The following is a 72,089-nucleotide window of genomic DNA, read 5'->3' as shown; positions in this document are numbered from 1 at the left end:
GTGGGGGGGCTAGAAGAGGGGAAATCATTTGAAATGTAAATAAATTATATCGAATAATAATAATAAAAAAAAAGATTCGTGTCAAAAGACTCATGGTCTTCAGCTAGTAGATGCAATCATTGAGAAGGGTTCTGACAAGCCAAAGTGCATTTGAAAGGTTTGAGAACTGAATAGACCAGGGACATGGCCTCTTCAATAAGACTGAGGATAGAGAACTCACAGGAGGTCTACAGGTTACTAACTATAGTTAATTGAAACCCTACAATAGGTTTAAATCCATGAGTTCATAATTATCCTAAAACACGGTTAAAAAGTTCATCATCTACCCTTAGAGCCCCAAAGAACTATCATTATTCTATAACCTCTAATGAATCAATGTAGCTTATACAGTGGTCACCAAGGATTGGTGGACATGACAGGTAAAGGTATGTCCTGACAACCTCATGAGAATATATGACAAGACTCATGCAGTGCTGATGTTCAAAGCATATAGCCTTAACCTGGGCAAACCTCTAGATCTATCCATACTCACCTGAAATACAGGAATCAAAGGAAACAGTTAAGTGCTACCAGTATGCAGGGATTCCATTGACTTTGTTGAGACAAGACCATCTTGGTTGTTCTTGAGTAGCCCTGATGAATTTGGCCAGTCTTCTTACATAATATTACATGAACAAAAATATTTGAATGATGTGTGGATCCTTGAACCAGATCCTGTAATCTATGCCATGTGTGTGTGTGTGAGGCCCTTGACATGAGATTCAGTATGTAGAGTACATACACTGTGACTTGGATAAAGTCTCTTTTGTTCTAACATTGTATGAGTCCTCTTTCCCAGACAGTAGTGGCAATCTACTGGTTTTGCTGCAGCCCTGAATCATGCATATGTCAGTAAGTCCCTAAAACATCCAACTGTAAAGCCCTTAATCATGCTTACGTCAGTAAGTCCCCAACACATCCAATTGTAAAGTAACAATATTGTTTATATTTGTACTTAATGTGATCTATGTAGACCACCAAAAATGCTTTTTTTCTATAAAATGTACAGATAGCACCAAATGCTATCTGTAGGGTTTAAGAAATGCAAGGTTTACAAACAATACCCAAATGTCAACTATATGTCCACATACTTTCAGTGAACAAAGAGAATTTGAAATTTAAATAAGGTAATTTACAGTACTACCAAAAATATACCATAGCACTTAGTTTTACACATTCTCTTGGAATTAATTGCTTTTTACCACTGAAACAGATTTTTTTCACAATTCATGTAATTAACATCTACTTCTTTGAAATAAAATTATGTTGAATATCTTTTTTCTTAGGATTTATGATTTTACAACTAAGCAGGGTTCATAGCTCACAGAGACTGATGCAACAAATGCGGACCCCGGATGGATCTCCGCACATATATTTATGATTTTGTAACTAGGTCTTCTTGTGGGACTCCTAGCAGTGGCAATGACAGGGTTGTCTCTGGATCTTTTGACTGTACTTGGGACTCTTTTCCTCCTCCTGGGTTGCTTCATCCAACGTTGATATAAGGGTTTAGTATTATAACTTGTTATGCCATATTTGGTTGTTATCCCGGGGAGGCTAGCTTTTTTTAATTTTTATTTTTTATGGCAACAGCAGAGGAGGAGTGAATCTGGGGGAAAGGTGAGGTTGTGGAGGGAGTAGGAGGAATGAAGGAGGAAAACTCATGTAATGCATGAGAGAAGAATTAAACATTATGATTTTAAACATTTTATATTCTGTCTCGGTCTCGGTCTCTCTCTCTCTCTCTCTCTCTCTCTCTCTCTCTCTCTCTCTCTCTCTCTCTCTCTGTGTGTGTGTGTGTGTGTGTGTGAGTTGGAGGTACAGATGGTTGGGAGGCTCCCAGCATGGGTTCTAGGAACTGAAGTCAGGTCTTGTGGACACAGAGCAGTGTTATTACCCTTACTCACTGACTGAGCAGCCTCTCCGGCCTGTGGACTTTTTATTTTTATTTATGTGTTTATGTATGTATGTATGTATGTATGTATGTATGTATGTATTTATTTATTTATTTATTTATTTATTGGTTTTTCAAGACAGGGTTTCTCTGTGTAGCCCTGGCTGTCCTGGAACTCACTCTGTAGCCCAGGCTGGCCTCGAATTTAGAAATCCGCCTGCCTCTGCCTCCCAAGTGCTGGGATTAAAGGCACACACCACCACCATCCGGCATATTTTTTTTTAATGATTTCATTTTCCATTTGCAATTTCTTCTTGGAGGTATTGTTGAAATCATTTGGAAAAAAAGTAGTCATTTTCTTATTGTTGAATTTTCAGAGGTCTTATTTTTGTTGTTTTCTTACAACATAGTATTTTATAGGATTGTGATTTTATTTGTGTAAACCTGACAAAAATATAAAACCTGTATCCTAATGTCACGGTTCAAAAATGGTTGGCCCAGGGAGTGGCACTGTTTAGAGGTGTGGCCTTTTGGAATACTTTGTGTCACTGTTGGTATGGGCTTTAAGCCTTTCATTCTAGCTGCCTGTAAGTCAGTATTCTGCTAGCAGCCTTCAGATGAAGATGTAGAACTCTCAGCTCTGCCTGCTCCACGCCTGCCTGGACCCTGCTATTCTGTTACCATCATGATAATGGACTAAACCTCTGAACCTGTAAGGCAGCCCCAATTAAATGTTGTCCTTTATAAGAGTTGCCTTGGTCACGGTGTCTTCACAGCAGCTAAGAACTACACAATGACGCCATAAATTAAAGACCTGTAAGAGATGAACACCATATGTTCCATGCTCACAGACCATCAGACCCAGTATTGCACAGATGTTAATTCTTTCTATAAGGATCTATAGGCACAAGGCAATCACAATCAAAACACAATAGGAGGTTTCAATTTTTTAAGGAGTAGAAATTTTATTTTAAAAATTACATAGAAATATGAAGAATAAAGAGTAGCCAAAAAATTATTAAGTATAAGAACTAAACAACTGGTAGTTACTGAGCACCTGCAATTCATTATGAGGGATATTCCCAGACAGTGGCAATCTCTCCTCACGCTTTAGTGTTTGACCATGCAATGTGTACAGGCAAATGCCTCTGAAACAACTCAGGATGGTGAATGAGAAGATGATGCGTGCTTGTGTTTAGGAGAAGCAGGACTTTGTGAGGCGTGAAGCCCAGGGGAGATGTGCTCTTCAGCTGACTCTCCAGGCTTAGGGTGAGCCTGGCGCCCTGGAGAAGCCAGAGTAGTCAAGTTAAAGAGAAGAATCTGGGATGGAAAAGGAATTTCACATTTGGGACCAAGGTTAAGCTATCCAAGTAACAGTGTGCACGGTCTACAGAGCGATCCAGGAGGAGGGAGAAGCAGAGGATGAGAAACAAGGGGAAAGACGTGAAGAGTGTGAGGAAGGAGGATGGAGCACTGTTTCCAAGGTACCGAGTCAATTTGTAGGCTGTATTCTCACAAGCACACTCCTCTGTCTAGCAGGAGAATGCGGTTGTATCCAGCTGCTTACCTCCAAGTTCTTTCCAGTCCCCTCTGAAGATAGCAGAGCTTGCAAACGAACACCTTCACCAGCTTTACTATAGCTATAGGCTAGACCATCGTTAGAGAGGACAGACTATTATCTTTTTGCACAAACTCAGCAGATTCCAATTCTTGAGGAAGGCAGTGCATTAACCTCTTTCCTTTCTCTTTAGGATAGCCTCTGCCAGGCCAAATGGGCTGGCTGTGTTCCAAGTGTGGAGACATAAACAGGGCTGACTGCTTCCAAGAAAACCAAGCCCAGTTCTAAGCATGCCAGGATTATCTTGCCAGGGGAAGTCAGACTTGAGTGAGCAGACACATTCGGGGTGACCATGTATTTGTCTTCAGGGATACTGGGGTGCATATGCTGATTGGGACACGATGTAAGCTGAGATTTCCTTCTTGTATGTGCACATGTGTGCACATGCATGTGAAGGCTAGAAAGGCACCACCGTGTGCCTTTTGCTAATTGCTCTCTGCCTTATATTTCGAGACAGTCTCACTATCTGAAGCTCACAGACAGGTGGCCAGTAAGACCCAGGGATCTTCCAGTCTCCACCTCCTCAATGCTGGCACAAGGCGTGGAGCTCAGCTTTTTCTGTGTCGTGGGACGTGAACTCAAGTCCTTATGCTTGAAAGGAGACAAGATCTGCTGCTACCAGCCTCAAGGGGGAATGTTCTAGAAAGAGCAAAGTCATCCCAAACTCGTTTGTTGCTGCAACCTTATCACTTACTGCCTTTGTTTTCTTCTTCCCTCCTTCCCCCTCCTTCTCCCTCCTTCCCTTGCTTTCTCCCCATTCTCTCTCTCTCTCTCTCTCTCTCTCTCTCTCTCTCTCTCTCTCTCTCTCTAGAATTCTGGTCTTACGATATAGGTCTGGCTTGGACCTCTCCAGACTCCCTGGAGCTGAGCTGATTGGGCATTTGCTGCCACACCCACCCTTCAAGATTGGATTAGGGAAAGATCACTTGCTGTTGGCATGTGAATACACTTTGAAATTTAAATATTGATATGTATGCATGTCAAAACGTCTAGGAACTCAAAGAATGACTTTCAAGGTAAAGTCTGCCTTGCCTCCATGCCTGGACATCGGTTGATTTCACCATTCTTCAAGGTCTGTCTATTGTTTCTACACATTCTCTGGAGCAAACCTTTGCCATTCACCAATTTGTAGGGCAAACTAAATGTTCTTAAATAGAACTAGAAAACCATACTATTTTATTCTATCCCTTGGGTTGGTATATTCTCTTTATTTTGGGTTTTTTGCTAGGCTTCTCTAGAAGACCCCATTTTGAAAATTTACTCATTTATTTCCCTTCAAACTTATTTAATTATTTTAATCTCTCTATCTTATGTGCATGTGTGTATTAGTGTGCATGTGTGCAGATACATGTGTGCTATTGTGCACGTGGAGATCAGTGCCCAGTGTTGAGCCTTGTCCTCCATCTTGCTTGAGACAGGATCTCTTGGTTTTTTTCTTTTCTCCTCTGTGTACGGAAGCATGTCTTTCAAGCTTTGGTGAGTCTCCAGTATCCAAGTCCCATCTCCCTGCAGAAGTGCTGGGATTGCAGGTTCAAGTTACCACTTCACGTGGTCCTCATGTATATATATACCACGATGCCTTCCTTACCCCCTGAGCCAACTCCAGAGCTCTTATTTCTGGTCGTGTCCATTTTGTTTGTTATTGCTAGATCCCAGAGCTTCTTCTGACTTCCTTTACTGTTTATTTAACTATATATTTTCAGAACAATTTATCCATGTAACCAGTAACTTCTCAGCTTCGCTAGAGCTCTTTCAGTGGGTCCATTTCCCAAGTTAAGGAATCCGCCGAGATCTCAGCTTTGCGCTCTCTCATTGTTGTCCATCTGTTATCTTATTTAATCAAGAGGCTGCTGACCTCTCTGCTGAACTCCTGTGCTCCTCTGTGCAGATGTACTTCCACCCCCTCATGTTCTGTTTGTTGAGTCTAAGTCCATCATCATGTACAAAACGGAGTTTCCTCCCGTATTTTTTAGTTAGTTTTTGCTGTGGGGATGGGGGTGGGGTTCCTGTTGGTCAACTTGAACCACATGTGTCAATCTTTCCTTGTCTTTTGTCTCTGACCTTGCTCAATCATTCATTATCTCTTCATGACTCACTGAGAGTTCATCTCCCTCAATCACGGATTTCCTTCCTGAATTACTGTAGAATCACTGTTCTCTCAGTCTTGATCCTGTCTTCATTCAAGACTGTTTCTATATACTCCTAGGGACATATCCTAAGCATAATTTCATTTTTTCACATATTCTTTGACAATCTAGTGCGGGTATGTAGTGTGTGCTAGTGGTGCTTGCCCACTGTCGCTCCCACACCCCTGCTCCTCTGAGCCCCTTCCCAGCCATTCTCCCTGTACCTTCACATCTGCTTTCTACTGAGCTCCTCAAGGCTGCTTTGCTGCTTGTTCTGTTGCTTGGTTTTCAGACAGGGTCTCAGTATGTCGCCTGGAAATCAAGATCCATTTTCATCTTCTTCCTTCTGCTTTGAGAATGTGACATACCCAGCTCTTAAATCTAAAATTTAAAAAGATCCCTTAATGAGTTTAATTTTTGAAGTTTCCCCAATGTCTACCAAATAAATCCAAACTTCTTATCAGGGCTGTGGATTTAGTTTCATTCACTGAGCAAATGTTTACAAAGTACTTGTTATTTGGCAGTTAAGACAGGATGGAAAGATGGGAAATTTAGAGGAACTAGGAAGGGGAAAGCAACTCTTGTGTTTTTATTTAACTTTTTACTGGTTCGTTGTAGACTTCACATCATGCACCCTGATCCCACTCAGCTACCCACCCCTCTGCTCTTGCAACCAACACCCCAAAAGAACAAAAAAAATGTTTTAGAAGCTGTAGTGTGTGACGGTGTGTCCCACAGTATACCCTTTTGTCCACACTTCTTTACTTGCAAATATTCATTGAATTGGGTCCTTGGTCTGCTTCAAGGCCTCTGGCTCCTTAATACTGGATCCTCATGGGGACTCCCTTTGGATATCCGGTGTCATGAAGATCCTGTAGCACAACCAGTTTAAGCTTAACCCTGACAGGCTTACAAATAAATGAGACTCAGACTATGGCTGTTTTATTTGGCTTTGACAATTACTGGGGGGTGGGGAGTGGGGAGTAGGGAGTGGCTAGTCTACATTCCTAACTGTTGGCCTGGCTACCTCCCTTGGGTCTACCCCTGGTATTGTTTCTCTTAGGCATGAGTGTGCTCATGGTTCTTTTTCTCTCATGGTGGTTTCCTCCGCCTTTTTATTTTTCCTCCTTCTCCCGGTCTCTCCTCCAACCAGGACACTCCAAACCCACCTACCTCTAATCTCTCCAGTAATTGGTGGTAGCCAATTTATTTAGCCAAGAGTTTTAAATTAAGGAACAAGGTTTGCACAACTAAAGCTTGTAAACAGAAGTTTCTCTTAGGAATAGAATTTAGAATTATAATACATAGCAATAGACTGTCTCTAGGACTGGGCCTCCTTTCCTGCTCCTGCAGTTCAAAGCCTTGATTTTGGGCCTGGATGGTAGTTGAGTTGGTCAGCTATCTATCAGGCCTTCTGCTTCCACACCACCAGTGTGAGCTCTCCTGCACTGCCCCAGATACTCACCCAATGCCTCAGTTGCCAAGGGGCAGAGCCAGCTGTCCTACTCAAATGCCCTCCAGGCTGGCACACTCACCCACACCGGAAGGGTCGGCTCTATTGTGCTTCCCTGGTGAGATGCAGGGCCCTCTTTCCTGCTCTCCTGGCTTGGGAACCAGCTCTCTTGCCTGTCATACATGAGGGGTGAGGGTGGGCATCTACCTATCCCTCACCCAGGCCACTGCATGTCAGACAAGTGGCGGGGTCAGCTCACCCACTCACCCACCACCCACCCCATCCCACCCCTCCCCCACCACCCTCAGTGTCAGCTGTACTGTACTGACCAGGCAACACTCCCCGCTGAGGGGCAGGGTCCACACACATGCTCTCATGATCCTGGGACCAGCTTTCTGCCTGCTGCATATGGTGAGGGGCAGGGTGGAGGAGGGCAGCTCTCCCTCACCCAGACCACTGAATGGCAGACAGGCGGCAGGGCCAGCTCTCCCGTGCTCCTGCCTTTGAACCAGCTTATCCTGAAACCGGGACCAGCCCTCCTCCCTGTGCTTCCTAGGCACGGTGTGGGGCCTACTCTCCCCAGGGCTACAATTGGTTTGAAGTCTGGAGCCAGCTCTGTAGAGCCTCCAGACTTCAACGTGGCCCCAGGCTTAGGCCTAGAGCAGGACAACCACCAGCAGTAAGAGAATCCGACTGCTGCAGGGACACAGACCCAGACACGCCCTTCAGTGGCAGCACAGGCTACGACCTCACTATGGCTGTAGGTAGCATAGCTGTCTACTCACATCAGGCTGTTCCTCGCTACCGTGGAGTTTCCAGCTCTGCCTCTCTTCACTGCGCCCGCATCTCTCTGCTTCTCTTTCTCTTCTATCTCGCCACCACTTATTTCCTCATCTTAGTGATGCCTAGTGCCTCTGGGTGTCTGGCATAATCTCAGGAGTGGTCTCAGAAGGGCTATGCCCCTCTCATGCCATGCTATATGGCACCGGGCAGGGGGTATCTCTGGTGTATCTGCCTGCCTAGGTCCGGTGGCTCCAGATGGGGGGGAGCAGTTGTCTCAGGCTTGCTGTACCCACCACACTTTGTGAAGCTAGTCAGGGATCATCTATGGTACAGTCGAGAAAAGCAATTCTTACCACAAAATCTGATAGAAGTTTTTCAACAGGTTAGAATAAAGAATTCCAATACAATTAACATTTGTTTTGAGGATTGCCTACCTAGAAACATTGCCTAGCCAATAGAAGATGCACCTAGACCTACTGCAACTTGATGTGCCTGGGCAGGTTTTTCTGAGCCTTTTCTCAGGAGAGGGGAAAGTTGGGATTGGAGTTGGAGGGATGAACAGGTTGGGAAGAATGAGGGGGTCAGGATGAGGGGCTGTGTGTAGGGGTGAATCAATGGCTCACTTGTAATTCCATCCCTGGGGAAGTGGAGACAGTAGGCCCCAGTGAGATTATTTACACACATAAAATCGTCTTTGGTAAAAATTAGAAATATGGTGTCCCCCAGGGAGGTGACCCAAGAATAGAAACAATTTTAAGCACACAGAGCTGGGGTCGGGAGGAACTTCTGAGAATCACTCTGGGAGGACTTTGCAGAAGTCTATGAAGCTGGATTTTATAAGGCGTGCAGGGTTTTGTGGCTACGTTGACTATCTATGGTTCTCCTTAATACATGGTCTTATTGTATGCTTTGTCCAGTTTGCTACCAGTTATTAAATCCACAATAGTATTACTCAGAAAAGAATTTTCCTGGCTCTGCTAAAGTCCCACTTGTCTTCTAGCCTTCTATCATTATAGATATTAATCATGACAATAATCCCTACTACTTTTTCAACAATGGCACTAGACAGCATGTAAGGGAATTTCATTGCATCTCTCAGATTCTTGCTAAAGTTATATGAGAGAATTCGAAGCACATTTGTTTAAACGCCGTAGTCCTTTGAGATACTGGCAGCCTTAATATACTGTTCTTGCTACATTTTTTGATTTCTCTGCTTGATGTTCTGCCCACCTGCTCCTGCATCATAAACAGCTAAATGGTAACAGGCATTGCCTGTGCTGCTCAGGGTATCAGCCTGTTCAAGGCCACACTTATTTCTTAAGCATCTAGGATATCTAGATCTGTAGTGGGTTCTGTACTAACAGGAAGGCAGAAGGAAAAAGACAGAGTATTGACCGCCACCCCCCTGCCAAGTCTCTCAACAGAGTAGAACAGAAGTAGAGAACTCAAGGTAAGCTAAGTCAGATGGTGTCTTAGTCAGGGTTTCTACTCCTGCACAAAACATCATGACCAAGAAGCAAGTTTGGGAGGAAAGGGTTTTTCAGCTTACACTTCCCCATTGCTATCATTAACAAAGGAAGTCAGGACTGGAATTCACACAGGGCAGGAACCTGGAAGTTGGAGCCGATACAGAGGCCATGGAGGGATGCTGCTTACTGGATTGCTTCCCCTGGCTTGCTCAGCTTGTCTTCTTATAGAACCCAGCTGTTGTTCCCATCTTATAACAAATGCAGATGGTTTGGAATTAGGATGAATTCTGAGCAAAGCAGTTTAAAAACTGGCTTTAAAACATTGGTCATTGAATTTGACCCTTTGGTTTTTCATATCTAAAAATATGAAAACATAAAATGACTTGTCTGATTAAACTATTAGAATCTGTAGGTGTATCTCTCACCGAATAGCACAACATTCTAAAGCAGCAATTCGAACCAACAACTACTTATCACACCATCATGTGTGGACCAGGCATCCAGGCAGGATACTGGGGCAGATACCAAGTGAAAGACGTTGTTAGTGTCGTTGATGCATTCAAACGTAGCAGTCAGGGAATAGCTAGAGACAGCCTCTAGAATCTAGCATGCTGTTCTTTTTTTAATTCTCTTAACATAACATGTGGGTCCCACAGCTCCTCACATGTGAAAAATGAGCCCATGGGGTGATTCCCACAAACTCAGATGGCTGGTGGGGAATTTGTTCTTAGGATGCACTTTTCAAACTTCCTGCTAATTTGGTTTATTATCCTTTATTCTAGTGGTTTGTAAATTGTTTTTGTCTGTTTAGGCAAATGATTCATTTATTTATTTTAGAATTTGCTGAATGCTGTGGCTCATGTCCCAAGAAAGATGGTTTTGTGCCAAAGTGTTAAATATAACTTACAGTGCAAAGCATCCATGGGCAAAGGCCTCCTAGGAAGGCACTTGTAGACCCTAGGTGAGGACCAGATTGTATTAGTAATGGTCTAACAGTTTCTCTCCTACGGTAATTCTGCCCTGAATCTTGATCAACACCTCTCACTTATTTTCTCAAGTGATAGGAAGTGTAGCGAAGACTTAGGTAGGTCAGAAGTTTACTTGTTTTGCAAATGACATGAGAATGTTCCTTTCTCCAAACTAGGCAACAATTGAATGGATGTTTCTCTTCAACTTTTTACTAAAGTATTTTTATTAATTCTTTTGACATTCCAAACATGTTTATAATATGTTTTGATCATATTTATGACCCATTCCTTCCCCAAACCCTTTCTAGATCCACTCTATATCCTAACTTCAGGTCCTCTTTTCTTTTTTTAACTACCCAGAGAGTTCAGTTTGTGCTGTGCATATTCACACCAGCGTGGGGCTATCCACTAGAGCATAGTCCACCGATGAGAGCCTACATCCTTAAAGAAAACCTATGGTTCCTCCCCTAGTAGCCACCAATTTTCAGTCAACCCCAGCTAAAAGGATAAGGCCTTTCCCTCAAGGATTATTATTATTTTTTTTTTAGCTTTTGTGTTATTCACAGTGTAAGGCAATAGTCGCAGCTCTCTTGAAGTTTAACACATTAGCAATGCTTCCTAGCACATTCTTTTTTTTTCTTTGTTCAAGATTTTATTAAACATCTTTACAAGATAACATCCAGCCTCCAGATGCAGCTGCCAAGACCCTATTATGCTGTAGCTACTGACTGGGTCTGAGATGGCAGTCGTGGGCAAGATTTCATCTTTAGGTTCCACAATGCTCACATGACCAGGCAGAGGCTGCTTGGGACCAGTCTTAGCACTTGGGTCCCAGGGCAGCACGATCTTCACTTGGAAGCCCAGCACACCGTCTGAGGAGCACACGGCGCACAGCATTGTCAGCATAGTAGTTAACAGGGTCTCCACCGTGAATCATCAGACCATCCACAAACTTCACGTACTTGGCCCTCTGTCCCCCAGAGCTTCCTAGACATCACAACCTTGACCTGACTCTCCATAATGAACCGAAGCACACCATAGCAGGCCTGACAAACCGCAAGCCCTCCTAGGAATTTGTAGCGTAGAGACTCTGCCTGGGCAATGGCATACAGACCTCTTGTGGCCACGTTTTCTGCATAAAGCTCTACACTGCCTTCAGGGAAGCCAAACCACTGCTGGGCAACCACAGTCAACGCTGATCCAACGATCCTTCTCCCCAAGAACATTCTGCGTCTGGTGGCTAAAATAATGATTTCTGGCCTGGTCGGTGTAACTTGGACTTCAACTCCAGAGTAGCCATCTTCAGCCAGCTTCTGAGTGAGAAACTCATTCAGTTCAGCTTTGAAGACGCCATCAGCTACAAACTTCCTCTTCTTGGAAATCTGTACCACCATCTTGTTGCCTCGCACCACTGAAAGAAAAAGAAGTATCCTATCACATTCTGAACTCCAGGTAATCTATAGAACAATCAATCTTTGATTTATAGTGCCTGCTGATATCTTGAGTGTATTCCTACCAGCGTAATTGAAAAATACCAACATGACATTATTGATTAGACATGGAGTTGCCAAGAGGTGTGGCAAATCATGCTTTTATGAAGTGTTTATAAATGATAGACACAGCCTTGTGGCCATTGATAATTACGAGACCTAATAGGTAAGAATTGAGACATTTTGTGTATTTTATTACTTTTATTTATTTAATATAGGCTTTATTTAAATATAGGCTTATTTATTTATTTATTTTAGTTTTTGAGACAGGGTTTCTGCGTGTAGCTCTGGCTGTCCTGGAACTCATTCTGTAGACCGAGCTGGCTTCGAACTCAAGAGCTCCACCTACCTCTGGCTCTGGAGCACTGGCATTAAAGGTGTGCGCCACCATGCTCAGCTTATATGATTTATTTTTTCTTAAGATGAATATATTTTTATTTTATATGCATGATTATTTTGTCTGCATCTGCCTCTGCACCATGTGCATACCTGGTTCCCACATGAGATTCCCTTGAACCCGAGTTACAGATGATTATGAGATGCGTGTGTGTGCTGGGAACCTAGCCTAGGTCCTCTGCAAGAGGACCTAGTGCTCGTAAACACGGAGCCATATCTCCAGCCCTAGGTTTAAGTTTTAATTAACAGCTGACAGTAGACAATGGATAACAACAACTGCTTTTGAGCCAGGTATGCACTGACTCCAGAACACACTGATAAGGAGCACTAATCTGCCTGATATTGTCTCATTACCCATAATTCTTTTGAGATGCTGGGTTTTTCCAGGTCCTAGAAGCCTACTCAGTTCTCCAAAAGGAAAGATAGTTGATCTTCAGAACAAATTGATTCTGTCCTTACTTCCCTTAGGTAGTCTTGTTTCCTGTTTAAAGGTAACCAAGAATGTGTGCTCTTATAGTTTCTCCCACATATATACATATAACATATTTGTATATATACATATACCATATATACTATATATGGCATATTTCTATGTATATCATTATATATTATATAAATGTATTATACAATTGCATTATACATTATACAAAATACAACTTTATATACATCATACAAATTTCAACAATGATCATTCGGGAAAGGAGATAGAAATTATGGATGCATGCAAAATGGAAAGTAACTTGTTTTTAGTAAAATAGTTCAAATTTTGTCATTTTCCTTTTTAGTTTTTAGATAGAATAAAAGTCCTACATGGCCTGCAAAATCTGCCTTTAGGCTATGCTCTTCTACAACATCAGAATCATGTTCTCCAGGGACTGTATTTAAAGAAAAAGTGGGCTTTCAATTGTAATGAGATGCCTTCTGACATAAAGATTCTCCTTAATTAACCAGGTTGCATGCAATCACATATGCTTATATATTTGGTAAGGAAAGGAAAGGAAAGGAGGAGAGAGACAGAAAGAAACAGAGACAGAGAGAAACAGAGACAGAGAGATAGAAACACACACATACACACAAAGGCAAAGGGGGAGAGAGAGAGAGAGAGAGAGAGAGAGAGAGAGAGAGAGAGAGAGAGAGAGAGAGAGAATCAGAGTAGACAACAAGATTAGAGGCGCCACAAAGCCCCACGGCACTTCGGTCACAGCCTGTCTGCTGTGGCTTTTGTACCAGGCCTGCTTTGCTTTTAGCCAGGGAGTGGGGCCATTTGTTAGGGCAGCACCAGAAACAACTACATCTGGTATGAACATTCGCTGTAGGTATTGGAGATATCCATTTCCATGCATCTTAGATAAATAATTCTGGAGAGCTGAAATCTGGGCCCTCGAAATATGCAGGCTTAACTTCAGAAGAACTGGCCCCACCAACACTCTGTGTGAGAGGCTGCCAGTTGCTGTGTGCATTTTGCCAGAGTTTAATTCATGTTTTTTTAAGTACTTAATATGAAAATGTTTAGCATCTTTTATACATTTATCAGTGATATACTAGACACGAAGCATTCAAATATTTTGCTTCTTTTTAATTTTTTGCATCCACACCACTCTCCTGCTGTTGAATCTGTCTGTTTACCATTCTTCCAAAGTTCCCTACTCTGGACTTTCACGGGAATAGAGTCAAATGAGGCACAGCATTTTGTCGCCATTTATGCCACAATTTGCTTGCCCTTCGAGGACTTTGGAACTGTTTCACCTTTCCTGAGGTGTGAATGAGGGTGTGGCAAATGTCTGTGCCATGACTTACCTTCCTTTGCCCATGCTTGTATAAGCTGAGGAAGACTGCCGGTAGATGGTGCATCCATGTGACGTCGCTTAGCAACTGTCTAAGTGTTTAAAAGTGGCTTGACACTTCATTTTCCCACCATAACCCTACGAGGATTTTGCTAGTCCCTTGTTAACACTCGCTATTCTCTGTCTCTATGATTGTAGCTACTCTCTTTAGGGTAAAGTACTAGTTCTTTCCCTATGACTAAAGATCTGCGGCATCTTTTCAGGAATTTTTTTTAAATATTGGTCTATCTTTTCTCTAGAAATAGCCTCTGAATATTTTAAATTTGTACTGATGTCATGTGTTATTATTGAGTTATGTCCTAGTTACGGTCACTATTGCTGTGGTGAACACCATGACAAAACCAGGTTGGGCAGGAAAGGGATTGTTTGCCTTAGACATCCCCTCTTAGGTTACAGTCTATTGAGAGAAGCCAAGGCAGGAACTCAAACAGGGTAGGAACCTGGAGGCAGGACCTGACAGAGAGGCCTGGGGGAGTGCTCCTCACTAACTTGCTTCCCATGAATTTGTTCAGTCTGCTTTCTTATAGAACCCAGGACCACCAACTAAGGGATGGCCCCACCCACAATGGGCTGGGCCCTCCCCCATAAATTATTAAGAAAGTGCCCTATATGCCTGTCTGTTCAGTCTTATGGTGCATTTTCTCAGTTAGGTTTCTTCCTTTCAGATGACGATAGCTTAAGTCAAGTTGACTAAAATTAGCAAGTACATGTTGTGATAGTTCTTTATACACTCTAGGTATAGTTTTCTTATTAGGTAAATATTCTATTGCATGAATTTGGTTTCCACTTTTTAAAAAAATTATTGATGCAGAAAAGGTTTTGTTTTCCATAGAATCCAATTTACGTAACATTTGTGTTGGTGTTATTTTTTTTGTTTGTGTTTAGTTAATATCTAAGAACCGTTTGGCAAAACTAAAGTCATGGAGATTTATCCGTCTGTTTTTAATAGTTTCAGTTAATATTCCAAGTTAGTTTTATATATGATATAAGGAGAGGCTCATTCTTTTTAAGCATTTCTTTTATTTAAAATGTATGCATGCTATGTTTGTGCATGTGTGTGCCACGTCTCTCTCTCTGTGTGTGTGTGTCTGTGTATCTATGTCTGTGTCTCAATGCGTGTGTGCACTTGAGTGAGAGTGCCCTCAAAAACTGGAGGAGCTGGAGTTGCAGGTGCCCCTGAGCCTCCTGGTGTGGGTGCTGGGCGGCAAGCTCGGGTCCTCTGCAAGTGTGACATACCCTCTAACCACCAGGCCGTCTCTCTAGCCCCCCACCAGCTTCATTCTTTATACTTTTGCTTGAGGCTCTCCAGTTGCTCCAACTTCAGGAGATTAAACTGCTTGAGGCCAGACAAGTGATTTCTACCCCTGAACAGTAGAGAAAGTGTTACACCTTTAAAATGACTTTTGTTTCAGAGACAAGAAACTTACAAGAAGCTGCTAAATTGCCGAGTCATCCCGCCCCTCCCACTGGAGGGGACCTAAAGTGAACTTTGCCTTGCAGTGCTCTGTGTTCCCAGTCCTGAGGGATTCCAGTTTTTCTTTTTCTTTTTTAAATTAACATGTGATGTTTGAAAAGATCCGACCTCGAATTGAGTGTGTTCAGGACTACGCTCACCTCCACACAAGTTGATGTGTTTCTCAATTAGAAGCCCTGTGCTTTCTTTGCCCAGGGAGATGTTGCTTTGGGAATGATCACTGTTGCTGGCTTGATTTGCTGCATCTAAGCCTCTCTTCACTCCTATGTTTATATTGTCAGTTTTGTTCTCACCACTGTGTGAGCCCATTATGTTATGAAAGACTACTCTTCCTTCCACTGGATGGTTTTGTAATTCTTACAGGAAATCTGTTGCCCAGATATCTGTGAGTCTATTATTGATTCTTATCTCTATTGCATTAATCTATATTTTCACCTCGCCACCCAGACCACACTCTCTAGATTACCATTGTCTTGTAGTAAATTCTAAAATCAGGAAGCATGAGCTTCCTTATTTTGTTCCTTTTCGAGATCATTTTGGCATTTTAGGACCCTTATTTACATTGTCATATGAATTTTTAGAATCTGCTTGTGAATAAGACGATAGCTGGGACCTCAAGAAAATTTTTATCACATTTGTACATGACTTTTAATAAATATTTCCATTTTAACACGTCTTAACTTTTCTGATCTATAAACCTGAAGTTTTTTCATTATATATTATGAAGAAAATTAGATTAATTTTAACAATGCTTTAGTAGTCCCAATAGTCACTCATTGCTGTGATCAAGACCTGACAAGAGAGCATTGTAAGGGGAGAGGCTATATTCTTCCCAGGGTGGGGCAAGCTCCTCTGCACCTACTGTTTGGGAAAAGTTTAGCATGAATGGATATTTGGTTGAGCAGACGGTTTTTCTCCTTTAATTTGTTTATAGCTAAAAAATAATACCAAGTGAAGGGCACATATTCTTCTCACAGATTTGCTATTAAAAACCAAATGGTAATGACAAGAACAAGCTATCCTTTTGTAGATGCATTTATCCAAGATAAATTCCAAGGAGCAAGAAAAATGTGCAGGTAACCATCACAGGATTTGTGACATACATTCCCACCAAAAATAAAGAGCATTCTTGTTTCTTTGTAGAGTCGCTAGCAGTTTTGAGATCATTCTCGTCCGACTCAGTAAAAAGTGGCATTTTAGTATGATCAGTTCCAGCTACCTGTTACTGTGTGTGACAACAATGACCCATCTATGTGCTAAGGTCCATTTTATATTTGCTCTTCTGTTTCTCTTGTGTGTGTGTGTGTGTGTGTGTGTGTGAGAGAGAGAGAGAGAGAGAGAGAGAGAGAACGCTTTTCTTCTCTTTTAGGAGGTTGGTTTTTATATATCAATTTTGGAGTTCGATTGTTTTTTTTTAGTATTTTTGATATGACAAAAGTTTAATGGGTACCTTTCTTTTCACTGATATTTCTGATAAGATTTTAAAGAATGTAATTTACAAAAAACTTGAAGAAATGCTATGGTTTTTGGTTTTATCAATTCTTTTGACAAATCTACTTGTGGAAGGATATGCCCAGATATTGAACTTGATAGATAAACTGTGCCATTCATGCTAATCCTTCTCACAGAAAATAAAATCTAACAGGAATGTTTCTGCTGTCATGATTGCGATAAAAGATTCTATATAAACTCTTGCATCACATTTTCATCATGGTCAGAGGCATCCAGTGGTCCAGTCTGTTCTATATGGTATTATAATGCACCCCTGGATTTGCAATCATTTTTGAGATAATTGGTTCCACAACTCAGATAAAATGTTCTGTATGTCTGAAGGAATATTCATCATTAGTGTGTTAGGCATCCTGAAGACATCTAAGAGCTTTTATTTGGTTATCAAAGTGCTAAGTCTAACATGCAGGCGCCCATGGCTCCAGCTGCATATGTAGCAGAGGACAGCCTTGTTGGACTCAAAGGGAGGAGAGGCCCTTGGGCCTGTGAAGGCTCATTGCCCCAGGGTAGGGAAATGCCAGGACAGGGAAGCAGAAGAGGGTGGGTTGGTGAGCAGGGGAAGGGGGAGGGATGGGATACGGTGTTTTTAGAGGCAAACCAGGAAAGGAGATAACATTTGAAATGTAAATAAAGAAAATATCCAAAAAAAAAAAAGTGTGCTAAGTTTACAGTATCATGTAAACTCTGCAAAGAGCCTTCATTTGGCCTGTAGGATCTCTCTCCTTAATGTATGACACTGCATTTCATGATGTTGGCATGCATAGAGGTTGAAAAAGTATGTTAAAAAATATTAAGCTGTTAAAACAATACAACATAAACTCCTTTCTTCTTCTTCTTCTTCTTCTTCTTCTTCTTCTTCTTCTTCTTCTTCTTCTTCTTCTTCTTCTTCTTCTTCTTCTTCTTCTTCTCCTTCTCCTTCTCCTTCTCCTTCTCCTTCTCCTTCTCCTTCTCCTTCTCCTTCTCCTTCTCCTTCTCCTTCTCCTTCTCCTTCTCCTTCTCCTTCTCCTTCTCCTTCTCCTTCTCCTTCTCCTTCTCCTTCTCCTTCTCCTTCTCCTTCTCCTTCTCCTTCTCCTCCTTCCTCCTTCCTCCTTCCTCCTTCCTCCTTCCTCCCTCCTTCTCCTTCTCCTTCTCCTTCTCCTCCTCCTCTTTCTCCTTCTCCTCCTCCTCCTCCTCCTCCTCCTCCTCCTCCTCCTCCTCCTCCTCCTCCTCCTCCTCTTCCTCCTTCTCCTCCTTCTTCTTCTCTTTCTCCTCTTTCTCCTCCTTCTCCTCCTCTTCCTCCTTCTCCTCCTTCTTCTCCTTCTCTTTTTTCTCCTCTCCTCCTTCTCCTCCTCTTCCTCCTTCTCCTCCTTCTTCTCCTTTTCTTTCTCCTCCTCCTCTTCCTCTTTCTCCTCCTTCTTCTTCTCTTTCTCCTCTTTCTCCTTCTCTTCCTCTTCCTCCTTCTCCTCCTTCTTCTCCTTCTCTTTCTCCTCCTTCTCCTCCTTCTCCTCCTCTTCCTCCTTCTCCTCCTTCTTCTCCTTCTCTTTCTCCTCCTCCTCCTCCTCCTCCTCCTCCTCCTCCTTCTCCTCCTCCTTTTTCTTCTTCCTTCTCTCTCCATTTTTTTAAAAATTCTTTTCTCATTTATTACATCCTGACAACAGTTTCCCCTCTCTCCCCTCCCTCCGGCCTCTTCAGCCTCTTCCCTACTTCCACAGGTTCCCTCCCTTTCCCTCTCCTCCAGATCCACTCCCTTTCCTCCACCCTCCCCTCAGAAAAAAGCAGGCCTCCCAGGGACATCAACCAAACACTTCATAACAAGCTACAGTAAGAGCAGGCACATGTCATCACATCAAAGCTGGACAAGGCAACCCAGTAGGAGGAAAAGGGCCCCACAAGTAGGCGAAGCTGACCCTACAGCCTCCCTCTGTTAGGATTCCCACAAGAACATCAAGCTACTCAGCCTTGTATGTATATGTAGATGTATGTAGAGGACCTAAGTCAGACCCCTACAGGTTCCTTGATCTCTCCAGTTCCTATGAGTCTTGGCCAGTTGATTGTGTGGTTGTATTCTTGTGCTGTGACCCTGACCCTTCTAGCTCCTCCAATCCTTCCTCCCTTTCCTCCACAGAACTCCTCTCACTTTTGTCAAAAGTTTGGTTGTGATTCTCTGCATCTGTTCCCATCAGTTTCTGGATGAAGTCTCTCTGGTCACTTTGACCATTCTGCCAGGCTCTGGTTTCAGGAAGCTCTGCAGGCAGGACAAATTGTAGGTAGAAGGTTTTGTGGCTGGGTTGGTGTCCCAATCCCTTCTTTCTGACTTCTGCTTTCCATAATTTTATCTTTTTAACCCCAGTTCAACTCACCCACCTTTTCTAAATAGACTTTCTGAGGGGAGGTACAATATTATCTCAGTTCCTGTTTTTTTCCTTCCTTTTCAGCACACATAGAAGAAAATGCTTCCTAATGCTAATAATAGTCACGGTTGGTTACATTCTTGAGAAATACACTCCAATGAATTAACCAGTGTATTTTAAGAACATCTTCCATGTCTTTTTTGCAGGAACAATTGGGTGCTCAGGTCAGTTTCAGTTGCTCCCACCATGTGTAGAACATAGTGAAATGAAAAATTTATTTCTATGTATTAAACAAGAGTTCAAAAAGCACTTATCATGATAGTCATTATTCTTTTATTTATTTGTTCATTAGACAGATAGTAGTGAAAATATATTTATTTTATACTCTTTGAGGTTCTAAAATGTTTTACTTGTGTGTGTGTGTGTGTGTGTATGTGTATCTGTGTATGTGTACACCACAGGACACTTGTGGAGGTCAGAGGACAACATATGTGTATCAATTGTCTCCTGCTACTGTGAGGGTCCTAGGTGGGGCTCAGTTTGGATTGGCAGTAAGTGCCCTCAGTCTGTGAGCCATTTTGCTGGTTCAAGTCTCCTTTAAGAGAAAGAAAAGCAGATGGGTGAAAGGGTCACTGCTATCAAATCAACTTGGTGCTCATCTGAGAAGGTCAGACAGGCAAACATCCACCTCTTGAAACACAACAGTCGCAACAACACCAGGATGAAATAACAACACAGTTTTATTCTAGTTTTCTGGGAACCTTTAACATTTTTAAGTCTTTCATTAGTAATTTACATGAGGCCTCAGGCCAATAATTTAGGATAGTTCCAGCATGTTCAGCATTTGTGTATGAATTAACTAATGACACCACTCTGAGCAGATGAATTGCTAAAAGGCATTTTCTTCTGAGTTTACGAAGCACATGACGATCTGTGCTAGTCCAGCTCTCCTGTCTACATCCCTGTGATCTTGTAAAGCAGCAAGAGGTACCATGACCCTAACACCTTACAACTGCCTGAAATAGAGGGTGCCTAGTAAATGTCTGTCAACTTGAATATTGATCCTTTCTTTACTTCCTTCCTCCCTCAAGTTATCAGTATCACTCACCACTCATCACAGACCACTACCAATGGGTTGCCTATGTCCAGAAGTGTCAAGGATTATTGACTGATGCTTTATTTAAGCCAGTTAATCTTATAAATGATAGTTAGAGATGAAGTGGCCTAGTGGATAAAGATCTTGTTGTGCTGTTGTGAGCGTCAGGATTTGGATTCCCTGGCACTCACCTAAAAGCCAGCCAGGTTTGCTGAAAGCAAGGGGCCCTTTCTCAATAAATAGAGAACTATTGGAAAAGCCATCTGATGTCAACTTTGGGCCTACAACACTCACACACACACACCTCAAACATACTTTCACCCTCATACATACAAAGATGCACATATACATACACATTCATATGCATGTATATGCAAAAGAATAAACTTTGTTGTTAACCATTTTTCTGTCATTGTGATAAAGTACTCTAGAAAATCAACTTTAAAGGGGACAGGCTTTGTTGGGTTTCTTGTTTGAGAGGTCTGTCTCTGCTCTTGACTCTGCTGTTTCTAGGCCTGAACTGAGGCCAAGTGCCATGGCAAGAAGCTCCTAATGGAACAGCTGCTCACCTCATGGTATCGGGGAGGCAAAGCAAAACCTTGTGTTTATAACAAAAATCTTTTCCCCTAAACACATTAAGTCATGATTCTATAAGTTGATTAACTTATTCATGAAGCCAGATCAACTCTCAAAGCCCTTACTCTTGAGTATAACAGCACTGTGGACCAAACCTTTAATATCTGAGCGTTGGGAAAGAGTTAAGATCCAAACCATAACAACCTTGCTGGAAAAATAGTGCACTATTGTGCCCCCTACCATGGCTACCAACTCTCCCTCTGGTTCTCAAAGTTTGCTCTGTCCAAGCCTAATACAAGCTTCCCTAGGAGGTGGGCTGCAAGGCCATAGCAGAAACAAACATTCATCTGTCTGCTCTGGGTCTTTTGCTCTAGATGAAAACTTTGTTAACAATGGATTTTTGATATATAATCTCCCTGTAGCCCAGATACATTAAAACAGGGTCAAGGTTGACTAAGGATCTAAGTGAGACTGCAAAAGTCAGCAGAGAAGGCTACGTGGACAAACTGGAGTTCCCTGGCAGTCGTGGAACTGTAACGACTAGCCCGACTGACATAAGAGAGTCAAAGAAGACAGGACTTGAAACTAGGAGTTAGAAACAGCATGTTGTAAGAGACGTGTGGAAGATCCTGTGTAAAAGTAAAAGAAGGTAAGATCATGAGAGGAGACAAGGGGAAGAGATTCCAAGGCTGGAATATTTATATATCATCAACATATATTCCAACTTTCTGTCGTGTAATGTATCCTGTCAAGGTCTATTTTTTTTTTTAATTAAAGACAGGGTTTCAAGTATATATCCTCAAACGTGCTATATAACTGAGGATAACCCTGAATTTCTGGTCATCCTTATTCTGTCTCCTGGATATTAGGATGACATAAATCAAATCCAGGAGTCCACACATCCTAAGCAAGAACTCTTACCAACTGAGTTACATCTTCTGCCAGGTGGGGTGTTTTATTATTTCTACAAGTACTATAGGCTTTCTGGGCTTAGCTAGGCAGTTCTCATTTGGTGTCCCTCCTTTAGTGGATCCAGATGCCAGCTGAAACTGTTGTCTTCTGAATGCCCCCCTGTCTAGAGGTCCAAGTTGGCTCAGACTAATAGATAATGCCAGCTATTGGATAGGAAGGAGCTCAATGACGCTTTTGCCCAGAGTGCCAACATCTTCTCTTTCCATGTAACTTGGACTGACTACATCCCAAGAGATGTGTTCCAAAGGAATTTCTCCAAGAATGACATTCTAAGATGAAGAATGAAGAATCTACCAAGCTAGTGATGGGCTGCCCCCAAGCTGAGTCATTTATGTCACGTTCTGTTAGTGGAAACACCACCAGTGCCCACACAGACTCGGAGGAGTGGGAAGATAGAATCCAAAATTCTTCATAGTGTTGGCAAGAAAATACTACAAGCACATCAGGAGTGGAAGATTCTGTAGAGGCCATCTCTTAGAAACAAAATCAGTCACAGCATGGTTACTTTAAGATTTTCTTTCTTTCTTTCTTTTTTTCATGTGGATGTGTGTGTGTGAGTCCATGTCACATGAGTGTAGGTTCCTGTAGAGATCAAAAGGAGATGTCAGATCTTCTGGAGCTGGAGTTAAAGGCTGTTATAAGATACCCAACATGGATACTAGGAACCAAACTTGAGCCCTCTGGAAGGGCAAGAAGGAGTCTAAACCATTGAGCCATTTCTTTAGCATCCCAAAGCATAAATTTAAACTAATATGAATTATGACAGGAGAGAGAACAAGTTGCTAAATGATATTAGAGACAAAATAGGTCTGTCAAAATCTGAGACAAGGAAAAATAGGAGGCAATAAATATGTTGTGTTAGTTTGCTTCCTGCTGCTGTAACAAACATCCATGACTATAAGCAGCTTGGGGAAGAAAGGGTTTACTTAGCTTACATAACCAGTTACAGCCCATCATTGAGAGAAGTCAGGGCAGGCACCTGCAGGCCGAAACTGAAGCAAAGGCCATGGAACACTGCTGCTTCTGACTTGCTTTCCATGGCTTGCTCAGCCTGCTTTCTTATACAGCCTTACCTGCCTCACAGATGTACAGCAGACAGCACAGCACAAAGAGGGGGCACAATTTTGAAAATAGTATAGTTAATATTTCAAACCATTCAAATTTGAAGAGGTGCAATGTTTGAAAATCATTTGAAGTGTGAACATACGTTCCATAATTGTGCCCAGCAGACCACTCTACAGAAGCTTTTTCATTCAAATGACACCACAGAAGCCTCCATGCAGTTTTGTGGGATGACACTTCACACGTCATAGACATGTTAGCAGCTATCACAGTCCTGGAACAAAGATTCTGTTTCTTTACATGGTGATCAACTGGCATGCCTACTTTGCCTACTCCCTTGGCTTGCATGTGTGTAAGTCAACACCTATAAGTTAACCTGATTCCTTGGGTTGTACTTGAGCTTTGGTAGCTGTTCCTGAAAATCAGTGTTAGTAGGAGTCTTGGGAACAGTAGCCAATGTGTCAGCAAATCCCTTGACTATAAATTGATCCTTATACTAAGACTGCATATAATTAGGGCTTCCTCCATGTCTATTGACATTCTGTTCCTCCAGCAGTGAACAACATGGCCATCTAGCACTACAAACCAGTATCAACTACATTTCTCTTCTTACTTAAACAAAGTATGTGTGTGTGTGTGTGTGTGTGTGTGTGTGTTCATTTAGGATTGTGTGTTGCTATCTACGAGTTCAAGTACACTCCTGTTGCTGTATGCTTATGGACATCAGAAGACAACTTTGGTTGCTGGTCCACACCTTCTTCCTTAGGCTAGCTGGCTTGAGAGCTTTGGTGTATTCCACTTCCCACATTGGTTTAAGAGTGCTGGCTTGGCTACCCAAACAGGTCTTTATGCATACATCAGAGGTACTTTATTGAGCCATCATCCCAGCCCCCCATGGATAGCATTTCTAGCAGCTTTCAAGTTGCCAGTTATTTGCATGTCTGTGTCCTAAAACCAACTTGAGTGTATAAACCTGCTCAGGTTTTACACACCTTCGTTTTCTTGCCCATCTCTTTGCTTATTTTGGCTCGTCTCAAACAGCAAAAGTTATGCCTGGGAGGAGTTGTGTCTCATACTTGGATGGCTCTTTCTATATATAACCTTTATTCATAAGCCTTTGGGGCTTCCCACTCAGCTTTATTGTAACATAATCTTTGATAAGACTGAGAATATCAAGTAGATATTCCAGAGGATTTCCCCCTCTGGAACTCTGCTATGGGAAAGCATTTATAATGCCAAGTTCAAGTTTTCCTGATTGGGATGAATTAGTATACTATGAGGACAACCAGACAATTACTGCATTTCTAACACCCAGCCCACAGGTCCAGTGCTGGTGAGATTAGACAGGCAGCTTAAGGATCTCCTGAAGTGTAGGACAGGAATAACTTAGTGGTTATAACCCTGAACTCCAAAAAGACCTAATGAACAAATAAACTTCTTGTCTAGAATATTAGTGACTTAGTAGTTTAGTTAAGTAATGTCTTAAGAGTTCAGTGGAGATTTTAAAAGACCACATTCAAATTAGTTTAAGGCAAGAAGGAATCAAAATATTCAATAGGATTGGTGGTGTAGCTCAGTGGTAAAGTATGTACTTAGCATGCTCAAGGCCTCAGGGAAAGTCTGTTTGTAACACTTACTTGTAATCTCAATTCAAAGGAAAGAGAAACAAGAGGAACATGAATTTGAGGAAAGACAGACTGGCCTAATCCAAAACAAAAATAAAAAAATTAAAATAAAAAAGGAGCATTGTGGAAGGGCAGGTATTTTTCTACCATCATGTACAAGACCTCAAGTTTGATCAGCCACACCAAGGGGGGAAATATAAAAGAAGGAAGAAAAAGAAAAATAATAGACAGCCAACAATACTTTTAAGGTGTATGGAAGAAAGTATAGCTTTGGAGTCAAACAATAAAGGCTTATGGATCCTAGGAAGAGGTGTGGACTAGAAACTGGTGAGAGACGCAGGCTTCTCCATCAGGCTTGGCAAGGGACACGTGCTATGGTTTGTTTGGATGCACAGTGGCCTTCCTGTGGAGTTCTGGGCAAGCATGCACATCTCAAAAGAAACTCATGTGCAGTACAGTGAGCTTGAAGGCAATCTCTTTCTGCTGCTTTCTTTCCTATGCCCCATCCTCCAGGCTTCTAGGGAGAGAGCTCAACTTTTTTCCTCTAGAATGTCCCAACTGCTGAGTCATCTATGCCAAGTGACATGACTTATTTATCACACACAGTATAATGACTAAAGAGGCGTTCAGTATGTTTGGCTAGGACTTGGGACAAAATGCCAGCTGGCTGTTTCTGTCTCTTCAGCTAGACCTTTGTACATTCCAAGAAGAGTCCACCTTACCTCTTTAGCCCTTGTGCTGTAGGACACTTGACTACAGGCCCTCAATGCTAGAAAAAAAAGATCACCCAACAACTTGCAGTTACGCTACTGGAAGGACGGGGACAAGTGGGCCAACCAATAGTCATGGAATTCACACACCACAAGAATTTCATGAGAGTTTGTATGTGGAACCAATTTTCTGGATGGCAATGCGCTTCTTATTCTTCAGCTGCAGATCTCATTTGGTTGAAGAATGTCTTCATAAACAACCCTATTCTGTGGGAAAGTGTAGTACTAATAGGTTAAAAACAGCAACATTTGGGCAATCTGTTGGGTAGCAGTTCCCTTTGAAGTGGAACATTCCATCCTGGAAGAAAGCTAGACAGGACTCAGGAAGGTCAACCTTACAGCTATTAAGAACACCCAGAACCTTAGCAGAGTTGCAAGGCCCCTTGCTACCCAATGTTAATATATGTTGTAAGGACTGAGGAGGAAGCAGCTCTCCCACCTAGTGAGCTGCCAGTCAGTCACTCAGAGAGTTCCAGGGCAGCAGCATTGATGAGCTGTCACAGGTACTGGAGTGGTTTTGAGTGACGAAGCTGCTGTAAGTAAGTCCTCACTCACACTTCCGCAAGTAACCACACTAAACTCAGTCATAGCACTAATTTGGTCTGTTGTCAGTTCCTATCTGGAGCGAGCACACATTTGTCCATTCCTTCCCAACAGTAGTCGATAACACAACAGGGTAGTTTTGGCTATCATCTACTCTAACCCCTTGAGAGTATCCTACTTTACAATAAATTTTGTTCTATATTAACAGGAAAGGAAGGGAAAAAAAGTATCGAAAATTAAACCCATTGTGCAGACAACTCAGTATAGGAATAACTAACCTTCAAAGTGTAACCTTCCCTGGTTCTTAAACGTTTGACTTAACAAGGAGTAATTAGCAAGATAAAGCAAACTATGTGTCTTTCATTTTTGCCCTTGGAGCTTGACTAGATGTGAGGGAGCTAACTCAAATTACTCATATGCCCAGAGTTCCAGTTTTGGGCTCTGGGTGGACTGAGCTGCAGTTGGTGCTACATGGTCCTCTCTAGGGTTTTATTCATGTGACATCCTCCAGGTGGGAGCTCCAAGATAAGTCAACAGGAAGAGGGACCCCGTGGAAGGTGACGTCCTCGACAACCTGATTTTTAGAATAAGATGCCATAACTTATCCAGCACGCTCTTACTCACACAGATCTATGAGGGAGAGACCACACATCCTCAGTGTTAATGCCAAGGGTCATTGAAGCAACTCTGGAAACTGATTCCTGCTCTGTCCCCGTTGTTCTGTGTATGTGCATACATGTTTAGTCTCCTGATAGAATGTCCCATCTAGAGTAGTATGAGAATAAAAAAAAAATGATGGCAGATGTGATGAACTTGTTGGTACCCAGAGTGTAGCACTAGCTTGCTGGAATGTCCAGACATATGCACTGTCACAGAGCAGAGGAGTTGAGATTACATTGATTTATTTGATTTTTGTTAGATGATCAGGCACACATCTAATGGGAAACTTACATTACTTCTATGTCTTAACCAGTACCGTGGTTACTCAGTCAAAATTTGCTGTCTTAGAATAAATCTAATTTCCCTAGACTTTCGGAGGGCTAAATGATACAAAATGATGACTTAGTATCATGATAAAATGTTCTCAATTTTATTGAAAGCAGATTCCATTTCTTTACACAGGTGAGTTTTCTTCTTTCAAAGCCTATGTCACTGTACTGTTTCATCAGAGTGAGTTGGCTCAGTGAGACAGACAATGACGGATGGAGACAGACACAAAGTTAGCACCACAAATCTACACTGCAGATAGCCACGACAGCTTTTCCAGCGTTTACAAGCTTTCTCACACGCCCATACATTATTTACAGCTAATAAATAAATTTAAAGCCAAAGCATTATTAAGATATGTATGCATGTATGTATATACTGCAATGAATTAGCAATAACGGGGGATGCTGGTGACACATTGTAGATCATTTTATTGTTAGAATTGACTCCAAGCCTGCTGAAATCAGTCACCTTTGTCCTATATTACATTGGTACAGTCAACTTTCTCCTAGCAAGGGCTAACATTTCAGCATATCTGGAATTGCTTCTCTGACATACTCCAGTATATCGCTTGACTCTTTCCTTTCCGAATCACATTGAATGATGACTACACTTTGTGGGGCTTTGCATATGGGTCGATGTTCAGATACCCACACATTTCACAGTTTCTGTTCTCAGCAATAGCCTCTGAGATAGAACTTCTTCATCATTTTACATTAACAAATAGTAAAAGCAATCTGAAAATATGAGATCACATTCATAAATAATTGTTCATTATTGATTTTTTTAAAGGTAAAACAAAATAGCAGCAACAAACCTGTTACTTTCTATGGCTATTGCAATGAGGACACCTCTCTTTGCACGCAACAGTTTACAAGCATCAATATGCACATTTTTTATAGTGATTTTAACTTTTACGTGGTAAAAAAATGGTCCTGCTCTAAAACTTGTACTTTGCACAGTGCAGAATTTGAACTTGATCACATCTAAACTAGAAATTAATGTGATGTGTTAGAAGTGTGGCAGAGGCTTGGCCGAGGCGAGTCTCAAATGAAACACGAACTACTGGGTAATGGGTGTTCAAATTGATGAAAGCAAGTAAAAAAAAAATCTAATAATAAAATTGCAGTTATCAAGCTCCCAGCACTCGGGAAGCTAAGGCAGGATGGTTGGGAGTTCCAGGCCAGCCTGAAGTACAGAGTTTAGTTCTAGTCAGGCTTGGTGACATTGTGGGACAAGTGTGACTTTTTCTCAAGAAAGCAAAAAAGAGAAGTAAAACCAACCCAGGCATTATTTTCTTTCAGCTCAATTTATGTGTCACCTGAATTACACGCTCATTTTCAACATCTATCCAGAGACCGATGTCAAAATATATGACAAATATTTAAAAGATGGAGGGACTGAGTCATAAAAATTCAAGTCTCTTAAGAATGACTCAGCCTAGGTTTTGTATCTCTGTTGACTTGTACTTTGTCATAGTGGGACCAAGGGCCAGGACTTCATGAGCCATGCCTTCCACTGCTTTTGCCAAGTCACATGGCCCTGGCTACCTTTCTATCTTTCTATCTATCTTTCTTTCTATCTATCTTTCTTTCTATCTATCTTTCTTTCTATCTATCTTTCTTTCTATCTTTCTTTCTTTCTTTCTTTCTTTCTTTCTTTCTTTCTTTCTTTCTTTCTTTCTTTCTTTCTTTCTTTCTTTCTTTCTTTCTTTCGTGGGGGCTATATCCTAATGGTAAAAAAAACTAGTTAACAAAGGCCAGGTGTTTTGACTGCTAAAGGAATGGATTTGACTCATGCCTTAAAACACATTATCTATATTAGACTTCGAGAAAACTTTGAAAAGGTCTCAATTTAATACCTCGGCGTTCTAATGAAAACAAGCGGCTCTTGCTAGTTTTAGACTATGACCAAATGGGTCACATGAAGGGGTCTTACATGATTGGGAACAAATGTTTCCTTCTTAAGGGATATAAGACAGCATGTCTCTCCTGCTTGCTGTCTTCTGATGCTGGAAGACCTTCTATAGGCCATTAGATTCCTCATCCTGGGTTAGCCACCTTTTAATATTTGAGACTGTCTTCTGTTAACTAACGAGATAGAGTTGGGATTAATACTCAGGAAAACCCACTTTCAAACACCCAAACAAGGGTATTTTTTTTTAAATTAAATTTACTTCATTTTCTTCTGTCTTCAAAGAACTCAGATGCTTTCTTCTCTTGTTGCTTTGTCCAGCGTCTGAGGAAAAACAGAAGAAAGGCTATTTAATCATCTGCTTTGTTTTTTACAAATGCATTCCCTCCCCAGCACGGTCATGAGGAAGCAGTGTCCAAGTGACATTCAGAACAGAGCTTGTGTGCTGCAGATAACAGATCTGGAAAAGTAAGTAGTAGCCTCCTGGGGCAATAGACACCCTCGGTGCACATACAGATAGGCCCCCCAGCTCGGCCTCATCTTCAGAAGACCAGGCAATGTGATGACAAAAGTCACGAAGCTTTCCTATGCTCTGAACATAATGAAAAGCCTGCTTCGCCCTTTCTTTGTGAACCTGCTGAGAGTTAACAGGGGACATTAGACTGAGAGTCTGGAGTTGAAAACCTCTGAAGAGCATTGTCTGATTCATAATCCTAAATGTAAAATGCATTTCAAGAAATGGCTTCCTATGTACCTGTTGTTTAGAAATACTACCAACAGACCATTGGACCTTCTCAGATAATTTTTTAGAAACAGGGTTATCTGAGTACTTCATAAATAATTGAAGGTATTTATTCAATTTCTGGGTTTATACTTATTAAAGGGGTCTTTATTTTTATATTCACACATCTACTTAAAGTTGCAGATGGGTGTGGGGAAGGTAGGTGTATCTAAGTGTGTTCCTGTGTATATCTACAGTTTTGTGCTGGAGTCCCCTGTTTCAGAGAGGAGGTAACTATGAAACTGTCTTGGATCTATGGTTGATGAGGGACAAAGTGCTCATGGCTTAGTGGAGATTCCTCCCCTCAGTGAAGAGTCATTTGCCAGCTTAATGCTGGTTAGCTATTCTCCATGCCAAGTTCCTCTTGGGCATTCACAGTGATGTTTGCAATCCATGTGACACCTTCTTTCCATTCATTGCCATACTCCTGTGTTTGTGATGTAAAAACGTACAAAATACCATGTATGTATAGTGACAAAGATTATAAATAAAATTGGTGATCACATGTCAAATGTTACTGATAAGGCCTTATTGGTTTTACTCTGTTTTTGTCTGTTTTTCCTCATCTATACACAATGAGCATATATGCACTGTATTTAGGTAGACGTTTTAAATGATAAGCTCATAATAGGTCTTTAATATTCTTTTTTTTGAAGAGGCTAACTTATAATAATCTAGAAGATAGGATAAAGCAAAAGCAAATGCTCTTTCTAGTGCCCGGTGACTCTGTGACCAGGCTCTGTCATTGGTTCTGTATCACTGCTGCTGCGGCACTATCTAATACCTTCCTTTAATAGGTGTAACCTATTAGCACTTGGGGTCTGGCAGGGGAGCAATGGGGAGGGATATAAACAGCGTCTCCTGAGAGCTTGGGAGAGGAGATGGAAGGTCACATGCTTGGTCTCCACTTAGCACTGACGTGCTGGAAAGATTCTGCTGCCAGCTGCCCTGGGGATTAGCCCCAGAGGTCACGCAGGACAAGCCAGCAGCTGTTTTGAGATAGGAGAACAGTTTCCTGTATTCTTACACCATTTTCTCCCCATATTTGGGGTTTTGACACAGTTTAGGTCTCCCCTGTGGTCCTGCCCTGGAATCTGTGGCTACTGGAGAAAGAAGGTTGACCATGTGACCGCAGGTGATATGAGCTGCTTTGATCCCTGGATATGAACCCTGGGCTGAACCCACAGCCACAGTGTTCCCTGCCCTTCAGATAGCATCTATGTAGCTAAGAGACTTGCAGTGGTGGGAAATGAAGAAGTGAGGACTTGTGCATAATTCAAGAAATAAAAGTTAACTTGTATGTCTGGGATGAAGGTCAGCATAGTGCAAAAGGAAAAGCAGCATTAAAGGGTTAAAAAAAGAAAGATAGCAAGTGAGCATAAGATAAGAAGGAAGGGCTGAGAGAGAAGCCCTGAAGATGGTGACCAAGAGCTGCAGGGTAAAGACCTAGGCGGAGGCCACTTCCGGAAGATGCTTAAAGAGATGTGGTTCGAGATGCTCACCAGCCAGACTTCTTCAGAGACTTGTCATGGCATTTCACAAACACCGCAGAGTCCTTGCCCTTCTGCAGATGAGACACTTTCTCTCTAGCACAGAAGATGACCCTATGGAAAAAAGGAGATGTGAGTGTGCCACACAGAACAACTGTCCACAGCGGGTCGAGACCAATTCCATCGTGTGTAATCACATGGGCTAACTGTGCTGTGAGGTGCTATTTCCACTAGTGAAGGAAACTATTGTGTCATTTGGATCACATCTCATTCAGAAGGTCTGACCAGTAAAGGAGTCACAGAACTCTCTTAGTATTGCTGTAGGGAATTAGGGAGTCAGCCTTCAACTGCTTTGTGAACAAAGACTATGTAGAATTTTTCTATTCATAGGATTTCTAAAAGTTTTTGTCTAAAAGTAAATTTATAATAATAATAATAATAATAATAAATTTCTCAATTCTACTTTAAAGCGTTCCTATCAACGGGTTTGTTCACAAAATCCCTGTACAAGTATGTAAACATTTCAATTCTATGGGGGCTCTTTAGGCAAATTATTTGTTCTATAATTTGTAACTATTTTGTACCTGCAAGAAATAATCCTAGATGAATACATAGATTGCCTTACTTCTGACCCCAGCTCTCATTCCAAATAACCGTGGCAAGTTCAGGGTTTGCGTGGTCCTTACTTCAAATACTATTACTGGCTGAGCATCTCCAACCCCCAAATATAAATTCCTAGATGTTCCAAAATCTCAGTCTTTTTGAGTACCAAAATGATGGCACACGAGGGAAGTTTCATACTTGAGGTGATAGATGGGAGTCAAAATGCACAGTCACTGAAAAGGTTCAAATTACCTCAGACTGTGTGTATAAGAGGACCGTGAAATATATATCTTTTCTGTATCTCTTTACATTTGTGCAACTATTCTAAGATCTAAATAAAGTCCAAACATTTCCATTCCCAAGTGTACAAGTGTGATTGGTACTCAACAAGGTCCTCTCTGTGGCCATGAAAGAATATTTCTGAATCATTTCTGGAATAATTAACTAGGTCCCACAGAGTTGAAAAGGGAAGTTCCTAAGGTTCCCCCTGCATGTTGAAGGCTCTTGAGAGGGTTCCCCCTAGGCACTAACAGAAGCCTGTATGACACAGGTGACACAGGCCCCACAGGCCCCACAGGCCCCACAGGCCCCACAGGCCCCACAGGCCCCACAGGCCCCACAGGCCCCACAGGCCCCACAGGCCCCACAGGCCCCACAGGCCCCACAGGCCCCACAGGCCCCACAGGCCCCACAGGCGGGAGAACAGTCAGCCCCATTACTTTTTCTGAGTCTCCCCGGCTTTCACTCGGATCTTCTCGATGACAAAGCCGGGGCTGCTCCACCAGTCGGACCAGCCGAAGTAGGAGTCGCTCTTCCACTTCAGTTTCATCATCAGCAGTTCTCCGATGTCCACCTCCGTGTAAATCAAGAAGGAGTAGGTTTTATTTGTGGCGACCTCGGGCCTGAGTGAAAATTCCACAAAGTTGGTTACTTCTGGAAATCATCCTTTTTCTCCTCCCTAAATGTAACTAGCTTTATTGTTCAGATAATATTTTAAAAATGCAAAAACATGCCCAAGATGAATGTCAGCAGGATTTGGCTGCTTAAGATCCTGTACCCTCTTTTCTCCTAACACTATAAAGTAGTACAGTTCTTAAGATCCTGAGCCCTCTTTTCTCCTAACACTATAAAGTAGTACAGTTCTTAAGTGGAAAAGGCCATTAGCCAGTTTTCAATTCCTGTACTCCTTTCTAATTTATACATGTGCTCCCTTGACTATAAAATATATACTCAGTCTTCTCCTTCACTCTATGTTCACCATGTTTGCCTACTTTTCAAGAACTAATTCTTAGAATATGTATTGATTTTAATGACAGGATGAATCAGAACTCACATGACCTTTGCCTCAATGATAATTAACAGTTTGTGGTATATAGATCCCATGAACAAGTATGCCACACTTAAATTTTTAAAGAACATTCTATTGAGTATTTCTTTAGGATACATTGTAAAAGAAACCTATTCCTTGTAACCATAGCTATGGAAAATTACTTCCTTGCTGTCTTCCTTGCATGGAAAGTTCTTGCAACCAATGATACAACCAGTAGATGTGTCTTCCTCTCAGTCACTTTATAGACACTGCATTTTAAAGCATGTTTTCACTTAAGAATTATTAAAAGTATCCTGAAATCAATCAATCAATCTATCTATCTATCTATCTATCTATCTATCTATCTATCTATCTATCTATATGTTAGTAAACTGACTTCCTACTACAATTGTTTTGTTTTTTCCTTGGTGACACTGGGACCACATCTCGGTGATAAGTAAGTGTTCTACCTCCCAGCCATGTCCCTACTTCATAATGTTAACTCTTTTTTTGTGAATGTATCTACTTTATCATTGCTTCTTTTTTAAAAAAGTGACCTGGAATGTTTAAGGAAAATACAAATTATAGAGTAAACAAATATAAAAGAGATTAGAAAACAGTGTTTTCTCATATAAAATGGTGCAAGATCTCCATTTTTGAATTCTAATTTCTTTTTCTTCTTTTGATATTTTGAAACAAGGTCTCTCTATATAGATCAGGCTGGCCTTGAACTCACAGAAATCTACCTATCTATGCCTCCTAAGTGTTGGAATTTTAAGGCTTTGATCTACCATACCTGGCTAAATGCTAATTTCTTTAAACTAGAATTTCTTTTCATGACGAGGTGAGGATTAGTGTGCACTTCTGTTTCCCAGATCAAGGGCTCTGGCAAGGAGCAAGGCTGTGGTCTAGCCACAGTTTGGACAGGCCCAGAGATACTCAAGGAGCAAGGCTGCAGCCTAGCCACAGTTTGGAGGCAGGTCCAGAGATACTCACAGGGTGAAGGGAATGTTCTCACTCTCGGCCACTGTGCCGTACAGTGAAATCTCGAAGGCCTGGTTGTGCTGCTTGTCATTCTCAGTTCCAGAAAAGTGAATCTTGACTTGGTAATGGAACACTGTAGGGAAGGACATTGGCACAAGGCATGTCAGCCTGCGTGGAAACATAGCTCCCAAACGATCAAGCAAGTCAGACTCACAGAACATGTCTTCTGAGCACCCAAACAAGAAGACAACATACTGCACCATCTGAAGTGGCTTGGGAATGGTTTCTGTTGAAAGCAGTGCAGACCTTAATGTGCTTTGCAGTGTGGTTATAGTGCAGGTTGGGTTCAACTTCTATCTGGAAGGGACTGCCAGACACACCAGGAAGCTCTCTGTGACCTCCACTCACTGTGGCCACCTTATATGTCTACATCTGTGCCAAACATATTTGGTTGTGTTACTGTTGCCATGTGTGGCCTTGTTTCTTCCCATTTCCTGGGTCCATTGTACCTCCCCTGTCCCTTCTCATCCTGTTCTTTCACCATCCACACCATGAGCGTGTGGCACATACAGTACAGTGAATTACTGTGAACCACTAGAAAAGCCCTGAGGTACAAAGGCAGGTCTCAAATTGTCCTGACTTAGGAAATCCACCAGGAAGCAGGAACTTGAGCTTCTGTATCTCTTCCCTGTTCTTCCCCATCTATCTGCCAAAACCCAATAATAACTATGTCCAAACATAGTTATTGTGACCAACGTGGGGATCATTCTGGTGACTATCCTCTGTAACCCAAGATTCCTATGCATATTTTTTATTACACTGCTGTCTATTAAATGGAATTTCTCTTATGCTGAGACTCAACATTCTTAACTCTAATGGCAAAGAGTGTGTCAAAACTGGATTTTGATGTTACTTTGGATATTTATTTTCCTAAAAAATTTTCAGTATATTTTATTGTGGTTTCTTGTGGTAATCTGTTTAATTTAGCGATTTGTTTTGTTTTAAGTGATGTTGTGTGTGTGTGTGTGTGTGTGTACCCAGCTGGCCTAAAACTCACTATGTAGTTGAAGATGTCCTTGAATTCCTGATTTCCTGCCTATACCTCCCAAGGGCTGGGTATTACAGGTATGCACAACTATGCCAACCCCATTAGCTCATTTTATAATGAAAGTAAATGGCTAGGTAAGCAAAAACAAAAACAAAAAAAACAAAACAAAACAACCAAACCCCATGATTATTCAAATGTAAAGATAAATAAGTCATCTCAAGTCTAAGGCAGTGCTATAGGTCACCCCAGGAGAGGCTGGTACTGGGGATTGTCTATGTGTTTCTAAGAAGTCCAGACAGTAGCGTGGGTGACCCTGGGTAAGCCACCCCCTGTTTTTAGAGTATGGTCTCTTCCTTCTCACACACCTGGTTCTAGAGTTAGAGAAAATGAACGTTATCTTGCAGCCTTCAAGATTTCTTTGAATACCATATGCTCCAATATCTGGGCCACCTGGAATATCTATAGACATATTTTATCTGGGGAAGCTATGTAATAAGTGCCCTTCCTTCAGACTTCAACAGGACTCTGCCAAAGGCAATCTGTCCAAAATCAGTCTCTGACACCAGATATATCTTACAATACAACCTTCTTTTTTCATGTATGCCTTTTGGTCTTGTTCTAAGCAAGAGTCCAAGCTTTAAGTTCAAGGTTGAAATGAGTTCATGGCCAGATGGACATCGAACTTGGCATTCTTGACCCCTAATGTGCTGGCTAGTTGTATGTCAACTTGACACAATCTATAGTCAGTCATCTTAGAGGAGGAAACCCAACTGAGAAAAATGTTTCCATAAGATCAGTCTGCATCCAGCACTTGGAAGGCAGAGGCAGGCAAATTTCTGAGTTTGAGGATAGCCTGGTCTACAGAGAGAGTTCGAGGACAGCCAGGGCTATACAGAGAAACCCTGTCTCGAAAAACCACCACACCACCACCAATAACAACAAAACAATAGTCTGCAGGCAAGTCTGTAGAGTATTTTCTTAATTAATGATTGATGGGGGAAGGGCCCGGCCCATTATGGGTAGTGCTACCTCTGGGCTGGTGGTCCTGGGTTCTACAAGAAAGCAGGCTGAGGAAGCCATAAAGTGGTAGCCATTAAGCAGTACACCTCGGCATCAGCTCCTGTCTCCAGGTTCCTGTCCGGCTTGAGTTCCAGCCCTAACTTCCTCTGCTCATGAACAGTGATGTGGAAGTGTAAGCAGAATAAACTCTTTGTTCCTCAAGTTTCTTTGGTCATGGTATTTCATCTCAGCCATAGTAACCCCAACTAAGACACCTGGAATATTTGAATATTGGTGGTTCTTGACTTCATGTAAAGCAAATTTTCAAAGTGACAAATGATCTATGAAGTTCCAGAGAGTAATTTAGCCTTTGTGGGCTATGTGGTCTTTGTCTCAATCACTTGAGCCTGCCTTAGTGGCAGTGTTAGATATGGAAATGAACATGTTTGACCATGTTCTAATAAAACTTTATTTACAAAAGCAAGTAGTAGACTGAATTGGGCCAAAGGGTTAGAGTTTATAATCTCAAAGTGATGGTTTCAAATCAGCTCTATCCCAGTACTAATGGCTGGTCACAGTTACAGAGAAGGCTGGGCTGTGAATTCAAGACTGAGCACTGGGGTCTTGCTGGTGTAGGACTCTAGAACTAGATGAAGTGGACTAGTGAAAACACTTCTGTATTAACCGAGGCCCAAGTGAGGCTTCGGGACTTAGTAACATCACTTCATTAATTATTCTAATAGACAGACTGGGCCCGTGACAACAGAGATGGCACTAACCAATTCCCCTCCTTCTCACAGCTTCCAGTTTACCTTTGTAGGGCATCTGGGAGCGAGTCTTCAGGTACATCTTGCTGCTTCTCTTGGCTCTGATCTTGTTGATCTCATAGCCTACGTTATTACAGCGATTCTTTCTACAGCTCAGGCAGAGCCCTTTCTCAAAGGCTTCCTTGGAGTTGCACCTGTAGGCCTTGCTGGGGTTTTCTTCATTCAGCAGGGAGTCGATGAAGAGATGAATGGATCGCTCGTGCGAGCACTTCACCAGCTGGTCCACATCTGGGCAGAGAGACACGGGAAGACAGGCTCTGCCTTAAGATGTGTTCTTGGAGGCACCTGCTCACTTTCCTCCTTAACTGTCAAGTTGACCATCAAAAGTTGACAAGCACTTTTGGCCCTTGCCATTTTATATTTATGAATGTTTATGAAACCATAATAGACAACACATGAGGGAAAAGTTGATTCCCTCCAGTTTAACAGAAACTTCCCTTTACTGAAAGTGCCTACTGCTTTTGGTAGACTTTAGGTGCTCCTAAAAGCACAGTTCTAGAAACCACATCATAAAGGGGATAATTGTTAAATTAATAGTTGAGAGGGCAGAGGACAAATTTGGTCCTTGCCGCCTACCCTGTCTGACATAAGGTCTCTTCTTTGTATCCAGGTGAACTGGCCTAGAAGCTTCTAGGAATCTCCTATCTCCCTCCCACCTCACTGTAGGACTGTTGGGATTACAAACACTGGTGTATCTAGCTTTTATGTGGGTTCTGTGATCTAAATTTAGATTCACACATGCTCAGCAAGTGCTTTACCCACTGAGCCATCTTCCCTGCCCACAAGTGGGTACACTGAAACCACACACTGTGGAGATAGGGGACAGGTCATTGAGGCCTAAGCCTCAACCCCACATTTAAGTGACTCGTAGTTTACTCACCTCCAAGTCCTCTCTCTGCAATCACACGGATGGCTTCTCCAATGTTGCATCCTGGCTGGAAAGTGCCTCCATTGGGATAAATGTCAACATGCCCTACTGGTTTCTGGATCCCAATACTTCGACCAGGAGACCCTCTGGTAAATGTGTGTAAGACATCTACAAAATCCGCATCATCAGGAGAAAGGCGACTGGGGGCTTCTGCATACTCAAAGTTAGGCCCAGCCGGATCCAAGCCTTGAGAGGAAAGAAAGAGCCCCATGGATTCTTAAAGTCTGCAGTAAATTTAACCCTTGCATCAGCATCTGCACTGCTGAGTGTAATTGGAAGGCTTTTAATTCCTATCAGCGGGTAGTCTTCACAGTTCGATCTTTCACTGACTAAGAGTCAAAAAAAGTAGGTTGGCATAGCTCTTCTAAAATGGAATCTCTCTCTCTCTCTCTCTCTCTCTCTCTCTCTCTCTCTCTCTCTCTCTCTCTCTCTTCATTCCCTCTCATCTTCCCAGGCTAGCCTTAAACTCTTGATTCTCCTGCCTAAAATTCCACAGTGCTCTGATTACAGTTGTACGTCAATGAAGCCCACATATTTGAGTTTCCCTCACCCCCTATCTCTCCCCAAATGCTCCTGTTACTAGGATGGCTTTAAACACACACTGTAGCTGCCAATGACTTTGAACTTGTTGTCTTCACATTCCAAGTATTAGTATTACAAGCATGCACCATCAGGCCTAACGTGCATCTATCTCTTCAACTGGCCAATCTACAGAGATTTTTCACACCTAATGGCCCGATGTCTTCTTATAGATTTTTTCTGAATCTGAGAAGACCATTAATCACTGATCAATTCCTGTTTCCTTTCCTCTACACCAAACCATTTATAGCCACTTCCTAGATGATTGCTGTTTTATTCCAAAGCTTTCTAGAATCAGCCCTTGTTAGTCTCCCTGGTGTTATGTGAGAGGGAAACCTCTTTGGAACAGAGGAATGTATGGGTCTCTGTGCTTAGTGCTCTTGTGTACTCCTGTGTCACAGCTAGTAGGTGGAAAGCTAGAGCTCAGACAAGAGAAGACGGACATTGGGCACACACCCCTCTGCCACATGCGTGGTTGTCTAGTGGGAGCAGCTCGGGTTCTCTTTCAGAATGGTGGTCATGTTGCTTCTCGTGATAAATGAACAAAACGACAAAATGCCTCTTACCAGTAATTCTATTGACCTTCTTGTTGGTTAGACTTCCCGCCACGCCGGCAGCGTGGGCTCCAAGGCTGTACCCTAAGAGGTGGACGTTGTCCAGGGGGTAGTTAAACTCCTCCTGGGGGATGATAAATGGAAAATGTCTTGGTGTGTGGTCAAACATCAAAACTAAAAGTGGTAAAAATGAAAATAAGTGTTGGTTTTAGAAGATTTGCACTACTGCAAATGAATTCTAGTGATTTAATGTTATACCTAAAAGAGACAAATACTCTGTGGTGTTGAGACTTTTTTCTTTAATGACAGTTTGAAACTACGAATTTTTTCCAAACATCTAAAACTTTATTTGGTATGTATGTGTATATATGCCTGTGTATGTGTATTATATATATATATATGTATATATATATGTATATGTATATATGTATATGTGTATATGTGTATATGTGTATATATGTATATCTGTATATATGTATGTATATATACACACATATAATATATATTCTACATAGTAGATACACACACATATATGTATATATATACTATTTAAGTGTATATATAAACTTTTGCACATTATCTGCTTGTCCAAATATCCTGCATCCTACTATTCCTTGACGTTAGCCAATCCATGACTAAAGCAGAGAACACAAAAGGAAGAGATCACGGCATATATAGCTCAGCTTTCTGTATCAACAGATGTGGTGGTTTGAATGAGAATGGCCTCCATAGGCTCATGTATTTAAATGCTTGGTCCTCAGTAGTGGAACTTTGGGAAGCATTAGGAGGCGTGTCCTTGTTGGAGGGAGTGTGTCACTGGGGGGGGGGGGGTAGGTTTTGAGGTTTCAAAAGCCCACACCATTCCCAGTGTCTCTGACTGCCAGGTGGCTGTACTTGGAGATGTGAGCACCATGCCTGCTACTGCCATGCTCCCTGCCAGGACGCTCAAGCACTCTAGCTCTCTGAAGCCCTGGGTCCCAAATTAAATGCTTTGTTTTCTAAGTTGCCTGGGTCATGGTGTTTTATCATCCCAATAGAAAATCAACTAAGATGACAAGTAAGAAGCCTGTCTAGAAGGATCTAGAAGCGATCTATTTCTTCCAAGTTCATTTGTGTGACTAACAAAAAAAGCCAAGAAAAGAATTTTTGTTTTTTGATGGTTAATCCAATAAAGGTAGCATAGCTTTTTTGCATGCAATTCCCTGGTTGAAATAATTTGGCTCTATGAGAGTACTAGCTTACATTGTGGTAAGAATGACTAGATCATACAACTAATAAATCATCCTGCCCTGTCACATCCTTTGATATTTCAGTGAATAGATCTTTAGCTATTTAGTTAAAAAACAAACAGACAAACAACAAACAAAAACAAAAAACAAGACAAATAAAAAAAACCCTTCAAAGTTAGCTCATAGAGTCTGGTCCCCAAGAGAAGGAAGTGGGTTAAAATCTGTAGGCAAGTCCAATTCTGGACCCTTCCTATCTCATGTCCTATATGTCCCCCGCAACTGTCTTTCTGCCTCAGTTTATTTCTGCCCCAAACCATGAGGGTGGCTATATGGATCTGAACTACTCTAAGAGCCAAACGCTGTTAACTGTTTTGTTAGAAGTTGGTAGTTTAACAAGAGTCAAAGCAGGGTACAAATACACATGCCAGCCAGCTGAAGGGAAAAGAGGTGGCTGAACTTGCCGTCTTGCCTATGTCCTAAAAATCAGGGCTTTTCCTTATTCTACCCTCTTGGTTCTTAGTCCCAATAGATCTGTTCACTAAAATATCAAAGGACAGGGCAGGGCAGGGCAGGGCAGGATGATTTATTAGCTGTATAATGTAGTCATTCTTACCTGTGGTGGTTTGAATATGCTTGACCCAGAGAGTGGCACTATTAGGAGGTGTGGCCTTGTTGGAGGAGGTGTGTCACTGTGTGGGGTGGGCAAAGAGAGCTTCCTCCCAGCTGCCTAAGGGTGCCAGTCTCCTTTTGACTGCCTTAGGATCAAGAAGTAGAACCCCTGGCTCTAGCATCATGTCGGTCTGCATGCTGTCATGCTTTCTCCACGATAATGGACTGAATCTCTGAAACTGTGAGCCAGCCCCAATTAAACAGTGTCCACTATAAGAGTTGCCTTGGTCATGGTGTCTCTTCACAGCAATAAAAGCCAAACCAAGACATTGCCTCAATGTAAAAATGTTCTTGTGAAAATTTGAAATGCTTTAGAAAACATCTTACATCTCAGAGAAAGGAAAGAAGATAAAACAAAAATCAGCCATGTGTCTAGCTCTAACCAAGAGTGTTACCCTACACACAGAAGGCTCCTTCTTCCAGTCTTACCTCCATCCAGTTGATGAATCTGGCCACATCATTTCCCACCAGCTTGGTGTAGCCAGCTGATACTGGATAATGTTGCTGGGCCCGATACAACCAGTCTACTACAATGACGTTGGAGTCAGGCTCTCTCTTGTACAGGGCGGCCACAAGTTTGGGCACCCAACTCTCATACATTCCAGTGACCTGAAAAGTACAATACAGGATTTCTTCTGACTATAATTCATTACAAATATGACAAGCATCTATGTGAAATGAAAAATACAAACATTCATGGAAGCCATTGGCTCAGACTGAAAACTCAAGCCTCAAGGGGAACTCTGATTCTTTCCTATTCCTTCTCCTTCCAGGGCAAATGTACCAGGGAAAGTGCTGGCTTCAGGAACAGCAGACTGGAGATTATCTTGCTTTAAAAAGTTACGTTTTATCAATTAGTTAGACTTTAACAGTTTACACTATTCAAAAAAAAAAAAGATCAGGGTCAACGTATTCAACATTTATAGCCAAATTATACACTTTTAGAAAAGAAATGTTGTTTAATTACTTCTAATTAAGTTAGGAAATGTTTCCCAGAAGGCCAGGCCTGCTGGGCATGTCTGTAATTTTGGCAACGTTGGAGAGTAATGGAAGAGTTAAGTTCATGACCTGCCTCAGCTACAGAATGATTTCAGGAGCAGCCATGGGGATCTTAGTAAGGCTGCCTCAAATACAAAAGTGGAGAGATAGCTGGGGCCATTGTACAGTGGCAAGGACTTAGCTTGCATGCGCAGAAAGCGCCCAAGGCTCAACATTCAAAACTGCATAGTAAGAAAAAGGAAGATCTTTTTAAGAGATTCAAATGCGCTGCTTATAAAGAATGGTTCGCACATGCAAGCCATTTGCTAAGGATGTTAGCGTCAGGTCACATTGCAGCCACAGTAAAGGCTACCGACTGTTGAACTTAGAACACTTCGGCAAATATGTTTAAGGCAGCTTTTAATGGAGACCTACAAAAACCAACAGAGCAAAGGGACCCTTGGATACCCAAATCTACTGACTCCATTTGGAGTTTTACACTTAAATGGCGAGTTCTTTTAGACTCGTGTTTTATTGTTTATGCATTTATTAGACTAAAATACCCAAATATGAACTTTGCTTCATCCCTGCACTAGACAAACTATACAACCTAGTTTCACCTAGTTTCTGTGCCCTTTGTTGGGGCAAGGCCAGCCCGAGAGATATGGATTGTAGTTCTACCTCTCCTATTAATCAGTTCTGCAAACTAACTTCAGCCTTCCTGGGACACCTGTATCAGAAAGCTGGCTCAGAATAGCTCAAAGCTCTAGCATAGATTTCCACTTGTGACCAGTGGTTCCTGATCTCCTTGGGGGCCAGCTCTGCAACTGTTTTAAGCCTGGAGAGAAAGCAAAGAAGAAACGATACAAAGTTGATGTCAGCCCACCCAAAGCCCAATTAAGCCGCTTTGAACAGGTCTCAGCCAGGATACTTCAAGCTGGGGTTGAGAGTGTGTCTTTGAACACACGTAGACTGTCCTAATCACCCTTCCTGACCGCTACACCGACTTCCATCTGCAGCTCCCGCAGAAGATCAGGAGAAGACAGTGTCATATCTTCAGAACTCAATGTTAATTGCACTGACTCCTTCCCACCTCCAAATGAAAACCAGCAAGTGCAGAGCTCCAGTGGGAGTGGGCGGCTCTCCTGACGTGACAGAAGACTCCTGACTTCCCTGAGTCTGTACCCTTGAGTGACCTGGAAGCTTATCTCGGATAAGCTGTTTGTTCTAGGTTCTGTTGTACCTTTTTCTATATCAGTGTTTCCAAGCTAGGCAGTCTGGAAAAAGGCAGGTGACCGACTTACCTGCACTGCTGGGTACTTGGATTAACTCAGTAGCAACTCCTCTAACCTTTTTTTGATTCAACATGAAATACAAATGAAAGAAACAAAAGGGGTTGAGGGAGCTGTGCACTGTCCTCTTCTTGGAAAAGGTCTTTTTCTTTCTAGATTTCTCTTCTTACAAGCCTGAGTCAGACAAACCTCTGAACCAGAGCCCACGCTGCTGCCTGCAGCAGGTGTTTTGACTGAACCCAGCCAGCGTTTGCTCAGATAACCCAGGATCAGCTGGCTTTATTACGGCTGTGGACAAGGCAAGCTCGAGGGATAGGGAAACACAGCTGGTCCGACCAGAAACCTCTCCTGAGGCTAGCACTCAAAACACCAAGATACGTGACCTGAAGAGCTCAGGTGCGTTTATGAGGCAATAGGACCAGGGGCAGCAGCTGACACTGTGTCTATGCCCCACATTAGTCATGTTACCTTATAAGGGAAGGTAAGTCTCCCAGCCCCTCTGCAACTTTCTAAAGCACTAATTCTTTCAGCAGTCAGACTGAGATGAGTAAGGGTTGAGACTTGGAGTTGCTTCCCATGCATAAGTGAGTTAAACTTCTTGGAAAGCATTAAGTGCCAAACTATGTACATCCAATTGTCTCCAAAGACCTCAAATATAAAGATATTTAACATAACTTATAGTTTATGTTAGGGACTTAGACTTTCATTGTATGCTATATACCATACTATTTTCAGTCTAGTAAATGATACTTTAAAAACAAAAACATCTGTATGGTCTTGCTGTTGACATATCCATAGAAGTTATAAATGATTGCAATAACACAATCACTTCAGCATTTGGGAAGAGATATCTGTATTGGTTGTATATTGCTTTTTCCCATTTCTCATTGGAATTCAGTATCCAGCTATAACATTCAAAAGCTGCATCTAAACAGGAAGATGATGCATCTTTAACCATCTATTTTATATAAATTATGTTTAATATATAATGCAACCTGCTCACTAGGAGCTGAAAATTGTAAAAGTAAATTAAAATATTCACATAACAGGACCATGGGAAGCAACTATTTGGCATATTTGGGAGGGGCTATTTATGAATATTTTAAATAAGTAGCTTTAACCACAGCTTGTATTTTTGCTCCTCTCCTGTGTGTGTGTGTGTATGTGTGTGTGTATGTGTGTGTGTGTGTGTCTGGATGAGTACATGTGGGACATCCTGAGGTATTGCTCTTCGGGGGATATCCACCTTGCTTTTCGAGATGGGAATCTCGATCAGACATTGGCCAAGTAGCTAGCTTGGCTTGCCAGTGAGTTCCACAGATCTCTCTGCCTGTGCCTCCTTGGAATTATAACGCGATGCCCCCATGCCCTGTTTTTTATTTACTTATTTTTTAAGCGCCTGAATAGAACTCAGGTAAATACTTTACAGCCTGAACTACCTCCATAAGAATGTTCTCCAGCCTTCTTCCATGACAGTTCTCTGGTAAACTCCCTTAAGTTTGTAACTGGGGCAAATTGGAAACAGAGGGGCCTTAGTGAAGTGTAGATGAAGCCCTTTGTTTTACACTAGGTTAGTAAGAAGAGGCCTAGAGATGGCAAATGTTTGCTCGAGTCACAGGGCTGGAGAGCAGCCAAGAGGCTCCTGAACAGCTTTTCTGCTCTGGCCTGCTTTGCTCTCACAGCTGACCTTCAGGAAAGAGACTCTGGTGAATGCATGAATGCATGAAAGAATGAATGAATGAATGAATGAATGAATGAACAGATCTTTTCCTGATTCTGGGGTAGCTCATCCTGTATGTATCAGGATCATGCCAGGCTTCCGCTGGCTTCCCGACACTGTAACATGTCCTTGTCTTGTCTTGAGTGGAACATTTCACCTCTGTAAATGATCCAAGGGTAGCAGACTGGCACTGTGTTGAAACAAAGGTGGGCACCAGCATGGGGAAGGATTCATGAACTTGGGACTATTGGGGCTACCATGGACCAGGATCACCTCTATCCAAGTTCAGAAGGAAGCTGTCAGAGTAGACAAATACAGATGGTGGGTTTCCAGTAGCTGGGATCTGAGTGACCCTAACCCTCTCTTCACTCCTGAATCGCTCTTACCGTCCATCCATGGATCACCACGAAGGTCTTACTGCTGTGGTTGAAGTGGCAGTTAGACACAGAGTCTGCTAGTCCAGGAATGAGATGACAAGTGTCCTCAGCTGTGTCCTCGGGGGTCCTTAGGGAAAATTTACTTTCGATGTCTGCAAAATTTCTTCCCACTACAGGAAAGGAAATTGGAGGGGTTATTTGGTTTTACTCAGGACCGACAGGTTTTAGACTCACATGCAGCCAATGCCAACAACACCCTTGATTTTTCTAAAGCAGGTTTTCATAAAGGAATATGGGTCTGTGCAGGAATGAGGACCTGAGACCCGAACACCAGAGCCCACATAAATGCTGGGTGGGTGTGGTGACCTGCCTGTAACTGCAGCCTCACAAGGCAGAGGCGGGATCTTCTCAGTGAACTGTGGTAGCAGCCTTATTGGTGAGCCCTGGGTTTGATTCTAAGACCCTACCTCAAAAGAATAAGGTGAAAGAGTGATCAAGAACAGCCTCCCTCAGCCTCAGGCCTCCATATGCGAACGTACACACGTGCATCTGCACACACGCAAACAGTATACACTACTGTACACACCTGTACATAAGAATATTATGTAAAGAATATTTTAAAAAAGAAAAGAATGTAGCTTGTAAGAGAATGCCTGATGTCCCACTGGTGACAGTGTGGACAGAGATGACCTTAACTGTGACTTAAGCAATCTGACTGCCAGCCCTTGTTGCTCTCAGTCCCCGTCCAGTTAGGGAGTATGTGGGTGTGCACTTAATTCACACAAGTGAACTACGATGTAGAAATTCTGTAATTTCATCATGTCTCAAGTGACTTGGCCAAGATGGGAAAGACAAGGTGGACTAGCGCTCAGGACTTCCGGTTCAAGTTCAGAGTTTATGCTCCCGAAGAGCACTGCGCGTACATCCCACGTGGCATGGTTCCTGTTACGTTTTCAGTTATTCCACTTTCTTTAAATATATGATTATTATATTTATCTAAGGTTTTCCCATGAGAACACAATCACTCATTTGAAGGAAGGACTCCCCCCACCTACCCAATACATTCTCCAGGGAGCTCTCCTCTTCCTTTTGCCTTTAGAACATTTCACACAAAGTTAGACCGTTAAAATTAGGGCAAACTCTTAGCTAGGTGGTGGGAGCAAATGCCTTTAATCCCAGAACTTGGAAGTCAGAGGCAGGCAGGTCTCTGTGAGCTTGAGGCCAGCCTGGTCTACACAGTGAGGTTTGTGACACCCAGGGCTACACAGAGAAACCACGCCTCAAAAATCCAAAATAAATAAGTGACAGTAAATCTGCTTGTAGAATGAGCTTGGTCTCCTTCTTCACAGTAAATCGTGAACTGGATGAGATGAGGAGAGAAGGTAAACCTAGATTTTGAAACTATTGACATGTATCTAAATGATGATAATCCTTATTATTTATAGAAAGAAAAACTGGTAAGTTGCTAATATAATCAGATCCTTTTCAGGAAACAGATCACAGAGGAGTTAGGAACAGTTACTTAATTCTTGGTCAATTTATAGACACAGACTATTTACTATAATATATATACATATATATGTATATATATATATATTTATATATATATATAATTAGAAAGTTTCTCTTTTAAAATTGTCAGGAAATGAACAATTGAGATAATTAAGACACTACATGTCTCCATATAAATATATTCCTTTTTTTACAAGTAAAAATTGAAACCTCTAATTTCAAACTAACATTGCAAAAGCCAAGCCAAGAAGGACAGTGAGAAGGATTTGCTGAGAGCGAAAGCGTGGGCACTGTAGCTGGGTTCCTCGTGCGGTTATCTGAGCACTGGCGGGCCTTTTCTTCTTAAAGATCATGTTTAAATGTTGCGGTTAGTGTCTGAGGGATTCATGACAAGCAGTGGTTCAGTCATGCATGTGCACACATACACACACACAAGCAAATCTGTACTACCTAAAACACAGGAGCTGCTTCTTAATAATTATATTTGCTAGAAATAAATGAGTTTCACAATAATAACTAAATACGCTGAATGCATTTATCCAACTCAGAGACCGTGCTAAACGCCTGGTCTTTAAAGCTCTTAATAATGCACCGCATTTATCCTGCTACCAAGACTATGGAGCAAACCCGATCTTATCTGGCGACTCAGTCAGTCTTCCTCCTTCTAAACCGGAAAACACTGTTAACTTCACTAGCTGGCAAAAAAGAATATTATGTGCCAGCTTTAACCTAATTAATCTAATTAATCTGCTGTTAACCTAATTAATCTGATTCTGCCCAACAAGTTATTTTAATTTTAGAAAGTGTTTTACAAAATATAAAAGTAATCTGCTTTCTCTCTGTCTCTCTGTCTCTCTGTCTCTCTCTCTCTCTCTCAACGGAGAGAGCGCGGAGGTTGGACTCAGTTCTCGCCTTCCACCCTGTGTGATCTGGGGATAAAGGTGAGGTCGCCTGGCTTTCGTACAGTCTTAATCTGCTAAGCCATCTAGCCAGCCTGATTATCAGTCTTTTTCAACCAGAGGCGACTGAACGATCCAGCAGACAAGCTCCCTTACGTTCTACCATTGCTGTGTTAGAAGATGACCTTACGATGACCTTGAGCGCCTCCAGAAATGCCAGTCTCTTGTGGCCTCCTTTACCCTAGAATTTAGCAAGTTAGTGGCCGTGCTGATTTTTGAAATGGCCACGGAAATTCTCTGAAATGATTAAGGCTGACTTTGAATGTTTCTATAAAAAAAAAAAAATCCAGTTTATCATGGAGATCATATGCAGGGCTCAGGTTGGATACCATAGGGCCATCATGTCTACTGGACCCACTGGTGGACGAGAAGAGGCAGGAATTCATCCACCATCACACAGTCTGCACACGTGAAGTTTCCTTTTAGTTTTAATGGGAAGTGTGTGTGTGTGTGTGTGTGTATGTGTAGTTTTCATATAAAATAGTGCTGTTTAATGAGCAAGGCAATACTTTTAATTTTAAGACCTTTCTGCTGCTTAGTTTGTGCAGAAGGAATTTTTCATATTGCAGGTTAGCGTTTGCTGCTCTTTAAGAATGTCTCAGTATCCTAACGATTTCCCAACCTCTGTTGTCCCCGAAGCAGAGACTGACAGGAGCACGTAGAGACAGGTGAAGAGATGAACCCCAGGCGTGCTCCCATGAGTAGGTTTCATCATCAAGGTGCACTCTGGGTTGACTTCTGGAGTGTCAGGTGAGCTTGACTAATCTGAGGTGACTGTTGCTATGGAAACTAGGAAATTTGTCAGTGACTCTGCATTCATCCGATTGTGCTGCCTTTTGCTATTTTCCTAGGAAAATTAAGTCCAACATGGAAAAAGAGAAGGGAAGGAAGGAAGAGAAGGGGAGGACTGACTGAGGAAGTGAGGAAGACGAGAAAGAATGAAGGAGAGAGACAGAGGTCTATCCTTCAAAGGCTTCCATCTTGAATTTGACCCAATACAGTAACACTACCCTGACAACTGCGACTACCCAGACAAGTCCTCGTTACACACTGGGGTGATGTGTTTATATAGGCAAATCAGAAGGTAATGTGTTCCCTTTACTGTGTAATCTTTATTCCTACATTTTCAAAAAGACAGCTCAAATGTAGTGTATAACAAAGAAAAGAAATTTGTCCTCACATGGATAATAGTCACAGAAATGAAATTAGGCTTAGTCAAATCACCATAGAGAGGGTGGGGTTAGGTAGAGGGACAATACTGCTGTCAGAAAAAGTAGCAAGAAAGTAAGAGGTGACACTGAAAACCAATAGACGCTGTCAGAGGAGGAGCATCAAGTGTCTGAAGACTGGGAAGAACTCAGTCACCATCACAATACGGTTTTCTCAGATCTCTCTCTCTCTCTCTCTCTCTCTCTCTCACACACACACACACACACACACACACACTACCATGCAGCCTTGGTGATGATGTGGTCAGAGGAAAGGGGACAGGACCCCCTGAAATGTTTTCATCGATTCCACTGGACAATCTGACAGAACAGAGTCAGTCAAGGAGTCTAAAGTCTCCTCTACAACGCAGCAGTAAAGGGAGGCTGTGCTAAAAATACACTCTGTCAAAGGCCCTGAACATCTTTCCATGTCGACTCTTCCCCCACTTGTCTCCCCACACCTTTCAATGCTGCTATTAATCAATCACTCTCTTGTCAAGCTCTTTCCCAATGCCATCTCCCAGTTATTTAACTCTAATATTAACCTCAAGGGAGCACTGTGGCTGAGGGAAGGGCTTCACGGAGGAGCAGGGCCCTCTATGCTCCCTCCCTTAGCCCTCTGCTTTCCTGCCTGGGACCAGGAGAGCCTGCAGGGGCTCCAGGAAGAAGCCAAGGGCAATGCCTCTCAAACTCATACACTATTCTCGGGAAAAAAAATCAAGAGTGAACAAGGAACCGGGGAGCCCAGAGCTGGGATCACTCGTGTGAATCCCTATGTGAACTCATTTGTGGGACAAAGAGCTAGGCCTGCTGTGGTAGAAGAAGCCCTCTGTAAAGGGCGGTAGAGAGAATAGAACGATGATAAGAGGAAATCATTTCACATCTCTTTAAGAGTAATATTCCTCAAATACATTTTATTGATAGGAAAATCAGGTATTGACTAAAATCCAAAATTAGTATTTAATTACTTAGATGTCCCTTTAAATCAAAGTATAAAGGAGTGCCCCAGGGCACTTTTGAGTCTTGCCAACTTTCCTAATGAGAGGTTATGCAGCTAAACCCAGAAGGGTGACACTAAGCAGCAGAGAAGCTGGGTCCACAGCTTCTAAAGGAACCGTTAGCAAAACCTAAAAATGTGGACGACCTTTTCTATGGGAGTTTACGGTAAAAGTCATGTTATACTGTGGTGTACTTTCTGAAATGTGAATTGAAAGTTTGCTCCTAGTTTCTTAACCAGAGATGCAAATTAGGTAGAAAGACAACCTGCCACCTGAGAGGGAGAATCTCCAGGATCCTAAAACCACGCGACAATGTGTGGACTCTCTTTCCTTTGATAACAAGACATTTACAACTATACGCAGAAATAAAAGCGAGTTTTTAGCTGCAGTCATAGACTGGAATTAGGCTGCGGACGTGCCACCTTAGAGCACCTCCAGGGGACACCACCCTAGTGGCGATTCCACCAGCAGCAACACAAGGAAACTCCAGCCTTCTTTTATGACTTCTCGATTGTGGGCCGGTCTCCACTTCAAGGCCATAAAGCAACTCTGACCCTAGGTCTTCTCTAGGCAGAGAGAGCAAGCAGAGCTGTGGAGGTGACCGCTTTCGGGGCCAGAGTGGTGAAAGCGACCGCCCTTAGGCTCTAGAAAACCCCACGTGCTCTCAGCTAGCTGAGCGCCTTGCTTAGGGTGAGCCTCTCTTAGGACAGCAAGGACAGGACACAGAGCTGAACTGGCAACCTCTAAGCCACAGGCTCCAGTCGGCTGGTGGCTGAGCCTGGTTTTCTGCAGGGTCGGCTCTTGGGGCTTTCTTGGGTACTGAGCAAAGCCGAGCGCAAGGAACCGCTTGCAGGACACCAGTTCCCAGGACTCCGCGCCAGCCACGCGTTTCCCGGCGCCACCGCGCACTCCCACTGTAGCTCACAGCTCCCCGCCGAGAGCGGCAGTGCCCTGTGAAGATGGATTGCACACAACGCGTCCTCCCACCCGCACCCTCGATGGGGACACACTCGGTTCACTCTTCCCGCCTCCAGAGGGGTCTAACCCGCAGTCCCAGCAAAGTTAGGGTCACCTTGGTCCACGTGCCCTGCATTCAGCACCCCTACTCCCGACGGGGATGTTACCACCAGTCACTACAGCTTCGCTGGACCTCTGCGTCTCCCTATCCTACGCGCCACACACCCCCGCGCCCCCGCCGTTCCCTACGATGGCCGGTGGCGGGAGAGAGCTGGGGACAGAGCGGGAACTCGGGAGAAAGAGGAAAAAAAGCGGGACCCGAAGTTGCTGCAGCGCGAAAGGAGGCAGAGTCTCTCCTTTCTCCTCCTAGAGTCCACTCCAGCCACCCTTCCCGGGAATCTCTTTGGCTACTGCGCTTGGGAGACCCAGTGCAGGTCCTTTCCAACTTTCTCCCTTCCATCTGAAGATGGAGAAAGAGTGGTCCGGTCCTAGTCTGCAGGTGGAGGGGGAGTTGGCGCACAAAACGTACCGTCTGCTGCGGCCACCCCTCCGCGGAAGGCGGTCAAACTCTGGAGCCAAACTCCCAGGGCCACTAGGAGCAGGGCTTTGCTCTCCATCTCCGGGCGCGCCCTTCTGCTTTGCTGCTGGAGCTGCGCGGCACGGGCAGTCAGGCGGGCGCGGATCGGCGTTGCAAAGGATTGAGCCGGAGGCGCCAGAGGACTGGAGCGCGGTGGAGCGCCGCAGGGCAAGTCACCCTTTAAAGGGGAGGGCTGAACAGCTAAGGGGCAGAATTCCTTGGAGGAGGAGGAGGAGGAATCGAGTCTGACACTGTTTCCACTGCACAGCTGTTTAAGTGACTGGAAATATGCAAATAAGCCTCATCACCTATTGGCTATAAAATCATAAGTTGGGGGGAGGACTCTAAATTCACTTTCAAATATTTGAGCAAACTGTAACGAGCCTCAACGGTGCCAACGAGAAGAAGGGGAAAGGGCAGGAGGAAAAGCTTGCCCGTCGTTTAGGCTCCAGTTTGCCTACCCCAAGGAATCTGATCCCTAGGGACCCCGAAGGGCAGGGAGGAGGGATTTACGCTCATTTATGTTAAGTAGTCTATGATCAGTTTTCTGAGGGGAAGGAGTTTTGCTTTTAAACAACGTTTGCCCAACACTTCCACCCCCTCCTTTGATAAATCTTTGTTAAACTTGAGAGACCCTTTCAAACGTAACCCCCACCCCACCCCCCAGTCCTCACGTGCCAAAGGAACCTTAGGACACAATGCTCTGCGCCTGGTGCCTGCACGGTCTGCTTTTTATCTTGGCAATATGGATTCCCTTCTGTGGTAGAAGAAAAGACCCACTTGCTTTAACAAGTTTCTAATTTTTGCCTTATGTAAATTGTACTCGATCCTTTAATTCAGCAAGAAACTCAAGAATAACATCTCTTTTCAGAGGCAGAAAGTCGAGGTCAAATATTTTAAGCTATCCTGGATTTTCAGTGGGAGAAGCCTTGCCAAATGACCATTCCAAACCAACAAAGGCAGTCCATAGATTAGTGATGTTTCAGGGTAGGGGATATGGGTGCTGGGGGTGTGGGTGAGGAGCAAGAGAGAAATATTCACAATATTCTATTGTGCTTATCTTTGTACAACTATGTAGGTGCATTAATATTAAATTGTACTCTGTACAATTTAATATTAATTAAATTAAAGGTGAATACTAAGCTTTTGCAAGGTGGATTAGCATACGTTTGTAGAAAAGCAAGAAAAATAAAATCACATCATATGCTGTGCTCACCTGCAAGTACCTTTTTAAATGAAGAAGGTATTGATTAGCTAGGAGAAAACAATAAACTTTAAATTCCCCACCTTAATGCTGAGAAACCACATTAAAAAAAATTAGTTCTCTTTACTGACCTCAGTGTTTTTAAGAGTTCCCCCCCCCCTCACTCTACACACACACACACACACACACGTTAAGGGGATAAAAAAACTCTATAGTTTAATATAGGCCCACTTTGTAAATTTCTCACAACTATCAAATAAAAGCCCAGCATGCTCTTCTGTGGGTGAATCCCAGCCTGGTCTCAGCACCCCAGCTTGCACTGCGATCCTTAGACAGTGCGTCGTCCACCTTCACATTGCTGGCTCCAGAGTATGTGGCAAATCGTGAAAACTGGCAAGAGTGAAGCCCCACGGAACAGCTTTGGAAATGGCAGCGATACTCCAGGCCAGAGAACTAGACTGTGGCCAACCTCCAAGAGAAATATATAGGAAGCTCTAATTTTAAAACAGGACAGTGGCATAAAAGACATTAAAACAGAAGTGCAGAAATACTTGGTGTTTTATCTAGAATAGCCACACAGTCTTGTTTCAAGCATAAAAGTCATTTGATCAGACTCTAAACCGACCTGCACGGCTACCTGTAACTTTTAGAGAACATCAAGATTTTATGAGATTAAGGGGCAAAGGGGCATCTGACACAATTCATCTTAAAAATGACTCCCCAGTTAACTAATCATAGAAAACACTCAAGAGTTGGGAAACACATACATATCTACAGTTTGTTGTTTTTGCTGTTATATGTGAACCTGATTTATACTGGCCTATATTGTCACTTTACACAACCAGTAAGGTGCAGAGATTTCCAAGAAGAACTAACACGGAATTCAGACATGCTGGCTGCTCTCCCGGGGACAAGTGGTGGGCAGGTGGGTGTGGCGGTCACACTTGGTCATGATTGGTTATGATGGCCTTGGTCAGGTGCCCTAGTTCTCCCTGCAGACGCTGACATGAGCTCCAGGTCAGGATCCTGTGTGCTTTTGACAAGTCTGATGCCCAACGTTCCACAAGGTTATTTGGTCATGCATAGCTTGAGGCGTGCCTTTTTCTAAAATTGACTTTATCTTTGTAATAGACTAAAAAAAAAAAAGTTATGTTTGAACAAGCTGAGCATTTTTAAATGTTAAAAAAAAAAATGGTTCCCTTAGGGTAGGGCACTTTGGCATCTGCTATAGTTAAAAGCGGTGTGAGTATAAAAACCAAATATGTATGGCTTACAAAACACTGAAATTCTAGATGTTAAGTGATGAGTTATTTCTCTACCACTGAAACGAGCCAATTCAAGCCAGATTAGATTATATTAATGCAAATTTATTGGGAAGCTGCTCTTAGTGAGTTCACTGGTCCCAAGGATGGAGGCCAGGGGAATGGTCAAGGGGAGGCAGGCAGGGAGTAAGAAAGAGAAAAAGGGCTTGTGTCCAGCAAAAGAAGAAGAGGGAGAGGGAGAGGGAGGAAGGGACGCAAAATGTCTCGATTTTATATGGAAGAGCTTCTGGGGGGAAGGGCAGCCCAGCACCCGACTGGAATGTTCAGGGGTGGGGGCAGGGTGTACCCTGTAGGGAGTGAGGGATGCTGGGAGAACCTAGAGGCCAGGTCTGCTTTTATATGTAAAATATGCACCTTAGTCCCTTGTTTGGGGGTAGGGGTGGGTCCAAAACCAAACAGTAAGGAAATATTGTTTGTTCCTCTGATTGTCTATCTGTCATAGTTTTGATTGACTGCTTGCTATTTACACATTGGGCAGTTTTCATCCTCATGCATTTAGTGATTTTAGCTATAACAGAGCTTAAAAACACTCCCATATTACAGATGGGAGAAAATGAAATTCCCCAAAGATTAAACAATATCCCCAAATCACAAAGCGTACCTCGTCTGTTTGGTGGTTTCAGGAGCAAAAGGTAATGTGCTAATTTTTAAGATTTTAATTGAAAACTAAAAAGGGAAGCAGACTTTTTTTGTACATGCAGGTTTTGGGTCAGATGCTATTCTATGTTTTCTTGCTAAAATGAAAATATGATGAAATGTCTAAATAAGGTTGAAAGAGCATTGTGCGAGCATGCGGCTGATGAATAGAATATGCATTGAATATGAGAACAACATGCCTAACACAAATCTAAAGATACAAACTAATAAATGTACGAATACTTTAGGGCTGGAAAGAAGACTTTGTAATGGCTAAGAACACTGGCTGCCCTTCTGGAGAGCCTGTGCTTGATTCCTAGAACCCAGGCAGTGGCCCACACCATCTGAAACTGGAATTTCAGGCCGTTTTCTCCAACAGAACCCAGAATACAGCGAACTTGCATACATGCAGGCAAAACTCCAAACACATTTTTAAAAAATCTTAGGTCCATTTTAAATACGTCTAAATAAGAACAAAAAATCAAGATGAAGGGTTTTTCTTCCATTACCTATCCATATCCTAGGATTGAATGGCAGTATCGCGGAACAAAGGGACAAAGTGGAGAATGGCAGCTATGAGTCTGTTATTGAGAATGGAGCTCTTTTCCGGGTAGCCAATAGATAGGTTTTGGCCTATGGATCCTTTCCTAACCAGCTGCTATACAACGCTGTGCTGTAGAATCCCAAATAATGTTACTCAGACAGAAGACAGCTTCTTCTGGCAAAGCTGAGTGTTGCGACTGAAAGATGTCAAAGACACAAACATATAGTGTATGTAGACAGTCTCCTACAACCTCCCTCCCCCCACACCCACACACCCACACCCATACACACACCCACACACACCACACCCACCCATCCCCCCACACACACTGTGGTTGTGTTGGCTTGGAGAGTGCCAAGTGCGGTGGAGTGTGGGTTTGCTTCAGGCTATGAAGTGATGGTGCAAAATGATCCGGAAGCATCTAAAGGATTTTGTTAGCCATGAGTTATAGCCACACAATCTCCACGTCCTAAAACAATAAACAGCCAATATGTAGACACAAGGATATGTAAGGAAGGATATCTACTAATTTTGTCTGAATAAAAGTTAAGAGAAATAAAAGCCAATTTTAAAAAAAGAACAAATTTCCTCCAAGAGCCATTGTGTTGCAATGGTACTGTTAACCAAGTCTGTGGTAGTGAAAGGGAGCAGGACCATTCTAGATAAAGATATGCAGCCTTTCCTGTGAGATAGTTCGTAAGAACTAAAAAGGATGTCCCACCAGCAACACGCTCCTAGCCCGTGTTCATTTATAAGCAGGTTTCTTCCCTTTCCTAAAAATAAATAGACAAAAATAAAAATTTAAGTCTACGTAGGAGGCCTAGTTAATAATGTGGATACGTGAAGCCACAAAAGCTTTCTCCTGGGATGTCACCATTAGAGATGGCATTAGCCCCTTCCTTCCACAAAGCCCAAGCTCGGCGCCCCCTGGTGACTTTATGGTCACACTGCCAGATCTGAAACAAACGAGCTATATTTTAATTAGTCTAGATTTTTTTTATTTATTATACAAAGTAATGGATTTCATTATAGAGTTTTAGTACAATTGTACCATTATAGTCCCCACTCCTCTACCCCATCTTCCCTGTCACTGGCCTCCTATTGGTCTCAATAACCTCTCAAACTGGGAGCTCTTCTGCTTTTAATGTCATATATTACCGTCACTTCTTCTCCCTCGCCTTTTCTTCTCTTTCTCGGTCTGGCTTATTTTGTTTAACATAGTGATTTCCAGTTCCATCCATTTTCTTCCAAGTGTCATAAGTTTTTTGTTTATTTTTGAATGAGATTCTGATATATACGTGTTTATGTATATGTGTATGTATATGCATATACATTTATACCTGTATATTTATGTGTATATGTGTGTATATGTAATGTGACATATATGTGACATTTGAAATTTTTAAAGAAAATAAAGCAAAGCACAATGTGTAGAATGCCCACTAAAGACTTCTTAGGGATAGAGGATTTCACTGCCCCAGTTCAAAGTGTAAAATCTTATGCATGTGAAGGGCAAAGGGAACAGGTTTAAATGGCAATCTTCTTTTCTTTTCTTTTCTTTTCTTTTCTTTTCTTTTCTTTTCTTTTCCTTTCCTTTCCTTTCCTTTCCTTTCCTTTCCTTTCCTTTCCTTTCTTTTCCTTTCCTTTCCTTTTCCTTTCCTTTCCTTTTCTTTAGGTTTTGCCCTATGACTGAAATTTCGGCATTATCATATCACAAATGCAATTGCTTGAAGTAACTTAAGCCTTTCACTGAATCTTCTAGAAAGCAGGTAAAAGTGACCTTCAATACCTTAAAACACAAGCATCCCAAAGTTATATCTAGGGAGTCTGGCAGTGTGTGAGGCTGGCTGTCATGATGCAGTGTTCTGTCATCATATAGCACGCTGTAGCTGAGAGGACCCGAGACTCTGGCGTGGCTCCATCTTACTCTGCAGTGAACAGGACTGTTAGTGCTTCTGTGGAGGTAAGTCTACTGCAGCATACACTCCAGCTATCTAAAAGCGGGGAAAAGCAGGGACTGTCAGATTTCCTGCTGGGAGACGTCTTATCAAACTTGTGCACTTAGAAGACTTGAGGGTGCTCTTAAAATTCTTGAAATAAGGTTGGAAATAAAATTCTTACCTTAGCAGGTAAGGTGCTTACTGTACGGGCCTGAGGACCCGAGTCCAGCTCTCCGGGAGCCATGTAAAAAGCTGGAGGAGGTGGGGCACACCTGCAACTCCAGAGCCACGGAGACGGAGAGAAGGAGGACCGGGAAGCTTGGTGGTCAGCCATTCTAGACAAACCTGAGTTCCAGATTCAATGAAAGATACTATCTCAAAAAAAAAAAAAAATAACAAGGTGGAGAGCAAAAGAGAAAAGTGAATCTTTGATCTGCAAATGCCATTTGTTCCACAGGCATGGGCAAGTGTACCTGTGCACACACACGTGCACACACCTTAATTTATATATAATATGTAGTGTTAAATGAACATAATAAACTGAAATATACGACCATAATAATTCAGTATTTGGTCTAACAAAACTTGTCTCTCTCAACATCTATAACTTTTTACAGCATATTGGTAATATTTTTCATGGGGCAAGAGTAATCCAACATTCTTACTGTACAATTGAAGGAGGAGTCGATGAAAAAGCACATCATTGGGCCTTTTAAAGAGTTATGGGGATGGCAAATAGATCTGACTAAAATACTAGTGTAAGGGATCCAAGTCCAGCAAGCATTTTGCTCTTTGCTTAATATAGTCATTGATTCATTATTTACAAAGACACATCAGGAAAAGTGGGTGAAGTCAGAGCATGGATAACTCGGACATAATCATGAAGATGATTTGGGTGACTGCAGCCCACTTCCTGTCAGCTGTTTACATCATCTTCACATATCCAATGACAGCTCGATTACAGCTCTGCACCATATTGCTCTTTTGGAGAAAGACTGTGTTTGGTTGTGCAACAATGGATGCAGATTGTCATTGAATGGGTGGCCCATATTTCAAAGTTAGTCTTCCTTTTCCATTGTAGGGCATTATGTATTCTGCTAATAATGTTTAATATTAAAATGCTATAAATGACGATGCAATACTCTCTTGTGTATCTCAGTGAACAAAAGACTTGGCGACTGTATACCCAGAGTGAAAAATGGATAAATCTGTAGCCATGTGAAGAAAGGAAGGATATGTCCTGTGTCACCAAGTCTGTTAACTAGTTCCAAGCACAAATGGCTATTCAGATAATAATAATAATATAAAAGATATCCTCCAATGTCCAGTGGCAAGCTACAAGCATGAGGATACTCTGTAGGTCTTCTCTTAAAAGTCTTGAGACGTTCTACCTGCTGAAGTGTGAGCATGCCAATTGCCATGCTGGTCAACACCGTCACAGTATGCCACAGTCCACAGTTTCTGAACACAAAGCTTGAGTATTATTAACTGAGCTTTTCCATTTCCCTTGTTAGTCCATAAGTAATTAGAAGAGCAGTATGCTTGGCAAGGTACTTCTCACTGAAGGATATTAGGAACTTTGGAAATTCCTAGTAAATGTTTGAGTAAATGTCATTGAGTGAAGTGTGACCAGAGGCCAACTTGTTTGGTTTATAGTTTTGCTCTCGTCAATTCTCTTTCTTCTTTTTTCTAATTTATTTTTTAATTTTAAAATCAATACTTTGTTGAAGTGGTGGATGTAGCTTAGTTGGTAGAATGCTTGTCCAGCAAGTGGTAAGCCTTGGGTTTTATCTCCAGCAACACATAAACTGAATATTGTGACATACACTTATAACTCCAGCATTGTAGAGGTAGAGGCTGGAGTATCAGGAGTTCAAGATCAGCCTCAACTACTTGATGAGTTTGAGATCAGTCTGGGCTGTGTGACAGTTTGTCTCAAGTTAAAAAAAAAAAAAAAAAGTAGGTGTTTCGGATGGTTCTGGTGCTGTTCTTGTGAACCAATCCCCTAATGAATAAAGGAGCCAATCACTGGGTGATTAGGTGGGACTTTCCGGTTGGATGGAAGGAGAGAGGAAGCAGGAGAGTTACTTCCTTTTGGAACTGGGACAGCAGAGGGGTAAGAGGTAGCTGCTAGAGTTTCCTGGTATTATGGCAGATCCTCAAGGATCTGCCACTGGAGGCATCAGATTTTAATACGGCTTACAAGATTAGGTTTTAGTTGTTGCCCCCCGAGACTGAGTTACCATTGTTTCTGAACTAAGTTTGTGTTGCATTTTACTTCACACGTAGCTTGTCTGGGTTCAAGAGAGAAAGGTATGGCGGCAAAGCGCTGGCTTGCCAAATGTGCATCACAAAGGCCGTGGGGGATTTGAAGTGGGATTGACCTGTGTAATAGTGACCTGCCAGTGGGAATCTAGCAAGCTCAGTGGAGACATTTCGGGAGCTTCAGGTCAGTGAATCTCCACGCATCTCCAGTGCATGGTTGGCCAGGCTGCTGGGGGAGAGAGTTAGAGACTCAAGCGCTGGAACGTGCTGGTTCTACCTTTTTAAATATTTGGCTCAACAAGTAGGGATGTTGTTGTTGTTACTAAAATCAGAATTCCAAGCAATAGAAAAGCATGGAGGACCAAATGAAAGTTGTTCTTTGACATGAGACTTCTAGTCCCTACTAACTCTCCTTTGTTCCCTTGTATATATATATATATATATGCAAATCTAAGCATATATATGTACATATGTAAATGTGTGCATAAGCATCTAGCATAACATATATAAATTACTTTCTACAAAAATGTCAGCACACCGTAAGCCCTGCAATTTTTCTTACTTAAAAATATATCTTAGAGATAAACTCATTGTCCAAGTTCCTGTTTTCTCTTTTTACATCCTCATAAGATTACCTTGTACTATCATTTATTTAACCAGACACATATTAATAGTTCTTCTGGCCTTTTGGTAATTTAATCCTTGCCAGAAGGAACAGAGAAAAATTTCAATTAAATTATTTAACCAAAATATGAATATTTATCATTTGATAAGTAAAACCATGAGACAATACAACTTTACTTTTCCACCTACTACAGTGCAGGAGAATCCAAGCACAGATTACTGGGTGCTTCTGAAGTAATTAATATCTTCTAGTGTAGCAGGTGAAAAACAGTCTTTTGGTTTTATATGACATAAATAATGACAAGCCAACCCTGTGCCCAGCTAGTGTGCGCCAAGCTTGTTCTGAGAGTGCTATTATGTGTAGGAAATAATTGACGAGACACAGCCTGCCTGGATGCTGCCATGCTTCTGCCTCAATGACAATGGACTGAACCTCTGAACCTGTAAGTCAGCCCCGATTAAATGCTATTATTTATAAGACTTGCCTTGATCATGGTATCTGTTCACACTGTGGATAAAGTATTTTGCCTGCAGGTGTGATGACCAGACCTCAGATCTCTAGAAAACACATACATTCAGGTATACATAATGACTTCCTGTAACTCCAGGACTAGGAGGTGGAGACAGGCTTATTGGAGCAAGGTGGCCAACTAGATTACCCTGTATTTGTGAATTCTGGTTTCAACCAATGAATCAGGTGGAGACTGACCAAAGAATATTACCAGGGTCAACCTTGAGCCTCCACATGCAAGCACATACATCCACACATGTGAACATGTATACCACAGACAGGTTCCCACCTCACATACACATGAAAACATATTAAACTAAATAATTATGGAGCTGGGTATGGTAGGACACACTTGTAATCCCAACTACTCAGAGTTTCAAGACCAGTCTGGGAAACTTAGGAAGACCATTTTAAAATAAATTGATGGTTAAATGGAGACCTGTGTTGATAGTTTTATGTTAAGTTGACATGAGCTAGAATCACTGGCGAGGAGGGAGAAAATAACTATAAGTTCAGGCCACAAGCAGTCATATAGGGCATTTTCTTAGTGTTTGATATGGGAAGGCCCAGCCCATTGTGGGTGGTTCCATTCCTGGGTAGGTGGTCCTGGTCTCTAGAGCAAGCCAGTAAGCAGCATTTGCCCATCCCTTCTGAATCCACTCTTGCCTCCACGTTCCTGCCGTCTTGAGTTTCTTTACTGACTTACATTGGTGATAAACAGCAATGCAGAAGTGTAAGTTGGATAAACCCTATCCTCCTCAACTTTCTTTTGACCGTGGTGTTTCATCACAGAAATAGTAATCCCAACTAAGACGATGTACAATTGTCTTCAGCCTTAGAATAGATTTAGGCATCTCAAAGGACGTTCCACGTCTGAAAGCTGTTAACCACCCACTGCTCCTGCACCAGAAGCCTTAGCCAACTCTGACTTCTTTTACTTAGCCAAATATTTTTAAGGTTCACCCACATTGAAACATACATCAGTCGTTCATTGCTCTGGCAGTCTCCTTCTCCTCCTCCTTCTAAAGATGTATTTATTTTGTGTATATATGAGTACACTGTAGCTATCTTCAGACATTCAGACACTCCAGAAGAGGGGCGTTGAATGCCATTACAGATGGTTGTGAACTACCCCGTGGTTGCTGGGATTTGAACTCAGGACCTCTGGAAGAGCAGTCAGTGCTCTTAACCATGGAACCTTCTCTCCAGTCCTAAGTTAAGGGGCATCTGAGTTGTTTGGACCATATAAATAATGCTGCTTCTCGTGCAGTGTGAGGAACAGACATGCAGTTCACTTGTCTGTGTAGCAGGGAGGAGTCGCGAGGCCACAGAGTGAGTAAATTTAACTTTAAGCATGCGAAGATTGCCAAGTCTTTCCCCACAGAATTCACTGAAGTTCCTGCCGGGAGTGTGTTATTATCCATGAGTGCCGCACTTAGACTAATCATTTCATAACACTGCAGCGCCCTAAGGCAGAGACCCATCCAGGCTCTGTGCACCACAAATAGAGAACCGGGAGGAAGGGGGCCGACTGAGTGCTTTCACTTAGCAAATGATCTGATCAAGTTAAGCATTTAAGAGATGAAAATAGGAATATGCTACGAGGTAACTGTGATGGTTTGAATATGCTGAGCTCATGGGAAGTGGCACCAGTAGGAGGTGTGGCCTTGGAGGAAGCATGCTCTGTGGGAGCAGCTCTGAGGGCTCCTAGGGCTCGAGATCCACCCAGTGTGGAAGAGACCCTCCTGCCCCCTGCCTGGCAAAGTCAGTCTCCTGCTGCCTGTGCATCAAGATGTAGAACTCTCAGCTCCTTCTCCAGCACCATGTCTGCCTGCACGCTGCCATGCTTCCCGTCATGATGCTAATGGACTGAACCTCTGAAACTGTAAGCCAGCCCCGATTATACGTTTTCATGATGCCTCTTCACAACAATGAAACCCTAACTAAACCATTAGGTAAATTTTCTGTACCATAATTTTATGCTATAGTTTAAGATGGTTAAATAAAAGGCAGAATAAAAAATAAGCAAGCCAAGCTGCAGACTTAGAGAAGTGTAGTTGTGATGAAAATGGTGGTGTACTCTTGCTCCTTACTGATGTCTGTGTAAACGGGTAGAAACCATCAGGTCTATATGTTGTTATAGGATGTGCGATTACACTGCAGTGCCTTTTAACATCTAAACCATTTTTTGGCATATATTAACTGTACATATAATGGGTTTTATTACGTGTGATGGTTCACATATGCTCAGCTCAGGGAGTGGCACTATTAGAAGGTGTGGCCTTGTTGGAATTGGTGTATCACTGTGGGTGTGGGCTTTAATACCATCATCTTAGCTGCCTGGAAGTCAGTCTTCCACTAGCAGCCTTCAGATGAAGATGTAGAAATCACAGCTCTGCCTGCACCTGGATGCTGCCGTGCTCCTGCCTTGATGATAATGGACTGAACCTCTGAACCTGTAAGCCAACTCAAATAAACGTGAGTTGCCTTGGTCATGGTGTCTGTTCACAGCAGTAAAACCCTAAGTGAGACATTAAGACATTTCCATACGTGTATATACAGCCTCTGATGTATTTTGACAGACAACACTTGCCACTCTTTGAATCGGTGTTTTAGTGCAACATTATTAATAATTATCCTTTTTAAGCATTTAATGAATTTTTGTTACCTTGGCAAAGCCAAGGTATCATTTTGTCAAAAATTATTTCTATATTCTACAAGACCCAACTCCCCAAACCGTTCACTCCCAGTGAGATATTTTAATGATAATGTAATGCCTCCGTAACTGTGATGATACCAGCTTCCTGCTCAAAGTTTAACTTTGTCTGCCGTCGATTCTCAGTCACCCCAGAGTGACTTCAGAGTCATTCCTGAAGACTGCTTTCTGGTTCTGCATGTCCACCACCACATTTCCTTTCAGAATGCAGAGATACCCATGCCCAGACTTATCCACAGTCACCCCAAGCCTGCCACACACACTGTCCCTAGACCGATTATTCGGACCACTTTGTGCTACAGAAGTCCAACCCCATTGCCTGATTACTCAACAGCAATGCAAGAGGGGCAGAATCTGCCAGGACCTTCGGCACACATGATTAAGGGTTTTCTCCAGAGGCCCTGAACCCAGTTTGTTGGCTTAAGTGACCAGGAGAAAATAGTCAGCCTTGCGCACTCATTCCTGCTGGAATGAGGGAGTCTTTTCCATTTCAGACTTGGGCTCCAGAAGCTTCTATGAAAAAAGAAAAAGTTCAGTGGAAAACAAATCTAGTCCCAGGAGACTCCTGAGAACAGGAGGCAAGGTCTAAAACAAAGGAAGATGATGGAAGTCGGGAATTTTAGGCCCTGGCTCCGTAGATTGTGCTGACATCAGTAGCGACAGATATTCTAGGATAGAATGTTCCCTCAGTGCTCCAGCCCTTATCTGTAATGTGCTGGAGCTGGCTAACGTTGGCTAGTGAAAGTTGGCTGTTAACTTCATGGTCATTTTGCAAGCCAGGTTAACAGTATTAGTAGCCACTAAGGGAGTATTTACACCATGCAAATCAACACGCATTGCAAACAAAGACTTTTGGCCCCTGTGGGGAGTTGGCTAACTAACTATTTACTATTAAAACTATTTACTACCACTTAGGAAAACATATATATATTGTACCCAGAGCCAATAGTGTTGTTTCGAAAGATTATGGAATCTTTAGGAAGGGGAAACCTCACTGGAGGATAGTGTTTCTTTTGCTGTGAAGAGACACCATGACCACTCTACCTCTTGTAAAGGAAATTGTGGAATGGAGACTGGCTTACATCTTGGGAGACATAGCAGCATGCAGGAAGACATGGTGCTGGAAAAGTAGCTGAGAGTTCTACATCCAAATCAGAAGGCATCAGGAAGACAGAGTGACTCTGGGCCTGGCTTGAGCGTGTATACCCCAAAGCCTACCCTCAGTGATGTACTTCCTCCAACAAGAACACGCCTATCACAACAAGGCCATAGCTCCTAAGAGTCGCACTCTGGTGAGCCCATTGGGGTCATTTTCATTCAAATCATGAGAGCATTGTGGGGGCAGGCCTTAGATGTGTTATAGCCTGACCCCACTGCCTAGCTTCTTTCTTCTACCTGGTTGTTTCAGCAGTGCAGCTGACTGCCTCATGTTCTTGACATACTGGACTTGCTCCCCAAAACCACCAGTCAAAATAAATAGTTCCTCTCTAAGTTGCTTCTTCTCAGGCATCGGGCCACAGCGTAGAGATGAGTTATTACTACATGATGCTACTGTGGTCTCCTGGGTATGGTGGAGATGCCACCAAACACTGCAATGGGGATAATGAACAAAGAATAATAATTCTCCAGCCTCACCTGTCGCTGTGCTGGGTCTGAGAAAGCTAGGGTGAATGTGAACAACATGAGCTTCTTGATGGACCCAACCTTTTCAGATTAAAATAATCCCCCAGAGGATCTGGATAAGGTAGCCTTTCTGTCTCTCCTTTCCTTGAAAAGTCTCAAAGGGCTACTTTGCAGCCACTGCTAAAGTTCATACCATTGAAATTCCACCTGGCAGGTCTTTCATATGTCAACTTTTGGTCACTCATTAGCATTCAGATCTGCAGCCGTGTTTTGTATCTAGAAGCCTAGGTCTCTCTACTGCAGTGGTACATTGTTATCAGTAACCAACTCTCACTCACCTAATCTGCACACACATGTGCCTGCAGACTTTAGAAAAGGGACTTTTTGTATCCCCTGGAGCTCGAGTTATAGGCAGTTGTAAACCACCTCACATGGGTGCTAGGAACTGAATTTGGATACTCTGCACAGTTACACAGTATATAACTGCTGAGTCAGTTGCCTTCGACATACCACTTCTAGGCAACTGTTGATCTGCTCCCTCTGTATGTAGATTTGCTTATTCTGAACACTATGTACAAATGGAATCCTACATATATGTTCTTCATAATCTGCTCCTTTCAGTTAGCATGTTTCAAGATTCCATCTGCTGAAGTCTTACTTCTTTATTGCTAAATAATATTCCATTATAAGGATATGCTACTTTTGTCCAGTTATTTATGAATAGGTAGATCCCTACCCCCAGCCTTTTTATTTCCTGTGAGTTAATACAACTGATGTTCTTGTAGATACATTTTTGTATTAATGGGTGGAGTTTTCCTTAGTGTAAGCCCAAACTGAATCACTTGAGAAATAGCAGACTCTTTTCCAAAATGACTATATCATGTGATACTTCTTCCATCTCTGAGAGTTTCGATTTCACCAATATTCATTATTATCTGTCCTTTTTATTACAGTGAAAATATCATAGTTTTGGTTTGTGTTTACTTGAAAACTGACATTACATTGCATCAGCATTATCTGTTAGAAATAAAGCTTTCTTGGGGGCAGCAAGATGGCTCAGAGGCAAAGAGCACACGCTGCTCAAATCTAAGAGCCTGAGTTCAATCCCTCAAACCTACGGGGAAAGGAGAGAACCAACTCTCCTTGATTTTTGGTTGTGAGCCTAGCCTTTAACGGCTGAGCCATCTCTCTAGTCTGAGGACCAACTCTCAAAAGTTCCTTTACCTCTACACATAAGCCATGGCATACACGCACCATCCCCAACACACATACATGCACACACACACATGTATACACACAAAATAAATAAAAAGCATGTATACTCTTTGCTCATTGGGATAATTTGATGCTTCTATTGAAAATCATCTGATCTGGGGCTGGAAAGATGAACCAGCGTTTAAGAGCACTGCCTGTTCTTCCAGAGGTCCTGAGTTCAATTCCCAGCTACCACATGGTGATTCACAACCACCTATACTGGGGTCTGATGCCCTCTTCTGGCATAGAGATGTATGTATATGCACAGTACTCAAATACATAAGTCTTTAAAAAAAAAGTCCAAAAAGTCTACTTACCTGTTGTTTTCATACCTTCATTTTTTCCTTCTTTTATTTCTGAATGCTATTTACTTAATTGTTTTATAATACTTAAGCATATGTTTTTATTGCATATATAACATAGGAAAGTAGGAAGATTACATAGCTATCTCCCCACTCCAACATGACAACAGCAGCTGTGTGCATTTCCTTCTGGTCTTTTGGTTGTGGCTGCACATCTGGAACAGATTGTTTACAGCCAGTACTTTAAACCCTGACAGACCCATGTCCTCTCACCTCGATACACACTGTTCTGTTTTCAAAGGATGTATTTTATTTTAATGTATATTTTCTTTTTTTACATTTATTTGTTTATTTGTTTATTTATGGTGTGTGTGTGTGTGTGTGCGCGCGCGCGCGTGTGCGCGCGCACGGTCACATACAATATGTGTAAATGTAGTGTAGATTCGTGGATGCCACATGAAAGTCAGTGGACAGTTTGTGAGTGCCCGTTCTCTCTTTCACACGGGTCCTAGGGATTGATTACGTCATCAGGCTTGGTGGCAGTGCCTTTACGTGCTGAGCCATCTCACTCGCCAGCATCTCACTCGCGAGCTATTATCCTTTCTTGCTTTCCTTCCCTCCTGCTTTTGTGACTTCTTCACTTGGGTTTAGTTGCATTGCTTGCTTAAGTATGGGTAGGAGGCCATTTCGCTGGAGCACAGACAACTCACCGGTGGGTACGTCACGCCACAGAAGAAAGTGCTGTTCTACAGCCACTGTCTGCTAACAGTCCCTCAGGAAGCATGCCAGGGGCACCTCTTCCACCCCAATGGAGTGTGGAATGGCCCAGTCTTGTGCAGATCTTGTGCAAGTGTGCATAGCTGCTGTGCATGACTGGAAAGGCCTTGTTGACTTCAGGTAGAAGGGTTTTGTAGCACTGTTCAGATCCTCTGACTTCTGTACTCTTTCTGTTCCTCAATGCTCCCTGGTCTTGGCCTCAGAGGTGGAGACCCCCAGATGGTTTTGTGTTGGAGACTTGCTCTTCCTTGATGTGGTGCAAGCTTTGAGAATATGGTGAAAGTGGTCAGATCATTAGCAGGACTGTCCTCAGCAGAGATTAATGCACTTAACCTCATGAAAGAATGTCTTCTTCAGCATACACTACCTTCATTGTCATGTTTTCTGATATAAAGACTTGAACAAAGCACTTAGAGATAAAGATATCTGATCTTGGCCTTCGTTTTCTAATACTATGGGGTAAATAAAACCCCTCTTCTCTTTTGTTGTAGCTACAGGAAATGAGCTCAACCAGAAAACTTACATCAAGTTTGAACTGTTTGCTCTAGCAATTCCCTAAAATGTAGACACAGCTTTATAATTAGGTAATGAGTAGACATAGGAAGAATTTGAGAGTTGTACATTAAAGAGCTTAAACAGCTGCACATGGAATCTTCCAGAAGCTTCTGATGGGAGTTTAAAGAACAGGACTAGGAACTGAAACTGAAAACGGAAAGAAATCACCATATAAAGTGATTTATTATAAATTTATTTATAAACAAATATTTATCTTAAATAAAGCAATATAGAATCTATTTAAACTTTACATATGAAAGATGAAACTTAAGGTCCTGAAATACTAGTAGAAGAAGTTTCTAGCCATCCAGGCTTTCAGATGACTGCAACTTGGTTACTTGTAACTGATCAGTAGGCTTTGGGACCAGGGTCACGAAGCAGAGGGAAACTTAAACACAGCAAAAACATTTAGAAAATCCACAGCCTATCCAGGAAAAGGGCAAAGCAACAGAAGCAGAGAGAAATGAGTCTGGTCAGCAATTGTTTGCGGAAGAGATTACACCCGAGAAAGAACCATGTCTGGAACACAAGAAAGAGGGCAATGAAAGATGCCCAGATGTCGCCACGGGAATTTGTGAGGCATCCTCATCCATAACGGTTTCAGGGGCTGCTCTGCATGCAGCCTGTGCGCTCCCTGCCTGGGTCCGCTGAGATTCTGCTCCCTCGCGTCCAGCAAGGCAGCACTCCAAGGCTGCTCCAGGGTGGCCAATGTTACTGCTCCAAAGGGCGTTATTCATAAGTTTTGGCATCTGCGCATGCTGATTCTGCAGACAACAACATGCAAGAATTACAGGGTCATAGTGGCTCACACTGAGATTTCAAAAGAGAGCCTCCTGAGCCTAGAAGAAGTCTGCTTCGGGGGCAGAGTGGTTCTTCACAGGGATGCCAACCGAAGCCACTGTAGTGCCAGGATTACTTGTGAGTATATAAAAAGGTAGAACCACCAGCTATATATCATGACAGTCTGGGAAAGCCACAGCGATGGCTTTCATGCCGGGAAGCCATCAGCGTTCTAGCAAGGTTGTCATAGACACAGTCAGCAGTTATGATGTGTGTCTTCCTGAGCCTAACAAGCCACTTTCACCTTGGTCTACAGTGTCAGATCCTGGGTGTGGGGGAGAGGGGGAGGCACATTGTGCCTTTTGCTGTTGGGCTGCTGTCTGGATTTATAGTGATTAGTGTTCTCTCTTTCAAACAGGAATACTAGTCCTAACCTTGTCTCACCTTTGAATTATAGAAACAAAATCAGTCAGTCAATCAATCAATCAATCAATCAATCAATCATCAATCAAGAAATATTTTAAAAAAGGAAGAAAAGAAAATAGAAAAATAAAACAGAAAAGACAAAAATCTCATACCGTAGCCCAGGCTATCCTAAAACTCGCCACTATGTAGCCCAGATTGGCCTCAAATTCATAGCAATCCCCTTGCCTCAGCTTCCCAAGTGCTGAAATTACCACATGAGCCACACATCCTGTTTCAAATTTTGTTTTTGATTTTAGGGTCTCACAGGCCAGAGGAGTTTGTTTTGGGTTCCAAATAGGACTTTGGCTCCACATGTCGAATGCTCATTAAGTTAAGACTTTGGGGATGGAAGTAAATGTCTCTTTTATATGACTTGGAGATGGACATTGGGCTAGTGGAAATTGCTTTGAAAATGGGTGATGCTGGTCTTAGAATGGATTGACACATTGTCTCTGAGCCCTAGAACATTCCTGGAAGAACAAATTGTTCTAAAACGACTAGTCTAACATCAGGCCCTCAACCCTCCCACCCTCCGCCTTCTCTAGAGACCTGTCATTCATTCTGTCTTTTTACTGGCAGGGTTTGGTTTTGTTTTAGTTTTCCTTTTTCTAATCAGTCTTTGACTGGCATGCCATGGTTCAGCCCTTTCATTCCTTCAGTAACATATATAGAAATGACACAGGCTTTCAGTTTGGTTTTGTAATTCTGACATCACTAAATGTGCTTCCTGTTTTATCAGGCTTTGTTCTTGCTTCTGTTGCTGCTGCTGCTGCTGCTGCTGCTGCTGCTGCTGCTGCTGCTGCTGTGTGTTACCATTTCCTACACATTTGGTCATGACATCTACAAACAAAGATGAATGTACTTCTGCCTGTTTACTAGAGATCCAGTATTTTTCTTGTCTTATTGCTGTGGCTAGTCTTTCTAATACTGCACTGAACAGAAATAGGGAGAGAATGTTTTTGCCTTGTACTGAGAGCCAAGGTTGTGCAGATTGTCTGCTCTAGGTACAGTATTAGATGTAGGCTCTATATACAGCTTGTGTTCAGAAGAGGGGAGTTGCTCCTATACTTACTTTATCTAGACATCTTTTATCTTGAGGGATGATGCATTTTGTCATGTTGCATCTGTACCTACTGAGATGAGCATTCATTGTGCTAAGGTATCATGTTTATGGATTTATAAATGTTGATCCACTCTAATACCCTAATAACCAGTCCCAGTTAGCCATGGTTTATGATACTTTTAATGTGTAGCCGGGTTCCAGCTTCAGTATTTTCTTGATTTCTGTATCTGTATTCACTAGTAATACTGACCATAGGATTTCTTCTGGTGTTGTCAAAAAAAATCCCTACTACACTGTGAGTGCATAAATCTTTACTGATCACATCCTGGTTTGTTTCTGGTTTATTTGTTCCCATCTAGTTGATGGTTAACAGGGAGATCACTTTCCTCATACTGACCTCTATCCCCCAAAACAAACACACAGAACTCAGTCAGAGGTTGGAGTGACTCAACCAGAGCATCATTTCCCAGCCTCTTCTAATTACGTTAATTTTTTTCTTATTGTGTCCTTTAAACCCTTCCCCTAAAGCCAGCTTTACCTGTGCATTTAGAACACATAAATTCTGTATTTCTGTTTGTGCAGATTGGCCCATTAGCAGAACATACATCATCACATCACTGACATTTTCCATTTTATTACTTACTGCTGCTGAGATGGAATTACTCTCCTGAACTCATGGTCCTAAGCTGGTCCTACTCTCAGCTCTCCCCTTCACGTTAGCCCACCCCACCTGTGCTAGCCCACCCCACCTGTGCTAGCCCACCCCACCTGTGCTAGCCCACCCCACCTGTGCCCTTAGACAACTTCACTTCTACTTCACATCATATCATATATACACATTTAATTTATGTATCTGTCTGCACCCTAGGACCCACATGTGAGAGAACACAGTCCTGTCCTTCTTAGCCTAGCTTAGTTCACTCACTATAGCCATCTCCATTTGAATCCCCGCTTCTTTCTTCCTCTGCCGTGGTTACACACAGGGTGAACAGCAAGGAAGGCTGTAGTTGCAGTTATATACTCACTGTGTGACTTTCAAAAGCGGTTATAGACCATCAACTAGAAATTAACAATATACTTAAATTAAACATTGCATTAAATCTGCTTAGCAGAACATTGGAAGGGGCTGGGAATTTTTTTTTTAAAGCATCATAATTGATTTCCAAGCTCCTTGTTTGACTAAATGAAGACAGAAGTGAATCCCAAACCCAAGTGAATGAGAAGGCTGGGGGACGTAGGTGCCACCTGGCTCCTAGATTTTAAGAGTGGAGGTGCTGCTTATGGGTACTAAACAGCCTCCGCGCCTTTTTGGCTCTGTCCCTCTTCCCAGTTCTGCATTTCTAGCCTTACCCAGTAGCCTTGCTGATTGGCCGGAATGTTCTAGACATGGCTCATGCTGCTGCTGTCATTTATGTGACCACTGACAAGAGAGTCCACCACACCTGTGCTCTGCTCGCATGAGACCAAAAGGCTGCTGTAAACCCCAGCAGGTATGTGTGAGGACTGGGTAACATAGGCCAGGAGTGTGTTGGCTGCCAGCGGGGCGGGACAGGGGCAGGGGAGGAAGCCATGAGGCACTGCTTACATCTGTCCAATAGTGGGTGGGAGTAATCTCAGATGCTCCTGAAAGCAGTGATTTTATACTCTCATGAGACATCCTTCGAGCTCAAGCAAACAGCGTATTCGGTTACACAGTACCTAACTTGCTTTTTGCATACTCCTCCTGTTCTTACTTTTCAGGGATTAACCAGTCACTTAGCATTAAAGTAATAACACTTAAGTTTTTGTCTTATACATTGTTTTCTGGGGCAAAGTCTCCAGGGAGTTCACTGGCCTATCTCCGTAGGAATAGAAATTACTTTGATATTCATTCAACCAAAGAATTTCATTTCTAGGTTTCCCACTTCCAAAATTGTATTGCAGAAGTAATTTTTTAAAAAAATTACACTCAAATAATGATTCTGACTTATTTGTACCGTATTGAAACTTATT

The 72,089-nt window shown here is 42.4% G+C and overlaps 1 protein-coding gene and 1 pseudogene across 1 annotated transcript; both read right to left on the bottom strand.

The window, feature by feature from the left end:
- Positions 1-10,968: 10,968 nt before the first annotated feature.
- On the bottom strand, positions 10,969-11,753 carry LOC127668491 (40S ribosomal protein S3-like; annotated as a pseudogene).
- A 16,933-nt stretch (positions 11,754-28,686) lies between these two features.
- Positions 28,687-51,774, bottom strand: Lpl (lipoprotein lipase). Its single transcript, XM_052162511.1, has 10 exons — positions 51,469-51,774; positions 45,315-45,475; positions 41,368-41,547; positions 39,053-39,164; positions 37,860-38,093; positions 36,965-37,207; positions 34,118-34,238; positions 32,532-32,714; positions 31,222-31,323; positions 28,687-29,262 (listed from the first exon to the last, which is right to left on the bottom strand). Coding segments are annotated over exons 1-10 (1,425 nt in total). The 5' UTR covers positions 51,557-51,774; the 3' UTR covers positions 28,687-29,261.
- Positions 51,775-72,089: the final 20,315 nt, after the last annotated feature.

Source organism: Apodemus sylvaticus, chromosome 18, assembly GCF_947179515.1.
Source record: "Apodemus sylvaticus chromosome 18, mApoSyl1.1, whole genome shotgun sequence".
Classification (NCBI taxonomy): domain Eukaryota; kingdom Metazoa; phylum Chordata; class Mammalia; order Rodentia; family Muridae; genus Apodemus; species Apodemus sylvaticus.
This window is presented reverse-complemented; position numbering and strand designations above follow the sequence as displayed.

What these genes read in the sequence shown, in the direction of transcription:
- Lpl (XM_052162511.1), bottom strand. Translation starts at nt 51,556, where the DNA reads ATGGAGAGCAAAGCCCTGCTCCTAGTGGCCCTGGGAGTTTGGCTCCAG. An exon ending in GAGAACATTCCCTTCACCCT is followed by an intron (nt 32,715 to 34,117) that starts GTGAGTATCTCT and finishes ATTTTCACTCAG; the next exon opens with GCCCGAGGTCGCCACAAATA. An exon ending in GCCGGGGAGACTCAGAAAAA is followed by an intron (nt 31,324 to 32,531) that starts GTAATGGGGCTG and finishes TTTTTTCCATAG; the next exon opens with GGTCATCTTCTGTGCTAGAG.